The sequence below is a fragment of the Strongylocentrotus purpuratus genome, unplaced genomic scaffold (assembly GCF_000002235.5).
Source record: "Strongylocentrotus purpuratus isolate Spur 01 unplaced genomic scaffold, Spur_5.0 spur5_scaffold_15, whole genome shotgun sequence".
Classification (NCBI taxonomy): Eukaryota; Metazoa; Echinodermata; class Echinoidea; order Camarodonta; family Strongylocentrotidae; genus Strongylocentrotus; species Strongylocentrotus purpuratus.
In genome coordinates this window covers 26,110,123-26,182,211 of record NW_022145600.1, presented here as the reverse complement: position 1 = coordinate 26,182,211, position 72,089 = coordinate 26,110,123, and the positions used below count along the sequence as shown (strand labels likewise).

Sequence of the window (72,089 nt, the reverse complement as noted above, 5' to 3'; positions counted from 1 at the left end):
TCAACTACGTGCGGGAATCCGGTCAAATCTGTGTTTTTCAACTGATTTTTAGTATACGCCGGGGTAAGACGGTTGACGATAGCAGGGCTATATGGAACTTCCTCGTCTATCCTACTGCTTTTACGAGTTAAAATTGGCCACAATGGGCGCATCGGATCGTAGGACTATGAATTGGGTCTAGGTGAAAGTTTGGGTCTATGTCTAGGACCAGACTTCCACCGTATCTTCTCCTCAAGAGCGAAACAGAGGTAAGTTTACATACTCGAGAAGTAATTGGTAGGCCTATTACTGAACCGACAGTCGATTGTAGTATGCGCGACCGACATGTTATAAACAACAGGTAGGCGGTCCTATACTCGCTATAGATCATAAGCACCCACATTTATAACACGATCAGGTTTATAAGAATTGATATTACATCAATATTAATTCTCAATCTTCTTGCTTTTCCTCTGTTAGATTCGGAGATGCAAGGGTGGTGTGTTTGTTCACTTGTCCTGGATACGTTTTGTAAGCAAGCGCATGATGTATGCTTCTGAGTTATTGATGCGTAATTGGTTTATATAATTTTATAATTGGATGTAAAATACAAAACTCGCAGCCTGGTGAGCTAGTGAACTATTTAAGTATGAGGCACAGAGCCCCCAGCTCCTAAAAGATCGAAGCACTTTGATTTGTTAGCTCTACGTAGAAGCCTTTTAAAAGGGCACTGTAAATCACCACATCGGGCCCTCCGTTTTATTAAGAGTTGCGATTGATCTAAATCAGCGTTTTTTGACCGGGGTGCCGCAAGACATCTCTAGGGTGACGCGAGAGAAATCTAGTTGCATCAACAAATTATTTAGGAATAACGTCAATTTCGTGAAACACCAAATATTAGAAACCGCTATTTTGCCATGTTCGCTCCAACCTTTAAAGAACTGCCTAGACCACACATGAACTTCAAGCTAAAAGCTTATGTTATAGAGGTATTAAATCTTGGAATCCGCTACCTATGAACGTACAAAATATGTCTTTCTCTGTATTCAAATCAAGGGTAGTATAAATACTAATGTTATTAAATGCAATTTTATTGTTTGAGTTTTATAATATTTTGAATAACAGATATATATATATATATATTTCGTACGCTTAAATATTTATTTATATAACTAAAACAATTAAATTAAACGCTGTTTGGAAGAATAATTACTGATGGGGGGGGGGGGGCTGGATGGTAGTGCAGTCAAACCTGTTTTAGTGACCACCTGTCTACAAAGGCCACATTTGTTGTTTCCCTTGACAATGGTTTCTCATTGAATCATGTACTTAAGTAACCTGTCTACAAAGACCACTTTTCGTGTTTCCCTAGGGCGGTCGCTATAGACAGGTTTGACTGTATCTCGGTTTGTACATTTTCTTTTTTATTCTTTATACTTATGTTTACTATTTGTTTAAAATATTTGTATGTTATGATATGGGTTATCTTATAATTGTATATGTATTTTTTTATCGTGCACGGACCAGCAGAAGAACAGCCTTTGGGTGCCGTGCAAAAATATAATAAACTGAAACTGACCCTCGCTCGTAACATTTAGACAATGCCCGATAACCTTCATATTCATTTTTATTTGGAGGCGGGGTGCCCGCATAAATTATATTGTATATCTTATCTAGTGTTGATTACAAAAAACATCTTTAACTTAACTTAGCTTCAGAGTGATGCACAATAAATATTCTGCCAAGGGATGAATTTGGGACTGGGGTTGACGCGAGACTTTTTATTTCTGAAAAGGGTGCCGTGACTGAAAAAAGGTTGACAAACGCTGATCTACATCAATCAATCGCATGTTTGTAGTCTCCTATCTCTTATGTACAAAGTTGCGATTGATATCTATCGCAAATAAGTTCCGAATAATATCGAATCTTTATCAGACGGGGCCCAGACCTGCCAAGACGATACACCCATAATTTGCCTGTACTTTTTATGACAAAGAAATCATTTTTTAAAATATATTAAACCGTATTTTATCATATTTGTACATAGTACATTTTTAGATAATTACATTTTCTACCGTTTTAGAAGGGGTCGTATCGAATTATATCCCAGTCCGGCACGAACGTCCTTTGGCAAGACATTTACATCTGCAACCCAGGTGTTAAATGGGTACCCCGGTAGGATGCGAACGTTAAAGTATATAGTATGCTCAGCCATGTGAGCGTCTGTAAAATGGCGCCTGGCTGGAATGCTCCCCAGGGAGTGGAGAATGTGCAAACAGTGTGTGTGGGAGAGCCTGAATCCGACGACCTGGGTAAATTAATATAATTATCAGTAAAACGCTTAGAGACATCGTCGATGTATTAAGCGCTACATAAACGTGTTAAAATAATATTACACGCGTCGTCTGCTCGTGTCCCATATAGGGAATCGCCCTTTTCACGAATTTCACATTTTAACCCCCTCCCCCTTCGAAAAAATCCTGCGTACGCGCCTGCCATACACTATACATTTTCTACCAAAATTGTTTGGCACATGTTATTTATTTGTAATCCTGACCATTCAGTGAAAGTTTCGTTGGATTCTGTGAGAATATGTTTTCTATACTTTCCATAACTCAAGTATATTTTTACGATTGACGAGCATACAATCATTTCACCTTTACCATCTGTTTGCATATTAAATGTTACCTTTGACAAGCATATGAAAATGTCAGATAATGTTTCAAATGAATCTAAATCTATTATTTACACTTACGTAACCTCAGTACAATAAAGGAGGTTCCTAGATAAAGCAGGGAGTTGGGATTATCCTGGAAAAAGATTTCTGTCACTAAGCTGTCAATACAGACTTTAAGATTTGCACGTCGACATAGTGGACTGCTACGTGTGACGTCATTTTAAGGCATTGGAGCAGTGCCATAAAATGACGTCTTACGTAGCAGTCCACTATGTCGACGTGCAAATCTAAAAGTCCCTAATATCTCTTGTTTTGTCTCTTCTACATTATTGTAATTCACCCCTCCAGGGTATATCACTTTAACCCTGCTGGAAAGAACGCACTCTTTCACACTCATTCGCAGTGTGAATCACAGTTCACACTGTGAACACAGTGTGATTCACACCGTGAATGAGTGTGAATGTTCTTTCCTTTTCCGGTTATCCACACTGTGAACCACAGTGTGAAACGAATCGAGCACAATGTGAAAACGCCCCAATTTAACACTGTGGAGCACACTGTGATTCACAGTGTGATTCACACTGTGAATGAGTGTGAATGAGTGTGTTCTTTCCAGCAGGGTTCACCTCCTCCATATAATAAAGCGGCACGGCTCAAATCATTGCCAATCAAAATGTTTCAATGTCTCACCTCTCATTAATGTTCTTTTTATGCTATTGGTATCTTATGAAAAGGCGCTTTATAAATTAAATGTTATTACTATGAAAATAACGTGACTTCTTAAGAAGCGAAACAAATTTTAGTTAAATCTGCATGATGCTCATTTATTATGCATTCGAGTATTTGTAAAGCGATATTTTTAAATTCTAGTCAGGCAACTATCCTTAGAAAACTTAACCTATGACCCCTGGACAGCTGGCCTCCTATATGACCACTACTCCTGGACAACTTCCCCTTCAACTTCCCCTGATCATCTACCCCAATGGCAATTTCGCCAGGACAATTTTTGCCACGGACGACAAACTACCCCTAGATGACGAACTCTACGACAGTTACTCCCGGGGGTGTTTCACAAAGATCCTTAGACGAATTTAACTCTAAGTTAAACCTAAACATTATGGAGAGCCATTTGTAGCCTTAAATTAAATATTTCCAAAAGCAAAAAATTGAAGTATTTTAGACTTTTCATAAATTCCACATCAAGAACATGAAATCTCCTTGGTAAAAGAAAATATGAATGATTGGAATCAAAATTGTATGCCTTTTGAAAAGATTTTTACAAAATATTTCCAATGATGCTAACCGCTTTCCATAATTGTTAAGTCCAACTTAGAGATAAGTTCAACTTAGTATCATTGTGAAACACCCCCGTTGGGCAACTATACCACCACTGGACGACCCCTTCCCTATCCTTACTTTTCTTATTTGAGCTTACATTGTTGTTTCTTGAGGGTTAGTGGAGGCAGTAACCCCATTCAGGAGGATTACCATTGGCCAGTTGTCAGGTGTCACGGAGCCTTGCCATGAGACACGTATCCCTTATCCCAGTTCTTTAGAAAGGACTTAAAACAGAACGTTCTGAGGTTTGTTTTTACGAACAAACATATATTCTTTACACGCTATCGTGGAAAATAACGATCTTTTAAGAAATTTAGCCAATTCAACCAATAAATCATGTATTGAAGAATCGAGAAAAAAAAACTGCGAAAACGAAATTCAAATTTCAATAATATTATTGTATTCATGATGTTTGTCATCATCTTTTGTACTTATCACACTTTTGGAATTATGTACTTTTCAAGAGTAGGAATATAATTGTTCATCATAATAAAGATTCATTTGGAAGAAAACAACATGGCGTGACTTAGTTTCGCTCGTAAACTGTCGCTATTGCATGCAGGAATGTATATTCAACTGCTTTGATGAAGAAAGATAAACGATGAAAAATATGTTTACCTCCTCTGGAATGTTACCTGCACTTGTGAAATTAGTTTTATTCCGCTGACAGCGACGGATTTTCAAGATTTGTTCCAGAAAAAGGTTAATCTACTTTGTGTCTTCATAATATGACTGTACGTGACTTCATTTGTTGTGACGTGACTTCATTTGTAATGACCCCAACATACATGTTCCATAGCGGAACTAGAAACTATAGAAGAGGAAAATATATGTTATAACATAACAGATGACTAGTCAGCAATTTTATTGCAACATGATCTAACTGTCCATCATGTGGTTCATTTCCCCGCCGACTGATTAAGGGGAGGGGGCACTATGAGTCAATGCCCCTTCGTGAAAAACTAGGCAGCAAAAATATATATGCACCCCTTTCGAAGTAAGAGGATCTCTGTATTTCCTTTACACGTTTTTTTGACAGGCCCCCTGTGTTTGCCTAAGAGAGAATTTTCTTTCTTTTTTCGTTTGAAAAGATCAAATATTGATCACATTCTTAGACCTTGATTGTTTGTCAATGATTTTGCAATTTGCAAAAAAACATGAAACACCGCATATATTTATTTTTCAGAAACATTGAATTTGATATACAAGCTTACTTGTAAAAGAAACAAAAGGAAAAAAGAAGAAGCAGAAGAAAAAAAGTCGAAGAAGAAGACAAAAAAGTAGAAAAAGAAGGAGAATAATAATAAGAAGAAGAAGAAGTAGGAGAGGAGGAGGAGAAGAAGAATCTCCTTTCCTGTGAAATAACGAATATGATTGGGCGACCGGCTGACAATATTATTAATTCAATTTTAAGTTCATACACCATCAGACTCAGGGTTGATTGATACTTATGATTCAAATTCATGCGAATTCTAAACAAGGCTGTATTTCCCAGTTAGTCAGATAACACCAGCGGTATCACTCACATTTTAATCACTAATATAAATAATAAAGCTCATTTGTACAAGTCCAGATTTAAAGATTTTTGTTTATTGTTTGAACGTTTGAAGTCACCTCACACAAACTCTTTCTAAAAGCACAAATATGATCTACCTCGGTAAAGGGTATTGACAGAACGCCATGACACTTGACCCCTGTTTCATCACTTGTTCCGTCGTCATGGTATTTCTTAAGTTAAATCGTCCCGTCTCAGCTGGTGCTTTTTTCTTTCCTTCAAACTTCTGTACACCACTGTGCACAGCAGGATCCGCATGCCCTACAGTTCGGGAACTGGGATTGGATGTTTGAAAATCCTTGATTTGGATGTACTTGTATAAAAGAGCCAAACAGGTTGAGAGAAAACATTTTAACAATACTTTGGACCAACCGGGGAAGAGTTTGTGAGGTGCACTACATCAGTAAAGAGATACATCTCATCAACGTGGAACATTATTGACAATTGTAAGTACATGACTGTAACTACTTTGAAAATGTCGACTTTGTTTGGTGATATAAGTGTATGAGAACACCATTACACCTTGCTTATAATCGTCAGATGCAGGCTTACAGATGATATATGTCGTTGCTCTTTCGCTTGTCACTTGCACAGGACTTAAATATGATTGTTTCGAGTGCCTTTCTCACGCTCGCCATTTAAGGGTAGTGTATCCCTTTTGCAGCCAACATCAAATTCTGGAGAACTTTGCAGGAATTATGAATATGTCACGTACATCCTATCTGTGAATTTAAACGTTAGCAGTGTCCTAGTATTCAAATTATGCAAGGAAACCCGTTTACTTTCTAGACTTCACTGTCCGACACTATTGAGTGATTTACTGACTTCTTTTTTTCTTTGGCAATAACACATCATGAGCTGGAAATGGTACATGAGCATTGTCTACACCAATAAAACACTTCCTGTATTAGCCAACATTAAACTAAACAGTTTGCGCAGCACAAAACGGACGACCATTCGGTACAAGGTTCTGAAAATCAGACTATTTAATAAAAGGACCGCAATCCCTTAATTCGATTCCACAACTAACGGTCGTTATTTTCCACAAAAAGACAATTTCAAGGCCTCTCGTTTTTGAGGGAAGTTCTAAATTAGTATTATCTGTCAAGTGCCGTTGGAATTTAACCTTTTCATTTTTGGACCTGTAAATGGGATATAGTACCTTAAATATTCTTGGTATCACGATAAATTATACACGAGCAGTTATAACTCCCTCTCTCTCTTATGTCATTGTGTCGATTGTGTTGAGTTCCTGAAAACCAACATCATTGTGTAAGGAGGTGTCGTGGTCTTGTGGATCCGTCACCGGACTAGATCACACATAGCGGTTCGAGTCCTAGCTGCGACACCAGTGTTCTTTGTCAAGACATTAATATATTTGTCAATCTCGACCAGGTGTAGTTAATGGGTGATCGGTAGGAATGAGTTGATTTTAAATGCTTCACAGTTCCATAAGACAACTTGGTCGAAGACAGGGCTTCTTTGACATCAGTGGAAGTTAACGTGCGAGCTTCTAATATTATTGTTATTATTGTTATTATCATTATTATCATTATTATTATTTGTATGATGTATTATTATCAATATTATTATTTTATTGATTATCATTTATATTATCATCATTATCATTAATAATATTATCAGTAGTAGTAGTAGTAGTAGTAGTACATGTAGTAGTAGTAGTAGTAGTAGTAGTAGTAGAAGTAGTAGTAGTAGTAATAATAATAGTAGTAGTATGAGTAGTAGTATAAAATAATGTCGTACTCGTAGAGCTCTCAAAACAATTTTTCGTCTACATTTAATTTCAAAGGTAGACACATGGACAAGCAGTTTGGAACTTGCCCTCCAGTTTTTCACAAACAACATATGAAGTTTTACTGACTGCTTTATATACAACTAAGCCGACAGTTTCCTCCTACATTTGCGTAGAATTGGAGGACAATTGGAAAATCAGTACATGAATAACGCTTCCTTGTGCGTTTATCACTCAAATGAGACTACTAAAAGAACTCTTCCTGGTAGATAGATAGATAGTTAGATATACCTAAATAAATACAATAATGGATTAAGACCGAAATAACTCCTTTTATACAGTTTTGGGGGCGATTTTCTAAATTTTGGGGGAGGAGTGACATTCCTGAACATTTCCCAAGGAAAGGCGACGCTCTGTTCCTCTTCAGTCGCGAACATTGTATTTACTAGGACCTAATGGAAATATTGACCTTAATGTCAAGCTCTTGTAAACCACTCAATGGAATATATATATATATATATATATACACACTGTATATATAATACGTACGGTTGACAGATCTTGTACTCTTGTATAGCAATTTACATGTTTAAAGTTAGAGTATAACGTTCAAGTGTAAAGGTGGGGATACTAGAGTGATATGTTTCTTGAAGAATTACAAGCAACTGTAATAATGTTGCTCATATACTTTCAACGATGAACAGTTTCAATGATGAACGAAAATATTCATGTATTCCAAAGACAAAGTCCCGTCTAAAGGAAACAGCAGATGGTCACAGAGATTGGTATACATGATAATTATACCTAGCTATCATTTTGTGGTTGACCAAACCTCGAGAATGAAAGTGATGTAAAATCTGGAACAAAATCAAAACTAACATATGGTAACCGTGCATGACTGAATTAAATGCAAATTATGAGTGTCTTACCTCGTGCTACAGTATATCGTCATAGGTAAAAATTTCAAGCGTTGTGTATTGTTTTAACCGTTTTCCAGCACTAAACGTAAGCCACCATTTCTACACCAGTGTACACAGCTTTTATTATTGGATCTACCCATTATTGAACAACTGCCATACATGTGTGTCTTGGAGTAAGACATTTTCCAACTGCGAATACATTTTGGTAAGGGATACAATTCCACAGGTGGTATCAGGAATAGTCATGATAACGGTCTAATGTGTCCACATAATAATGTTGATCAAGTCTCATCGTGCTACATATTTGATATACCCCCTTACATATCCCACCCTCTGCTACACTCTATACATGATCAGTGGCGTAGCGGTGCTTCAGCCAATGAATTAATACTTGCATCAAATACTGGCGGGGGGTTGGGGGTGGCATGGATCATAGGTAGAGAAAAGTTGGACAAACAATGCTAAAAGTTAGGGGTTGACAGTCTTCTCATCTCCATTTCAAGTTATTTTCCCTTTTCCCTTTATGTCCCTTTTATTTTCTCTCTTCCCCTATTTTTTTTGTTGCCATTTGATTTGGGAGAAGGGCACATACCCCGTACCACCCGTAGTTACATGGACGCCAGTGGGAATATCACGGAGTTATCACGGCGAGCTTTGAATACTAGAATTAGATTCATTTTCTTTTGTATATATATGCTGTATTACCAGACGTTCCATGAGTATATGACGATACCATATTGTAGAACTTCAAGCCCACTTCCAGAGTATTTATGACATAATTTATCGACGGTGCATGGTGGAACACTGTTTGCTAAAATCTGAGAAGTTCGCGAATGATTGTTTAGATATTTATCATGTTCATTTCGAATCCCTTTGTTGTGAACTTACAAAAAAAAATAAAAAATTTAAGGGGTATGGTCTGGAAACCGGTAGATCCTGTTCGATACTAGAGCAATGTTTTGTTTAGTTAGACAATGGACATGAAGAACTAGTCCAATTGATTCAACTTAAAGAAAAGGTTGAGTTCTGAGAAAGGTGAAAAATAATTTGTGAGCTTTGCTTTTGTTTTGTGTTCATCTTAGTGTTGAAGAATTTCATAGCAAAAAAAAAAAATCCCCCTTTATACACCAACATGGCTGAAGAGAAATGGCTTTTAAAACGCCCACATTATTCAAAATGTGACAAGAAATAGCTGAAATGTTTGGACCGAACTTTTATGCTACATGCTTGTGATGTCCCATGTGTACACATTTATGTGTGCTTTTATTATCATCCTCAAGATTCCGAAAGCCTCCCAGTATAAAGACCAATGATGTGTCACTCGATTAACCCTTTTCTCCCTGATAGTTTCTTTCACAATGCTATCCGACGAACTGAAGATCCAACTTGATCTCTAAACACATAAATCATGACTATAATTATTAATAAACGTAACATACATTATAGGTGGAATTAGCACCATCATTACATTATTTATACAGAGGGAGTCTATTCGCCCGCGTTTCGACTGGCCAGTGGTCTTCGTATTGGAGGGTGGTATCATGATACAACTTGCAGCACAACTGCTGACTCAACCTCGAATCTCGAATTTGCGCTGAACCTAGCAAATATGATACAAAACTAGTTCTTGTAAGAATACCACTAAATTACAATGATCGAATACACAATCAAAAGTATTTGTCAACGTGCGTCATCACATGGTTCTATTATGAATATTCAGTCTTTTGTGACTAGCTTTACCGCGACCTCACTGAACCAGTACATTTATCACCGTGTCTTTATACATAAGTGAATACAGATATGGCTTACAATAGGCCATTTTCGTAATGTAACAAAATTTAATGCATAAGTCTTTGTGAAGTGCTTCAATACATATTATTTCATTCACTTGATAGGAATAATAGTATTTCAATAGTCGAAATGCAACTGCATATATTAAGTGTTGCTTGGTAGGTCAAGCCATAATGTTTGTCCAACCTGGCAACAACTAATGTATGCAGTTCGGATTCTGTCTATTGAAATACTATTATTCTTATCAGGTGAATGAAATAATTTGTATTGAGGCACTTCACAAAGACTTATGCATTAAATTTGGTTACATTACGAAAATGGTCTATTACAAACCCTACATTTCTTGAACCACTGGAGCAACATAACATGGGCCGAATCATATATTGTATGACCTGTATTAATCAAAGCGTAAAGAAAATCCACTTCAATAGACAACTACTCTAAAAGTAAGCAGAAGAATTAGAGAAGCAGACAGTATGGAAGATCGAATGAAATCGGACAACAAAAATAGGAAAGTTATGACTTTTTGAAAGTTATAGCCACTATGTACGTTCATTGTGACGTAGTGCCAGGCAACTTTCCAATTTTTTGTTTGTTTCAAACACACAACATGACTCAGGAGTGCCTTTTCTTTTTAGAAGACCTATGACAATATGCTATCCATGATATATGTTGAGTAGTGCCCCGTGCAAGGGAGAAAAAGACATAAATACGAGACTTTGATCATCATTTTAATTGCTTGTTCTCTTCATACAGACATATTCAACGATTTATATTATTATAAAAATAATAAATTGCCATTGTATTGACACATTAACCCGACTCTCTTTGTAATTGAAGGATGTATACATCTCGACATAATCATAAAAGTATGCGGAAATAGGGACATAACCTCAGTCTGCTCAAATATTGACATATCATAAGTACGGAAGAATCTTGTGCTTGGTAGAAGAAGAATACAAATAAAGTCAATGTGATTTTGTCCCCTTCCAATACGATATTTAAAGATGAAGTTGAGTTCTGGTCATGCGATTGCCTCGTGAAAGAAATGGTGTGGAATCGTCAGAAAAAAGTTGATCATCTAGCATATAAGTGCTGGTGTGTACTGCAAGGTTCTGGAATCATCAAAATTATAAGAAATTTGGCCCAGTCTTGGTAAAATTAGGCCCTAAGAAGCACTGTACACAGAGAGATGTATATGGGATTACACAAACACGTGGCCCAAAAATGTGATCCTTATGTTTAAGCTGCTACACGTCATGTTTAGAATATGAAGGCATTTGAAGTGCCATGCTTGTCAGGGCACATCTTTTCTCTGATGTTCTTCCACACTTGCATAATAACAATAAAAAACGCTCACAAATTATTTTTCACCTCTCCCTAGAACCCAATCTTGTCTTTAAACTTCACACAAGTGTTTTATCCACCTTTGCCCGGTTTAATGTTTAGATAATGGAGTTTGAGGTCAGGTTAAGGTCAAGTTTGATTTGTAAAACGTACATTTATTCAGCAGGACATGCCAGACTGAGAGCCAGAAGGGCGTTATGAACTCGATGTGGGACACAATGTTCATCGAGGTGTCATGGTAGAGTGGTTTGTTCACTTGCCTCTCAATACAAGGGTTGAGGGTTCGAGTCTCAGCTAGATTCTTACGTCCTTTATGAACACATTAATCCACATTTTGCCACTCTCCACCCAGGTGTAAATGGGTAGGTGGTAATTGCTGGTGGTAATGATAATTGCAGGGCCATAATGGAGACCTGCATGAAAGCTGATGAGGCTACTCTAGGTAAATAAAACCTTTACAAAAACAAGATCGTCCTCCTCCTCCTCCTCCTCCTCCTTCTTCTTTAATGTATATACCTTACCACTTCATGAGATAATCAGTAAACACAATATAAGCTGTCATATGTATGCAGACGAACTACAATTATATTTTTCGTGTCTTCCTATTCAGGAACAGGTAGAAAAACGTGTTGAAGATCTTGAAAGTTGTATTCGTGATGTACGAAAATGGATGAATGATTGCTATCTCAAACTAAATGACGATAAAACAGAATTTCTCTTTTTAGGCTCCAGACAACAACTTTCCAAGATTGTTATAACTCATATACGTGTTGGTTCTGTGCACATTGCTCCTTCAGATAAGGCAAGAAATCTTGGTCTCATTTTCAATACAAGCATGTCTCTTGATACACATATTTCAAAATGTGTGAAAGCTGCCAATTATCATCTTCGTAATCTTCGCGCTATAAGGAATTTTTTAACCCCCAAACCACTCAACAATTGATTCATGCTTTTGTAACATCTCATCTCGATAACTGTAACTCTCTCCTTTATGGACTTCCTAAATACCAAATTCAGAGACTACAAAAGGTTAAAAACGCAGCTGCCCGCCTTGTCACCAAATCTAAACGTTCGACCCATACTACTCAAATACTCAAGAACCTTCACTGGCTTCCAATAGAACAGCGTATCAAAAATAAAATTCTACTACTCACCTACCGTTCACTAGTACCCCATTCACAGTGGTTTTGAAATTTGTAGCGGCGTTGTAGCGGAGCGGCGACACCGCCATAACACCGCTACAAATGCATTCACAGTAGAAAAGTTATCCCGCTGCAGCAGCGGGATAAATATCATGTACCCATTCACGCTGCAGCGGGTGATTTTTATTACCTCCGTAACAAACACGTGTATGCATGGCTCATGACCCGCGAGTGACCCCGATATGACCAGAAATACTTCAATGCTTGCAAAAGGTAAACATGTCAAGTTGCTTTTTGTATCCTCGATCATATTACTTTTTAAAAAACTAGCATTTTTATTGCTTCCAGTCAGAATATTTTAATTTTTTGAAGTGTGAAATATTTTTATTTGGATAATTATAATATCTACATAATAATAAAATCAATTTGAATCCACTGGTTACTTTATTTCTATTTCACTTTATGTTCCCCATTGCTGGAGAAAAGAGGTCAGTGATAGGTAAGTAAACAAATCACACGTGTTTGTCGCGGTGTTATAGCGGAGAGCCTTCACACTGAGTAAACACCGCGACAGCAGCGGGACTGTCCCGCTGCTGTTGCTAGGCGAACCTAGCGATAGTTTGTCGCGGCGTTATCGCGAGGCGGTGTTATCCCGCGATAGTTTATAACGGGTCCGAGCCTTCACACTGAAGACAACACCGCGACAGCAGCGGGACAGTCCCGCTGCTGTCGCGGTGTTTGAGGCCACTGTGAATGGGGTAAGCATGGATCAGTCCCTGAATATATTTCCTCTCTTCTTAATATCTCTTTAAGTTCTCGTGCAAGTCTTCGTTCCTCTAATTCAACAAATTTAACACAGTTAAGAACAAAGAGGAGTTGGGGAGACAGAGCTTTTACAGCTGCTGCACCCCATTCAATCAAAATGTCAGCCACTAAAAATTTGTTCCAAAAAAAATAGAAAACCTATCTAATGTCTGAACTCCTTAGTTAAGACGTAGTGTATTTCACAATCTGATGTAATTAACGTTGTTGAATTATATTTAATTATGTTTAATTATTTTCGTTCAATGTACTTACCTTGTTAGGCGCCTTGAGCATATCTTGGGGTGGATATGTGCGCATTATAAATGTTGTTATTATCATTATTCTTCTTCTTCCTCTTCTCCTCCTCCCCTTCTTCTTCTTTTTCTTCTCCTCCTCCTCCTCCTTGTTCTTCTCTTCCTCCTCCTTTTTCTTCTCTTTCTTTTTCTTCTCCTCCTCCTTCTTCTTTTCTCCTTCTTCTCCTCGTCCTTCTTCTCCTCCTTCTTCTTCTTCTTCTTCTTCTCCTTCTTCTCATCCTCCTCCTTTTCCTCCTCCTCCTCCCCCTTCTTCTTCTTGTTCTTCTCCTTCTCCTTCTCCTCTTCCTCCTCCTTCTTCTCTTCCTCTTCCTTCTTCTTCCCCTCCTCCTTCTTCTTCTCCTCCTCCTCTCCTCCTTCTCTTTCTCCTCCTCTTCCTCCTCCTTCTTCTCTTCCTCTTCCTTCTTCTTCCCCTCCTCCTCCTTCTTCTCCTCCTCCTCTCCTCCCCCTTCTTCTCCTCTTCCTCCTCCTTCTTCTCCTCTTCCTCCTACTTCTTTTACAACTTCTTTCTCTTTATTTAGGTAATGCTTATATGACAATGTTGCTCCGCGATCAATCTCCTACAAACCTTTACGAACCGAATATCTAACTTCACACCAAGACACCATTCCTTAAATATGAACGCAAATAAAATCTCGATTACTTGTCGTCGAAGCAAGAGTTGGATCACCAATTATTAAACTCATATTTTGTTAAAGCAAAAAGATAATGATTTGGGCGCAAGTAAATAGATAGATTAGATGATTGGTAAACAGTTTCATTTTTAAACAGTTTTGTAGTGTGTTAAATTCCGACTGGTTCTTTAATTATTATTATGTTTGTTTAAATACGATTTTACATAGAGTTGACGCCTTTCTTTTTTTTAAAATTTGGCGCACGATACAATTATAATGCCTTCATTTATTACGGAATATCATTTTAAATCATTTTTTCCCACAAAAAGATGTTTCCATAATTTTTCATTTTGAGGGAAGTTCTAAATTAGTATTATCTTTCAAATGCCGTTGGAGTTTAACTTTTTTTTTTTTTTTGGCCTGCAAATACCATTGGGACATAGTACCTTTAACCAAATATGTTATTTGATATATTTATGTGATTGCTATTACATAATCCAATTTATGAGATTTTGTTGAAAGTATATCCGTATGCGCTACGTCTTCATCTTATTTGCGGTGAGTGTATTGTCACTATTTTCCTATCGTTGAATATATAGTTTGTTTATTTGTATTTGGTGTGTGAACAAAATATTTTTGTTCAATCTAGAGACAAATTCCGTTTACTTCCCTTAATCATTCAGCTACTGCTACAGGTATATTTTAATCAACCTCAACCACAACCAAAACAACAACAAAACAGCAACAGCAATAATACTACAAGTAACAAGAACCCCCTCCCCTCCAAAAAAAAAAGTCCTCAATGTATTTTTGTCTTAAACGGGATTTTATTTTCTTCTCTCGAAGCATGTTTAATGCTACTTATTTGGCAAGGTTTGGAACTTACAATTTTATAAGTATTGCTTGCACATGCAGTAATTGTATGTGATATTGACGATGAGGGCAGTATACATTATTCGCATAAAAGTGAAATCTACCAAATGAAATGTAGCAACTTTCCTTCCCAACCGGAGGCTATGTGGTTTTAACGTATCATAACCAAAACAATATCAACGCTATAATTTTCGCTGAAGAGAGTGATGGCCATGTCTCAAAGCAAACCCTTTGAATAAGGGTGAGGAATTTCGCAATTTTGTTTAAATTCATCGATTAAAATGTAGTTATTTGTCCCATGTTTTGCGTGAGGTTGGAGTCGATTATATTCTTTGCAAATAGTACACGTCCTGTTGCCAGATACTCTCCATGATACACAATGTGAACTGAATTATTCAGGTATATTTATATCCATAAGATTGCCATTTACGTCTTATAATTAAGACTCAAAAGGGAAAATTTGTCAACTATATAATGATTTGGTCTGAGAGTAATGTCGATCAAAATGTTGGACAAAGTCATCAACGTAATGGGTCGGACACGCAATAAGAGGGTACTCTCCCTTAACAATTATTATAGGAAGAAAAAGGCGCGCTCCGTAAAAATACATGCAGGGTCTAGACTCTTTAGGCTATGGCCGTTGCCCACGAAGCGTCTCTTTGATTGCGTTTTTGCCTGCGCTTATCAATTAAAGACGTTTAGAGCTTACGCCAGTAAAAAAGAAGAAGCAATTTTTACACTGTTGTTACAGCATTGACACTCTATACTATATCACTCTTATATTACGCGTCGAAAGCCACGTCAGTCGTTGACGCAGCCTATGTCAGACAAATAACGCAGTCCTGCGTCAGACAAATGGCGCAGTACTGCGTCAGAAATATGACGCACGTGTACAGCGGGTGTTCGGCTGTAACCTGCATAAAACATACAGTTCACGAAGTTGACGGATGCTTTGATCGAAGCAGTTGATTTAGTTTTGCTAATGAAAATATGAATTTTAAAACATTCTCTTGTCTTTCATCATTGGATCTCAGTCTAAATACACACTAAGTCAACAACACTTGAAAGACAAGCGTTCCTCATTTTTGTTTCGCTTTTCATCATTAATTTGCCAATTGATAGTGATTCTCATCAATGTTACATAAAAGTAGCCCAACATTTACACTTATGTAAACGCTTGTGTTTTTGTCTTTTACCAGAATGCTTCATTTCCTCATGAGGAATTGAATTGCTTCATCCTGATTAATTCTGTTCTCGTTCTATCAATAACTTGCCAATTCAATAACAAGAAAACGATTGTGGACCAAAATGCTCCGACACGTAGACTAATGGATAAAATGTGCGTGGATATCACCCCCCCCCCAACGAACTCATAAATATTTCCATTCATAACGATGAAACAATCCTATTTTCTTTGGATTTCATCCAAGAGGAAACGGGAATGAGGTCACGAGTTACACCTAGCATCATCATCATTCATTGTCTATGAACCTTGCACTTGAACTAATGGACAATAGTATTCTCTTCACGTCCAGTGGCGTAGATATACGGGGCACGGGGGCACCCCATCGCCTGGTGATTTTTTTGTTATTATACAAAAAAAAAGAAGAAAAAAAAGGGAGAAATCATAATCACTGCGATCTTCATTATCCCCCACCCTTCTCATTACCGAACCCAGCCCACTCAATGGCTTCAATTCCTTTTAATTGCATTACACCACGCCCTGCATTTCTAGAAACAAACGCCCTGCATTCCTAGATATACTGCTTCGCTTGACTTCAATTCCTTTTAATTGCATTACATAACGCCCTGCATTCCTAGATATAGTGCTTCGATTGAGTTCTTTAAAAAAAGCATGACAGCTAAACACATTTCTCTACGGTCCATCTTAACTTGCTCATAGACTAAAAGAGAGCGCCTTGTATACTGTGGAAAAGGAGAAATATAAATTCAATGATTATTATTGCTGTTGTTGTTATTTTTATTATTAGGTGGTCTGTCAACGACAGATCACCTATTGTTTTCGTCAGAATTTTTATTATTATTATTATTATTAATAAAGTGATCATTATTTACATCATTATTATTACCATCAATATAATCATCATCATTATTATCATTATTATCCTGGTAATTATTTGCATTATCATCAGTATTATCATCATTATCATTATCATTATTATTACACACGAAGGAGAGAAAGGGAAAGGGAGAAAGGGAAAAGGACGAGGAAAATAGACGTGTGGACTACCTCCCCAACCAAAGAGGTATCTCTTTGCCCCAACCCCTTTCATAAGAAGCCGTGTATTTTTTTCGCATCCTATCTTGTAAGTAAGACTTTTGCCCCCCCCCCCCCCATTATTGTTCCATGAGCTAGTGCCCCCTACCTTTGATGGGCGGACTGACGGTACGCGACTGTTCTAGCGTAAATCATTATTTGGATGTCCTTCACTTGACTTTGACATCAGTATTTGGATTTAACGTTTTGTATGTTTAGTTTAGTTTAGGCTATTATTATTGAGGTGTCGTAGTCGATTAGTTTAAGCACTTGACTTGAAACGCAAAGGTCGTGGGTTCAATCCTCGACACAGCTCTCATGCTCATGCCCAGGCAAGGCATTAATCTATATTTGCCGCTCCATACCCAGGAGAGAAATAGGGGACCTGGTAGGATGACGAAAGCATTGTAGTGATTGCCATATGCCCTCATGGTGACCATATGGTAGGAATACTCCCCAGGGAGTGGATACGGTGCAAATTATTTGTGACTGAATCCGATGACTGGGGTTATAATATCTATAAAGCGCTTAGAGATGGTATAATACATTATTATTCATTGTGTTCAAACTCCTATCCATTGCATTCCCATTCATACAACAACACACAATCTATGCATCTTTTCGAATAGTTATTTTACAAATATTAAATGGGGCGCCAGGGAATGTGCCAGACATGAGCGCTATATAAGACTCTCATTATTATCATTATTATATATTTATTATCATTATTATCATTATTGTTATCATTGTTATTATTATTATGATTAATAGTATTGTTGTTATGATTATTACTATTACTATCATTATTATGCTAGAAGTAGAAGTTACAGCGGTGGAAAGTGACGATAAAGATGATGAAGTAAATTAAAAAAAAAAAAATGAATAGGCTAGTAGGAAAATAGGAGATCGGGCAACATTTTAGTAGGGACTTACTTAACGTCTAACTTAAAGACTGAGAACAGTAATTTGATTTCACATTTATATAACCAAAGTTAATTTTCTGCCAAAATTTTCTCTATTTTGTTGCAAATCTATAATTGCGTACGTTGCTCAGTGAAGCGGAACATACGGGAACAGTCCAAGGCAGACTACAACCTCACTTCGACTTTACATAATTAATTTTTGTCTATTCAATCTCTTTTAAAGCCCCACTGCACTAAATATAGCTACCTGCGCCCTCTATATAGTAAACAATGCCTAATCGGTGACCGTTGGTCTCCCATGATCCCTTTTTCTTATGTTAATTGAAAGTTGATTTGATGAGATAGCAATCTGTCAGTGACAATGCAGGGAGGCATAATCCCTCCTGGCCAAACTATAGTGCGGACAGGATTTAAAATGAATCTAGATATTCTGCAAGACCTGCACAAAATGGATGTAGGGAACATAACTGCAAGTCACATAAGAGATCGGAATTTCAAACAGAAATAATAAATCAAATCAAATCAAATCAAAGAAAAATTAAAAACTTGCAATCGTACAAGACACATCTGGAACATTCCGCATCTAGCACATATAGACGTTCTCAATCAGTGATAATCAGATATTAAAGATAAAGATGAGTTCTGGTCATGCGATTGCATTGTGAAAGAAAAGTTGTAGAATGGATCAGAAAAAGTTGATCATGTGGCATGTAAGTATTGGTGTGTATTGCAAAGTTCTGGAGTCATCAAAATTCATTATCAATTTGGCCCAGTTTTGGTAAAGTAACAAGCACTGTACACATAAAGATGTATATGGGACTACACAAATGGTGTCGGGGGCTACTAACCTTGATTTCCTTATCTTTCTATGCTCATTACTCAGCCCGTATACATTTTCTACCAAAATTGTTTGGCAAATGACATTTATTTGTAATCTTGAACATTCAGTGTAAGTTTCGTTTGATTCTATGAGAACTCATTTTCTTCTTTTTTCTTACCAGAACTCAAGTTTATCTTTAAAGATGAAGTTGAGTTCTGGTCGTGCGATTGCATTGTGAAAGAAACGGTGTGGAATCGACCAGAAAAGGTTGATCATCTAGCACATAAGAATTTGTGTGTATTGCAAGGTTCTGGAATCATCAAAATGATAACATGACAACATGTCTTATCTGATGTTCTTCCACACTTGCATAATAAGAATGATGAACGCTCACAAATTAGTTTTCACCTCTTCCCAGAACTTAACCTTCTCTTTAAGGGCAGTCCATTCATGACTTACCCAAAGTCTATACCCGTTCAAACCGGAAGACGTCGGATATACCATTATTTGGCTGATCGCTTATGTGATTCAACCAGATAAGCTATCTGTGTCCGGTTGTTATATACATTGATAAACCCCGGGTATTCCTGATATACGTAACTCGATCGATTTAGTCTTAATGAAGTAATAATTGAAATACCATGGTTAAAGGTGAGCCATGCACGTTATTGGTCCATGCCCGGAAGAGCCCGAAGAGCGTTAAAGGTCGTGAATCCCTTTTGCAGAACTTTTCAATTCATGCCAAATGAAATATCACATGAATCGGCATTATACTTTGAAAAATAACGTGTATCACAAAAATAAAAAATACTTCTATTAATACCTCTACTATTACTACTTGTTATTATAATAGTAAACAAATAATAATACTGTAGTAATAATATTGATAATAATAAATACAATAATTATGATTGTAGGTAATAGAAATGATAATAATAATCATGATAATTAATAATAATAGTATTAGTAATACTGATGATAACAATTAAGATGATTACAATAATAGAAGTACTGATAATGATAATAATAGTATAATGATTATAATGATAATGATAATAATTAAGAGATTAATGTCTATGGGGTGCCAATTGTAGCAGTTGTGATTCTTTGAAGAAATTAATTCCTGTTACAAATCCATCTGATCAATAATTGCTTTTCATGGATAAGAGAAATATTAGCTCCAATTCAGTATAAAAAATGTAAATAGTCAATCGCAAAGACTTTCTAAAATCAACCAAAGACGATTTCAAAAGCTTTGTTCATCCCCCTTTTGAAATGTGCGGACGTTACAATGATACATTACACAATCTAAATGTGGTTTCTATTTGCAATAGAGTCATGAGAATGTGATTTTTTGTTGCGATTGTGTTGTGCGCTGATGAGATAAAACAATCATTTTGTAGTATTTAGAGGACATTTTTACTTTAATTACTGTTCTATTTCTATTGTAAGGTCAGGAACAGCTTCCGGTGGTTACGTATAGACCATCTTCATTTCCACAAATGCATGATAGTACTTTTAGCAGTGGCAAATAAATGGGGGCCGGGGGGTTCAACCGGCCCATGCCCTTCGAGACCCCATTGGCATTACACAGGAAAATTTGACCCCTTAACTGTGAAGTGTGCCCTAGCTACCCCAGTGGGGGATGTAGCCGCAGCAGCAAATCACCTACTTCGGATAATTTACCCATGATCTACCATGACCGTCGGAGTTCTACTCTGCCCCCCCCCCCCATTTCCAAAAGAACCAACCTAAAGACGCCACGGCTCTTAGGGCATGGACAGCGGAAGAGCATTTGAAAAAGCAATGTCAATCACATTCACAGGCTATGTTAAAGGTACTATGTCCCATTTGCAGGCCAAAAAAAATGAAAAGGTTAAATTCCAACGGCATTTGAAAGACAATACTAATTAAGAACTTCCCATTGATCTACATTTGCCACTCTCCACCCAGGTGTTAAATGGGTACCCGGTAGGATGCGAAAGCTAATGTGGTTAGATTAGCAAGTGTGCGCATGTAAAAATGACGCCTGGCTGGAATACTCCCCAGGGAGTGGAGAATGTGCATACATTGTGTGCGGGTAAGCCTGAATCCAATGACCGGGGTAATGATATACTTATCTGTTAAGCGCTTTGTGAGGGCCTCCGGTCCTGAAAAGCGCTATATAAGAACGAGCTATTATTATTATTATTATTATTAAAGAAGAGGGGGCTTGAAAATGTCTTTAATCGGGAAAATAACGACTATTAGTTGTCGATTCAACTTTTAGAGCCAGTAAGTAATAGTCTGATTTTTCAGACCATTGTAACGAATGGTCGTACGTTTTAAGCTGCGCAAAGATTCAATCAGTTTAATGTTGGCCATTAATACAAGAAGTGGGTTATTGATGTAGACAAATGCTCATGTACCCTTTACAGCTGTATGTTATTACCAAAAAATGTAAAAAAAAAAAGCCAGTCAGTCACTCAATAGTGTCTGACAGTGAAGTCTAGCAAGTAAACGGGTTTCCTTGCATAATTTGAATATTAGGACACTGCTAACGTTTAAATTTCACAGATAGGACGTGTCTGCTTATTGAAGCCAAGGCAATAAGGGTCTTGATAATAATCTGCATTTTTTGTTCCCCTCCCTCTCTTTTTCTCGTGATAAACCTTTCTCACTCATCCCCCGCCTCCCCCTCCCCCCTCTCTCTCTCTATTTCTCTCTCTCTCTGTGTGTGTCTTTCTCTCTCTCCATTTTTGTTATCTCGCGGTGATCTCTCATGTTCCCTTCCTCCACGAGTACTGAAAAAGTTTGTTATCTGACCTAATGTTGTCTCTCCGTGTACCTTCCATGAACTATGTGAGAATTGTTGAATGGAAGTTTGGTATTTTTCCAGACCATCCTTTAGGCGTGTACTGTGTCGGAAACGACGTTTCCACAATTTCCGCAATGAATACTCGCGGAAAATTTTACACAACAAACGTGTCTGCCACCCGAACTGAAACATTTTCTGCTTCCCGCTTTATCAGGGCTATCCCACAACTACTTTCCCAGAAATCTCACATACTGACTCGGCCGTTTGGGTGGGTTGGTCGCATGTTTGTTTATAGTGATTTATGGTCAACTGAAATTAGATCGAGATCATCAGGACGATATTATGTGATCATGCCTACCGTTCAAGCCAAAAGAGACGTTCATATCTTGTTTTCAACCCTGTTAGTGGGATGTGAGGATTTTCCAGTGTTGTGAGTATATCATAATTATCAAATCAATATTGATATTTTGTAAAATGCGATTTCAAACGCAGGGCGGATTTCGTCATTTTGTTGTTATTGCTGTTGTTTTTATAACGGGATAATTTGGCCTCCGGTTTAGAGAGTAAACCTGTATACTCTCTCTACAATAGCTTACCGGCGAATGTTGCATCACGTGACTCCTTTCTTTGTGTCCGTTGCACACGAGGCGTAATTAGGGACTTTTAGATTTGCGTGAACTGATACGTGGTACTTCCATTCAAGGCAGTGCTTTATAAGGACGTCGATCGTAGCATAGACCTATTGTCTTCGTGCGAATCTAAAAGTCCCTAATATGCTGACGTAGGTTTGCGTCAGCGATTAGCGGTGTTTTAAAGCACCACGTGACAGTCACATCGTGCAGTATACAATCATCTTATCGAAGCCCGGACATACAAGAATACATGTATTACATAAAAAACACGAAAATATGTTAATGATTTATTGAGTAACCTCAGACTATGAATAAAATCACAAGGAAGACGGTCTAATTCATCAAACCTGTCTAAACCAACAAAGATGAGCCAGAGAAAACAATTTACTTCCTTATAGCCATTAACAACGTTGATGACACTATAGAAATTACAAATGTCCATGTCATATGATCGACTTTAGTTCTGCTAATGTGATCATTTCGCTATAAAACACAGATACACACAAATACATTGTATGAAAGATAGGGCTACAACCCACTAGACTTACAAACCAAATAAAATGTATTAAAGGGATCGTTTAACATTGTTAAATCTAAGATACACGGTCCTACATGTTACCAATGTCTGTGAGATGGTGTAATATTGAAGCCCTAAAAAGTTCGCGCTTCAAAATGATCAAGAAATGCCTCAAAAAATAAAAAAAATTGAGTGACCGGTTTTACCATACTCATTTCCCCAATAGACTGTAGTGTTATGAAAACCGTTCGGCGAACGGTTTTCAAAATTTGTAATTCCAATCATTAATATCTTGATAATCAGACAAGCGATCGGCTTGTAAAAGTTATGGAGTTCCTCACTGACATAAAGGTTTATAATTATCATTGCAGCATGAGCTAAATCAAGGATTATTTTTAAAGGTTCTAAGACAAAGTTATCGGATCCCTTTAAACAAAAATGCACTTCTTTGTTTTATTGGTCTCATTAATATAAGTCTCGTGGATCCGCATAGTTTGCTAGCTCTCTGTTTCTCCTTATATTGTGGTGGTCTCGTGGGCTTTACTACTAGGGACGTTTAGATTTGCGTGGACTGATACGTGTGACGTCCATTCAAGGCAGTGCATTAAAAGGACGTCGATCGTAGCAATCCACGTTGTCGTTGTACAAATCTAAAAGTCCCTAATGTAGGTCTTGTGAGATTTAGGACCTATGGTCTGTGAGTCTCGTGGACCTGTGGAACAAACTACAGCGTAGCTTCAATATTTCCTTAAGATTTTATTTATTTTGTTGGTCTCATTGGTTGTCGGTCTCGTAGGCTATAGGTCTCGTGTACTTTAGGTCTCGTGTGCCTTTGTAGTTTGCTAGCTCTCTGACTCTCCTCATGTATTTCATTGTTGTGGCGGTCTTGTGGGCTTTAAGTGTTTAAAAGTCACTAGTATTATGATTATTGAATGGCTGTTATACTCTGTACACTTGGTTTATGCGCACGTACAGTTTGGACATGATAATGCCCGTATGATATTTAAAAAAGTTTAAACAAATATTTCAAACTTTTAAAAATTGTTATTGTCGGTATTAAGAAGGAATACACTTAAAGGTCGGGGGATATCTACATATAAATTGATTCCTGTTGATATGCAGGGCTGCATACAACTCATATTTTGTCAATCAAACATCTGAATATATTTTATAGATTTTAAAATAATTTCTCGTGTGAGCTTACACGATACAGTGGTATCACTATGAACATGACGGACAAAGAAAGCGGACAAAATATACAGTTCCTCATTCTACCATCAACAATTGCTGTGATAGATAAAGGAACATCCATTCACTGCTATTACGTAAAAATGTGTAGAACAGGTGAATATGCATGTGACACCTGTTCTACACATTTTTACATAATAGCAGTGAAGGGATGTTCCTTTGTCTACCACAGCAATTGTTGAGGATAGAATGAGGAACTGTATATTTTGTCCGCTTTCTTTGTCCGTCATATTCATAGTGTATGTAGCTTCACCAGAGCTGACCACATGTTTACAATAGACCATACAATGCCAACATAGGAGATGCTATGTCAGACGTGATGTAGCATCACTAGGAAAAGAAAGGTAATGTGGAGGTATTGTATGATTGCAATTCTTCTGTGAGCATGTGCTGAGCTGAGGGGAAGTTACATACCACCGTCTCTTGTTAGTTCACTAATGATTGACATATAATGTTACAAGATGAATGAGATCTGGAGCTTTTTTTTAGGGTTGGGCCTAGCAGGTCTGAGAAAATTATTTTCAAAAATATTTCAAAATCTAGGAAACATATTTAGATGTTTGAATAACAAAATATGAGTTGTATGCAGCTGCACAACAGCAGGAATCTACTTATATCTGGATTTCTCCCGACGTTTAAAGGTGATTTCCTGTTTAAGGAAATAAATTGCTGAAGGAAATACACACTTTTAAAGCATAACCTGAGCTTATTGTTTGCATGCTAATCACTTTAATGAGCACTCGTACGGATAGGCTATATTTACTCGAATAACCCGTCTTATAGAAGTGTAACGTGTGACAATAATTATATACTTCATACGTTCTTCACTTATATGTTCAAGAGGGCTAATATTAAGAAGTCTCGTCTTATATAAGTGTAACATGTGACAACAATAATATACTTGTATACGCTCTTCACTTATGTTCAAGAGGGCTAATATTAAGAACTAATTTTATCAGTATGAATGAATGTCCATGTCCGAGATCATCAAGAACTCTTCACAAAAATCGATACTCCTCAACACTTAATATTGTCTGGATAAGTACGTCTACTATTTCTACATAATTATTATGAAAGTAAAACTTATATTTTTAAGGGTCCCTTCCCCTTAGCGGTATCCTTGCTCCGCTTGTAGTTCAGAGGAGGAGGGGTGGGGTGGGGGGGGGGGGCAAACAACACCAATCAGTGCACGGCACGCTATCTAGATAAAAACAGATACTTGTTTCCGCCTCTCGCCGTCTGAATCTTCCCACTCTTTAATGAATTTCCTTTTTTTTCTTTCTTTTTTTAGCCACAACATCCTGCTTAAGAAATGTTATGAAATATGAGGTGAAGGTATAGATAGCGAAACTTGAATTAATAATAGTCACCGTCCCCTGTCGGGTGTCGAGTGCGCTACGTACGTAATTATCCTGAAACATGTTTGTTTTTAAAACAAATAACATGCATAAATATATATATATGCATGTAAGTAGAAGTTCATACAAGAACGCGAATAGGACACAAAGGGAAAGGCAGACTCTTTGTCTACACTGAGATTTTCTTTCACGACTTTTTCGAAAACATATCATAAATCCCCGCGGTTATATGTGTATATAGAGCTTGAATTGGTGTGCGTCGAGAGAAAGGCCTGGAAAAAAATATCAGTGGACTCGGCTTTCAAAAATTGTTCATGTTCGTGGTAATGTAAGTCATTTTTTCCATTTCAATTTTTTAAATCTTATTGTATTAAATCATATCAGTATATCGTCTCCTTTTAGTGGGTAAGTCATCCCGCACATTTCGAGATCATGACGTAGTTCTGAACTCACCTTTCAAATATTCGTAAATTTCACCCGAATTTCAAAACTTACACCATCATTGTGGTACTCTACATGTAAGTAGTGAAATTGGCATATTATCTGGTGCATCTATAGCAGTCTATATTTCTTCTCACAAGCCACCCCCAAATAAATTGTGTTTATTGTGGGCAAATAAAACATAACGATGGAGAAGAAATGGGTGTCGAGATTTAATTGGTTAATGAGGTAGAAAAAGGAAAAGAGAAAAAATACCCCAGGTTTTGCAATCTCGATGTAATGAATGAAAGAATTGAGAGGAGATGCGAAATAATGCATCTTTTGGATTTCGAGTACGTCGTTGTAGCAGAAAGCACATTTAAAATCCGGGAATTGTGGCATCGAGAGTAAAACACGATATTGGCTGGTTTTGAACTATTTCCTTCTTTTTTTTTCTCCATCGAAGCACAGATATATTAAGGCCTGCAACATGGTCTATTTACACTTCGTACATGCATGTTTTTTTCAAAAGGTCACTTGTACTTTTTTTAAATGCAGTTGGATTTGTTGCAGTTTGAATGTCAATAGGGACTTTTAGATTTGCACGACGAGAACGTGGACCGTTTAAGGCACTGCCGGGCACTGTCAGTGCCTTAAAATCACGTCACATTGCCTTGAAATGATGCCACACCTAGCAGTCCACGTTCTCGTCGTGCAAATCTAAAAGTCTTTAATAAGACCTTCTCAGAGCCCTCATACAATCCCAACACGAACAGTTTTGCTTATTATTAATATGGAAATGATCGTACGATTGCAGTATTATTTTAAAGTAAATTCAGTATTTCTACTATTTCGTTATTCTTTCTATGATATATGGTTTTGTTCTTATGATTACTCTGTATTTTTATTGTATATGCACGGCCCAATTAAAAAACAGCCAAACAGCTAAAGAAAAAGAAGAAGAAGAAGAAGAAGAAGATAGATTGTCAATGATTTTGCAATTTGCCAAAAACATGAAACACTGCATATATTTGTTTTCCAGAAACATTGAATTTGAGCTTATTTGTAAACGAAAAAAAAGGAAAGAAAAAGAAGAGGAAAAGTCGAAGAATAAGAATAAGAAGAAGAAGAACAAGAAGAAGAATGATTCTCACTTCTTAGAATTTAGCATAAAATATGGAAAGTTCTGGTCATCAGTCGAATCCACATCCCCTCCTATCCACCTTATTATTGACTGAGGTATAGTATGATTCAGTGCTTCAGATTATTTCTAAAAGAAAACATACAAAATGTATACTCATAATTAGAATAGTCATGTAATCGCACACGAGATTACCTCGTGAATGAATCCAGAACGTGTTTTAAAGATGATAGTCAACACCAATTAACAGCAGCATTGACATCAATGAAAAGAAGGAAAGCAACTACAAAAAAGCAAGAAAGCAACTACAGCTCATTTTATGTATGTTATTATCAAAAAAAGAAAAGAAGTCAGTCAGTCACTCAATAGTGCCTGGCTGTGAAGTCTAGAAAGTAAACGGATTTCCTTGCATGATTTGAATACTAGGACACTGATAACGTTTAAATTTCACAGATAGAACATACATGAAATATTCATAATTCCTGCAAAGTTCTACAGAATTTGATGTTTGCTGCAAATGGGACATAGTACCTTTAAATCTTCCGATGTTTGTATAATCTTGCTAAATCTGGTTCCTTTTTTTTAATTCCTGGTTTATTGATCTGGCTCTAGACATGTGTTACGTAATACGATCGAAAGAAGTGGCAACTCACCCACTCCAACAGAAATAAAGATGATATAAATAAATTCTTACAAAAAAAATGGAAAGAAAAACAGAGTATACATGATGCAATGAGAGATCAATACAAAGAATGATTACAGAGTCAACAATGGATCAGCAATTAAAACAAGAGCGTCAACCCCCCCTTTACAACCAAGGGTCCAGATACGCCCCTCAACTATCACCAAGGTATACGTAAAATGAAAGTAGTCACGACAGGGAAATAAGATCGAGTAGTTTAGAGATCAGTAACATTTATAGCATTGATAAATTCGTTCAAAGTTGTATCTGGTATTTTTTTATCACAGATAATTGAACGTCGTACAAGAAAGGAGAGAAGGAAAAGGGGTAAAAGATCTTTTTTTCAAGGCATTAACATGATAAAGATTTTCCTTCGTAAGTAGTTTTATTTGCATAACTGTACAAATAAATCACTTAAAGACATACCAAACTCTGTTTAAAAAATAGAAAGACAAAGTTGCCATATATTGGTGGACGTTAGAAATAAAAATGGACTTATTGGGTAAAACACCTTGTCAAACGATAATAAGAACCTAGCAAGGATCGCACCGATGTGAACTCTCATACGAGAGTCGTCAGCCTGCACCAATACGCTACCGGATAGTCTTCTTTATGCTGATTTACGGCGGAGGAAAGGGCTTGCTGATGAATAGTGTACATCAAGTTTCGTATACTTCGATTTTAATTTCGATTTTAGTAAAATAAAAAGCAGTTCAAAATTAATTTGGTCATGGGGACGCGATCTAATTACCTTCAGTTTCCTTTTAATCTTGGTTTCGATTTCATTTATATGATTACAAAAGCAGTAGAAATTGATAAACAAACTTTCGTGAGATTCCTTTTCCTACAGGATAATTGTCATAGTATGTTTTCATTTCCTGAATTTCGCATGAATGGATCATGCGTGTGCATAGAAACAACACAAGTTAAAGGTAAAGACCAGTATTGGAAACACCCCAATTTAAAAAAATGAAATGGAAGCTCTCATTACCAATCATGTGAAAGAATATGTTTTGACTAATACATGATGATAAAAAATTTGCTGCGAAACCGCCTATTTATTTATATATTTTATAAATTTGTTTCTCTCATGGTCTGTGAGAGATATAGGTTAGTCCCATATACATCTTTCTGTGTATAGTGCTTGTAACTTTACGAAGAATGGGCCAAATTTCTTATCATTTTGATGATTCCAGAACCTTGCAGATGCTAGATGCTAGATGATCAACCTTTTCTGATCGATTCCACAACATTTCTTTCACAATGCAATCGCATGACCATAACTGGTCTTTACCTTTAAAATGATTCTTTTGAATATTGGTAACAAAAATTCATTTTGAAAAGGTCAGACTAAATGAAATATTTATGTTTGTCGTTCTATGCTGCTTTCATTTTGAAGTATAATGTTGTCAACTGCACTCATCAGCTACGTCAAAGGCATAATATTTATCAAAAAATATAAAAGCCATATATCCATGTCCATGGTATGCTATTGTTGATGCTTGAAAGGGGTTTTACTTGTCATATTTTCTTCAATAGGTTACTGGAGTGATTGACGAGAATTATGATTTTTTTGTTGTTGTTGGAAATAAAATGTCAAAAATACCTTATTCTCACCAGTATCATGAATAACTGCTTATGTTGCAGTAAATTTGTGGCGATATTGCGGTTTCATAATCGGTGTCAAAGAAAACTAGCTGTTATGGTAGAATGCAAAAGTAATGCAAATAAACACCGGAGATGATCTGATGATAAATCCTCATTTCTTCAACAAAAAAGTATGTTAGTAAAAACGAATGTCTGCCGAATACATATCCCTTTTATTGTCTCGTCTTGTCGTTTTGATAAAAGATGCACACGAGGGGGTGGGATAGATATCTGATAATCTGTACCTGGACATGCCAGATTTCATCTAGAAATCCGCATCCATTGCGTAGCCAGCCTTTTGTTACGACGAGGGGGGGGGGGGGGTATGTATCCAATTGTCTTTATCAGTGATTGCAAGGTTTGGACTCGTGAATCTCCCCTCCCCTCCCCTCCCCTCCCCTCCCCTCCCCTCCCCCTTCCCATCAAAGTAATTGGCTGAGGTAATATGATTCAGCGCTTCTGATTATTATAAGAAAACACAATGGTGTCTACGCATCATTAGAATAGTTGTGTGATCGCACGTGACTACTTCGTGCATGAACCCAGAACGTGTTGTGAAAATGATAGTCAGCATGAATAACAACAGAAGCGACATTAATAACAAGAAGAAGAGCAAGTACCCTCCAAAATAGTCATTACCCTCTGTCCTTCTCTTGAATCTTCCACTATTTGTATGTTTCTTTCCAAACCTGGTTTCTTTTTATTCCTGGTTTATCGATGTAATACTATTCGTGTGTTATTTACGACAAAAAACATTCGTAATCGAAAGAATTAAAGGTATTTTTTAATATTGTAAACAAAATTGACTTTGAAATGGTCAAACGGAGGAAATATATATGCTAGTCGTTCTATGTTGTTCTCCTTTTCAAGTATAATGTTGTCAACTGAACTCATCAGCTATTTCAAGGGCATGATATTTATCAAAGGAATATGGAAGCTATAGATCCGTATCTAATGATGTGCTATTGATGTAAGGATTACTACTTTCTTTGATAGGTTACTCTTTTGATCGAAGAGAATTATGATTTTTAAAACATTATGTCACAAATTCTTTATTCTTACAAATAACATGAAAAATTGCTTATGTCACAGAAAATGTTTCGAAAAGAAAGGATGTTGTTAAAAAATACTTCTCCGCCGAAAATTATAATCCCTTCATTGTCTTGCTTCGTCGTTTAGATAAAAGGTGCACGTGTTGTGATGGGATAAATATCTGAAAATATGTACTCGAACGTGAATTACATAAAATTCGGAATCAGTGCAAAACCAAGACCGGAGATAACCTGATGATAAATCATTATATTTCCGAAAAGAAAACATGTTGATATAAAATACCTCTCTGCCGAATATATAATCCTTTCATTGTCTCGCTTTGTTGTTTCGATAAAAGGAGCACGTGTTGGGGTGTGATAAATATCTGAAGATATGTACTCGAACATGAATTACATAAAATTCGAATTATGATGACATGATTCAAGTAAACACTTCTCAAATATATAGCGGATCCAGGGGGTTAGGGGATGCACAGTGCCCCCACCTAACAAATATGACAGTACACGACTAAGTAAAACATGTCGACCAACCGATACTCGTTAGCCCCTCCCCCCCCCCCCTGGACAATAAGAAAACTTACGGTCCCTTTTCTGCCCGATTTTCACCAGTTGAAATATTGTTTTTGCCTCGGAAAAATGTAAGAACTATTTCCCCTAAAGTATAGCCTTAAGAAATAGAGATCTAGAGCGATTGGGATTAGCATCTATTGTAAACTCACACGCTATCATCTTGATTTTCCGCCAAGACACGTAGAGAAAAAATGTACCATAACAGAACACTATGACATAAGAACTTTCCAGATAATACCTGTTTGGTATAAATACTAGATATGGCTTCACGCCACTCCTTATGCACGCTCATTCTGTTAACGTTGGCCGAGTGCTACACATTCTTCTCAGAGAGTAAGAATTGATTCCTTCTTTCTTTCAGAAACAGTTTACTCAGAAGCGGATCTCTCAATTTTAAGACAACCAGACTCAAGCATAGTAAAAATTACCTCATCCGGCTTTGAGCAAAGAGTTCATAAGTTTCTTAAATATGCCGGCTGTGCTGCTTTCAAAGTAAATTTTTGGCACATCCGCAAACAAGCGAGTGCGTAATTCGTCTAATTAAGGGCGCGTACAAACTCACGATTAAGACCTCAAATTGTAACGTTGATGTTTCAGTAGCAACTAAACTGATTGTTTATCCCCTGTTTTCATGGACAGATTTTCTTCCGAAATCAACCTGGTTAGCCAGCAGGCAGGGCTGTATCGCAGCCCAACCATGGCCTCGGCATCGTCGTCGTCGTCGTCGTCATCGTCGAAGGGTTCATCCGGGAGACGGCCAGGGCTGGTGCGGTCTTTTCGCTACGTGATTCCGCACATCATTCTGATCAGCGTTTACCTGCTCTATCTCGCCATCGGCGGTGTCGTGTTCTCGGTCTTGGAGTCGCCGATGTATAATCAGCTCTCAGCCGAAGAAAACGCAAAGGTGAGACGATTTTTGCAAATACAGTTGAACCTGTCTTAGCGGCCACCTTTATATAAAGGCCACCTGTCTATACATGCCATGTTGGATGTACAATTGGTAGCAAGAGTTAATTATGAGTAATTTGAAATGCCAACGTATTGCTTTTATAAATCATAGTCAGGTAATTTAATACGACATTGTAATGTTTGTTAATTAAAAAAAGAAAATAATTAGGCCCAATGTTATCAAATTACTTTCAGTTGATTTTTTCCGAACTTGTTTTCAATCATATCGACCATCTTTTCATTTGATGATAATTGCAGATTGGGGTAAAACACTTTAAGAAAGATTATCATGTGTGGTGACAATTATTGAATGGAAAATCTTTGCAATATTTATGGTGATATATGGAGGTATTCTCAGACCGAGTAGTATTTTTGTTAGGAAACCAGTAATCATTCCTAATATACTTCAATAACCGAACGTTTATTTTTTTCGAGAAACTGTCTAGGATGTTATTCTTTACATTCTAACGTAGATTGATTGACAATAATTGATAGACGATAGTCTTCTTCATTTTGCTATCATGTCAAGAGTACATTTCAGCATGTCATAATGGAGGTATAAGAATGTATTCACTTTGATGGGAATGATTGTACTATTTATATGCCAATAGTTACGGTGATGGTTTGGCAATGTTCCGGTACTCGGAAATTCTGCACACAACTTAAAACAATGGCAATAGTTAGATTAGATTGCCATCATTGAATGGTTTGACGATGTTTCCGAGTGAGCGTTTGAACATTGTTAAAGGCATCGTTTAACAACGTTAAATATGAGATGCACGACCCTACGTGTTACCAGTGTCTGTGATATGGTGTAATATTGAAGCCCTAAAAAAAAATCGCGCTTTAATTTAATCAAGAAGTGCCTTAAAAAAAATCTTTGAGTGACCGGTTTTTATCATATTCGTTTTCCCCAATAGACTACATTTTAATGAAAACCGTTTGGCAAACGTTTTTTTTTTCAAATTTGTAATTCCAATCATTAATATATTGATAATCAGATAGGCGATCGGCTTGTAAAAGTCATGGGGTTCCTGACTGACCTAAAGGTTTATAATTATCATTGCAGCATGGGCTAAATCCAGGATTTTGTTTCAGAATCTGAGACAAAGTTACCGGATCCCTTTAAAGAATGTCTCGGGTATATTGTTCGTTTTTAGATCGGTTACCTCTCATGGCATTTATGGGATTCAAACAAGCAAGCAATATTTGAAGAATCATGGGCGAAGTTCACAGTCATACATGGCATTGATTTGAGATATTCCCCGAGAATGTTCTACATTAAGGATATGAAGTTGAATAATTGATCGCAAAGACGTTTGACAATTTTTTTACGGATAAAAGCCAACAATTCATACCATACTTAAAGTCACATGAGATGATATAAAAATGAACATACGTAAACAAACATGAATGACTGGATGAACAGAAAATACGAACATCGCAGGAAGCAGGAATTGCATAACCGGAGACTGGCCTATTACCTGAATTACCTGAATGACCTGTGATGACGACCAATAAGTCTAAAGACTTGTACAGGGCCATTCAACAGGTCTGTGACTCAATTCATAGCTTTATGGTTTGCACACCCGACTGCAGCCAGAGAAAGCATAAGCTTGAGTTAGACTGGAGTCGGCATAGTTGACATTTGATACATCATTTGATACACAACACACTTTTAGCTAATATGATAATAATGGATTTTTAGAATATTGACTTATACTCCAAGGAATGTCTTCAAATACCGTTACAAACTCGAAGTGATGGCCTTACGCGATGGTTTTCGCATTAAAAAAAGAAATTAAAAAAAAGCAATGCCCTCATTTTTAAATATCACGTCCGAATTACGAAAAACATCACTTTAATGTTCGTGCATTTTAAAAGGTTTTTAGACAGGGCTATTGAAATCGACTCAAGTTAATTTTTCGTAAGTCTTTCTGATCACGATCGTAATTTTCGTAATTTTTGTTGTTTATTGCGGTTGCCTTTAAGAGAATGGGATAACTTAAAGATGGGTTATCCTTGGTTCTCTTAAGTAATTCCCATGCCAGCATTCTTTTGATTTTAAAGCCTTTTCATGACCAAGAGGAAACTCGTTTAGTTCCGTTTGAAAAGAGATAACCAACACCAATCCATGATATAACGAGGCGCAACTAAAAAAGGTCGGAATTCCATAGCCGGTTCAAAAAATAATGTTAGTCGAATTCTGCATCCCTAGTTCTTCCGAGAAAAAGGGCAAGGACTAATTTTGTTTGTAGTTGCTCTCCTCCTTGATATCAATGTCGCCGCTATTGTTATTCAAGTTGACTATCATGCAAATGAACTAAATATTTTAAGAAGCCATTGATCATTGATGATTTCTTACATGCTTTTTGCCTCGAGCCGAATTTACGATTGGGCTATGACAGACAGGCGGTGTGTAAAGCACACCGGGGTGCGGCGAAATATATTTAGTTTAATAACGTCAATTTCGTGAAAACAAAATGTTAGAGATCTCGCATTATATTCATCGGGAAATATTATGTAAAACAAATAATAGAGTGTCTTTTTACTCGATCGCTTCGTTAGCTAAAAACAGGATGGTTTCAGGCAGCGATGTCCCTGAATACCTTCACATATATTCTTCTACTCATGTATCAAGGTGTTTGAATTCATGCATTTTGTTTAAATTCATGTATTTTGCAGCACTTTTCATCATTTGGAGAGTGCCAGAGTGATGCAAAACGAATCTTTCTGTGATGAATGATTATAAGAAAGGGTTGAAAACGCTGATATAGCACCTCGTTGTGGCATTAGTGCTCCTGAGAACCAATATCAGATATAATTATAGAACCTATCTAAACAGTTTTTTCTTCAAAGTCATGTCTGAAATGTTGATATCGACAAAAACCTTGGCAAATCAACGCCAGTAACTATAATAAGCAGGAATTTCTAAATTATATTACCACGGAGTTTACTACCCCCTCATCGTCACTGTTGACGGTGTGATAATTTCCCAGGCAACCCAGAACGTCATACAAACCGTTGCCCAAATTAAATTTTGAACTGAACAGTATTGATAACGCTTATTCACAAAGGTGGAGTCAGATCTGGTTTAAATTAGTTCACTAATAATGGAGTGGCAAGTGTTGAATCGCTTTACTCTGACTGTACAAACAACTGTAAATTATCTACACAATGAATAAACAAAATAAATAAAGTTGTGAAATGATAATTAAATGGGAAATAAGATGTATGATGACATTGGTTTTGTTTGTTCGTTGTGTTACAAGGCCATGGTATTTGGTCTCGATAAGTTTTTATATGAAATAAAATATATAGTTGTTGAAACAAACAACTTTTCCTAAGTTTTCCTCCTTTGGTGCTTGATTTTCCTCATACCTTGTTTATCGCTATTTTGTTGACAGCAACTATTTAGGATAACTGTTTTCCTTTCAAAACTTTTCTGAATACTGGCCTTGAGGGCAGTATTGGTTTAGATACCATTCAAATATTTTCTCTTTTGAGAAAGAAACCAGGGCCATTGCTGACGTATTTGAAATACGTCAATAGGACGAACGATTAAAAGAATGGACGAATGAATGAATAAATGGATGGTTGAATGAACCCATTAAAACAGATAAGTGGAAACAATCGACCAATTAACTAATCGATATGTCTGTGAATCAATCAATGGATTAAGCAACCGGTGTATCAGCCAATCAATCAATCAAGCGAAGGGTTTCAGAGAACCGGTGTCGCTCTACTGTTATATGGTTTTATAGTAATTGTTAACCCTACTTAGTCACCCGGATATGACTCGATGAGTTTCCACAAGTTGCTTGAATACAAGCACGTAGTACATATGTTTTGTTTAATAATTATTATTCATATATAATGCACAATATAATATGTAATATGTAATTCAACAGGACAATTGTAATATATGATATGTCCCCTGTGGATCGAGGGGGGGGGGGGGGATGTACCTCCGGAAAAATCTAACTAATCTAGCTTACCTTAAGCAAGCATTAAAGGTACTATGTCCCTTTTGCAGCCAACCTCAAATTCTGTAGAACTTTGCAGGAATTATGAATATGTCATGTATGTCCTGTCTGTGAAATTTAAACGTTAGCAGTGTCCTCATATTCAAATTATGCATGGAAACCCGTTTACTTGCTAGACTTCACTGTCAGGCACTATTGAGTGACTGACTGGCTTTTTTTTTCTTTGGTAATAACATTCATGAAAAGAGTTGTAAAGGGTACATGAGCATTTGTCTACATCAATAACCCACTTCTTGTGATGGCCATGATTAAACTGATTGAATCTTTGCGCAGCATAAAACGTATGACCATTAGGTACAATTGTCTGAAAATCAAAACTATTACTTTTGGGCTCTATAGCCCTAAAGTCGATTTGACAACTAATAGTCATTATTTTCCCACTTGAAGACATTTTCAAACCCCACCTTTTTTAGGGAAGTTCTAAATAAGTATTATCTTTCAAATGCAGTTGGAATTTAACTTTTTCATTTTTTTGGCCTGCAAATGGGACATAGTACCTTTAAGTGAAAGATTTTCTTTTATAGTGCCCCCACATTTGTTTATACCCCAAAGGCACCTAATGTAGAACCTTTAAAACCTATATTAGTCAAATTTGGATTTTTATTTTCTGCTTGTTGACGGTTGTAAAAGAGTTTGTTTTAGGTTTGAACAAAACTTTCTAGTGTAAATGTGAGGAGGCGACATGGCTCAGTGGTTGAGCGATGGTCTCGTAACTGGGAGGACCTGGGTTCGAAACCAAAACGATTCGCAAGTGCCCTTTGGTAAGGCATTCATCCTCATAAATACCAACTTTCTCGAAGGAGAATTAAAGTTGTCGACCCGTTGGTTACTTACTTACGTACAAGCATAAACATGCTTTTTTATTTTTGTATTTGTATGATACACATGCTTTCTTAACAGTGAGGTACAATGAACTATCAAAAAACGTTCATCGTATTTTTACATTTCAGAGTTGTTTAAAGATTTACGCCCCCAAATCCGGCAGAAAATCCTGGATTCGTCAACAATTATGATTTATCAATTTGTGTTTTGCAGATGGCAGAGGCATTACGTACGAAGCAGATCATTCTGGAGGCCTATCACAATGCTTCCATGGGGATCGTCAAACTCGAGGACGGCAACATCACCGCCCTTCTCGATTCCCTCATCGACACCGTCAACCATCCCGACTGGAAGGCAGGGCGACAGAAGACCTTGATGGACGGTCGAAACTGGTCGTTCCCGAGCGCCATGCTCTTCTCGATGACCACCATCACCACAATCGGTACGTCATCGTCGACCACGCTAACTTATTTTTTGGGGCCGGGAAGTACTCTGTTGCCTATCTAGTTTGAATTAATTTTTCTTACCTCTTTTTGTGAAATGATTATGATAATATGATTCATTTTTGATAGGTTAAAGTGACTCGGCAACATCGTTGAAGTTTGATGAAAAAAATTACTTAATTTGTGTATAAAATGTTACTTATTATATTCCTTCTACTGTACTAACCCTCTGACATGCAAAAACCGTGACAAAATTCTCAAACCACGAAGATATCTATGGTTTTCTTTGAAGGCGTCACTGTGAAACACCCTCGAACAATGATTAACAGTAAATTCTCCCAACCATTTTGGAATTTTCCCAACCGTTTTTCAACGAAAAAATGACATAAAACTGGCTATTAAAAACCTGTCAACTCTTAAATGTCTGGAATGGTATGTAGAGCCAATTTATTGCTTTGTGACGATTTACATTCACCTAAAATGTAATTAAATTGTAATAATATAGTTGGGAGAATTAAGGAATCGATCAGATCAGTTTTCCCAATTTGTATCATTAATAATGGTCCGTTTTTAAAGGGTCATAAGGATTGATGCATAATATTTTTTGTATTTGTTATATTAATGTGTGCACACTATGTCAGTAGCTGACGCACGAGGTTGACTTTCGAAAATCTTAGCGAATGTGTTTTTTGTTTTTGTTGGAACAGACGTACCAATCATTTGCAAGGATTCGATATCAAGCTCATAACGGTTCATAAATACAACAGGTTTTAATATCGTGGTTTCCCATTCTGAATAGGAATAAATACTCAAATTTGTTGTTTGTCTGGGCCCAGAATTGATTATTATTTACTTATACCCCATTCATAGTTATCATTTTATCGCCGTGCAAATTTTAAAACCATGTTGTTTCCGCTTATGATTATGTTTATTTGTAAATGAATTATTCGTAGAATTCATACCAAAGTTCCGAATATATAATGAATATTAATTTCAAATTTTAATTTAAATTTTAGAATGCGTTAACTCATATACTTAAAACAGAGTAAGGGTTACACAACGTCAGTTTTGAGCCTAGAAGTTCAAAGCAGACGTAGTGCTCAAATACGTGTTTTTTCGGACAGCAAGATAAATACATGTAATAAGTGTTATTTATGATTTCCGGTAACGTATGTACACTAACTATTTATTGGAAGAGAGCTTCTTTTCTATTAAAAGTATCTTTTTTTTTCTTCATTCCCGTTGACAGGATATGGTGATCTGGTACCAGAGACTGTAACAGGCAAAGCAGTGTGCGTCATCTACTCTGCGATAGGAATCCCCTATTCGTTCTTCCTCCTTGCCGACATCGGTCAATTACTGGCTTTAGGTTTCATTAGGCTCATCCGATGGTTCAACCTCTGCCGAAGTACGAAGAGGGTATCGAAGAACAAGTCAACGCAAACGCAACGGCGGAAGACCACAAAGAACCTCCCGATAAGGCGATTCCGAGGCGCGATGCCAATTGTTACCATGAAGCACCTGCAGTCCGTTCGGGTTAGCGCGGACCATGAGGATGCCTCAGAACGAAGAGAGATCAACGACAGGGTCAACGGTATGATCGTTCTTGGTACAACTCATGAGGATGCACCATCGCCGAACACGAACAACTCAGCACTCGACCAGTCCTGTCCGGCGATCTGCGACGAGACACCCTACTGCAACGTCACCACCAGCACTACTACCTTTGATGAGAAAAAGGAACATCTTCAGACCAAAGACACCACGGTAGATCCTGAAAGAGAGTGTAAAAACGATAAATTCGCCAATGACGATGACGAGGAAGACTACCCTGCTGACGAAGTTTCGTTAATACTTGTTTTCTTTACTCTCTCCACTTATATCTGCATAAGCGCGTTGGCTTTCAGTTGGGTAGAAAATTGGGACTATGGGACAGCCTTCTATTTCACTTTCATCACGCTTACGACAGTTGGTTTTGGTGATATTGTTCCTGAGGTTCAGTATGAAAACAGTCGGTTCTTCTTCTGCCTTCTCTTCACAGTATTCGGTCTTGCCGTGACATCCATGTGCATAGCCCTTATCCAGGACAGGGCTTGTAGAGCAGGGCGGAGACTGTTAGGGTATTTCGACTGCTGCATAAGATGTTCCAAAGACATCGAAGAACAGAATGACTCCGTCACCACAAGCAGAGATGCACGATGTAAAGAGGGTTGAATAGGACTCCTCGCTTTGAGGATAATATACAGGGTAAAAGGGTTTATCGAAGAGTATGTTCTGAAATTTAGCAATAATGTGAAGTTACTGACATCATGAATGTTTTCCTTTTCTTCCGAAGTGGCTATTAGCCGTTGCTCACCTCTCTGTTAGAATGCCTTCATGCCTTTTGCCTTCTTTATCTGCAGTTTGATGCGTTGATTATTATAGTATAACGGAAGCACTTGTGGGTGGGTGAAAGACACGAAGAAAGAAAATCGTCTGTCAATTGCTTTGAAGGTGAATACGTTCTTTTGTCACACATATCTATGCCTACAGTAGAGTCCAAGTGCGAATAATTCACACAGAACAATGCAGTTGCTCACCTCTCTGTTAGAATGCCTTCATGCCTTCTTGCCTTCATGTGTGCACCAAGGGTTATTCGAGGTTGCGCGAGATCTGAACGCCATTCACAACAAATGCAACAGAGGGATCGCGTGACCGCCTGGGTAATATTTGATAATACAGTAAAGAAGGGCTGAAACTTTGGGAAGAAGAATCGCCCGCCAGAAACCTTGCCTTTTATAGATTATGGAGGAACAGCAGTTCGCGAGTATACCCAGTGTGTTCACTCTACATAAAATTGAGAACACATCACTTTTCTGAAATCAACGGACGAGCGATACATTTGTTTTCTCGCGGGAAGGGGGGGGGGGCATCCGCCTTTATTTCGAGGACCACAGCAAAATCTAGTATTAAATGGATAATTTTGTGATGAAATCGGATTAGCAAGAAGTGTGCGGTGCTTGATATGGGAAGGAAGCAAATTAAACAACCTAAGTAAGGTTTTTTGAAAATGAACCTCATTGGAAATACTCAAAATGGAGCTTTTTAGCATTGGGGGGGGGGGGGGGGGGGCGTTAAATTATTTCATTTTCATTTCTATTAACAGAGTAAACCTCTCGGGTTTACATGCTATAGTGCTGAGAAGTACGAGCTGGGCTATAACGCGTGTATGGTATTTTACTTTTTTAAATATATATTTTTTTAAATTAATGACTGTATTCTCAATGTGTGAATTCAATAAGAGACAGGCAACTAAATCAATCGAGAGTTTATAGGCAATAAATCTTAAGATAATCATCAACCTGTAATTGAAACAGAGTGATCAAATTTAAGAATTACGAAAGTGCCTCATTCCATTCACCACAATCATGCACCTACTTTTTTACCATTTGTCTTGCTGACCAAAAGTTGGACTATTTTAAAAAGATATTTTTATATATGATAGATGATTTTGTATAGATTTTGCTGGGCAAAATATGGTTGAATATTTAATCAGGGTATTTTTTTATACGACTCTCATGCCTTCGCAGTAACGACATTGCCGTGTGATATACATGTATGACGTGTGTTTTAAACAACTTCTGTTTTAATAATATTCCATGACATGTAGATGACGCAATAGCCAGAACCATCCATCAACATTTACCACACTCAACCCAGGTGATGTAAATGGATACCTGGCAGGAATTAATTCTTTCAAATGCTAGAGCGCCGCAATGGCAGCACAGCTAAAGCCGGGGTAATAATCTCCAAGTTTGGAAGCGCTTAGTGATTCAAATAAGCGCTATATAAAAACTGAGTATTATCCCTTGAAAAATCTTTCAAGGGATAATTTTCTTGTTTCGTTAGAGGATTTTTAGTGGGATAATTGATGACAGACAGCAATTAAGAGAATAACTAAAATCCGGATTTTTGGCCTCTGTGTGACACCGCCTATTTTGAGTTATACACACGGCATGACTGAAAGTACTACTGACTGGCGGATGTGATCGAAATGCCTCCCCCAAAACATAGTCCATGAAGTTGTAGCAAAAATATAACTGTAATAGTATAGAATAATTGCTATTGATTTTGAAATATTTTGATAGCTACTCTCTAGTCATTTACAATAATTTGATGGGAATTTGTTTTTATTTTATTTATCAAGAACAATCATATCAGATATAATAAATCTAAAAAAATAGCTTTCTGGAATGGTACCAATCATTATATTAATGATACTTTCTATTAGACTTACTAATAGCTGACATTTTAAGTGCAATTTTATCTTCAAAGATACTCTTTAGTAATTTCAAGTGCGAAAATATATTCAGTAATACTCGTTGGGTAATGGTTGAACTATTCTACAACTATTGGCTTGTAGTTAAAAAGATTCAGTTTTATATCATGTAATTTCTTCGTGAAAAAAGTGTCTTATGTGAAATGTCTACTGAAATCAATGAGATAAAATGTGCTAGATGGTAATTATGCAATTATCTCTTTCCTACTCTCCCATCTCTTTTTCTTTCACTTTAAGCTACCATAGTGCCTTTAATCTTTGAGTAATACGATCGCGACTACTTTCGAAAAATCAACGTAATGCAATTTTGATAGCTTTGTTCGTCACCTATTGAAATGTATTATTTTATTCGCGCATTATTTCTATTGGTTATAAATAGGGGCTTGAAATCGCCCTTAGTTGATTTTCCGAAAATACTTGCGATTGTTTTGAGTCAAGTTTGGAAAAAAAAGTCAGTGCAGTTTAACCACATGTATTTTTTACTTAATATCCAGAAGTCAAGCACGATTTATGCTGTACAAAAATTGTAAACAATGTATACCGACGAATTTAAAAAGGATAATATTATAGAGCCGAATGTGGATGTCAATATCAAACCGTCACCATCATTATTTTGAAGAAGGTGGGCTGTCACTGTAATAATCCGGTTTGATTTCGACACGATCGCAAAGACTTTCGAGAAATCCATTCAAGGTCAATTCCAATACCATTATCATTTTGCATATGGGCTTCTGAAGAAGTGATGGAGTATGTCATTGAAGTTCTCGTAATTTTATCATGGATAACGTTAACGAAGAAGGCTATTGCAAATGCATTTGGTTGAATTTCCGAAAGCGTTTACGATCGTGAGTTTTCTTAATGATAACTTTATTTGTTCGATGATATACAAAGAGATTTATTCATCAGTGACTCTATAAATGAGTTTATATTTGAGCATCACATCCTTTCTCGATTTAAAGTTCGAGATTATCTTTGTACATAAAACGAGAAAGGCACGCATTCGAGTATTCAAACTTTTAAAGTTGATAGGCCTGTAGCTCTTGCTTGTTCATGAAAAGCTTCATTATAAACACGGATATTCATGGTGTTTTTTGTATTTAGTCAAGGTTTTAAAAAAGGGCTCTGTGCATGAAGAAATTATAAATGCAAAATCGTCTATACTTATTTGCTTTTCATTTTCATATCATTTTTTTAATAAAACAGCTTTGCCAAAAACATGAATATGTTTGTCCGCATGATGAGTTATTTAGGTGCTTGTTTCATCTTCATTGTCATTTTAATTTGTTAAAGGATGATGCTTGGTTTGATGTATTAAGCAGTTGGAGGTATTATTTGAAACATTTTAACAATACAAATTAAAATATTTTACACCCAAGTCTGCCCATCACCCCAGTTTTCATCCGCCGACATGCCCCCTTAACCTCTTTCTTTCCAACTTCCCAATGTTATGGGATATAAGTATATAAAAGACAACCAAACAATAATGACAAAACAACAACAAACAATAACAATCGAAAATTCGGATATGTTTTAAAAAAAAAAGCTTTTTTAATACATCCAAATTTAGCCTCACATTTTCAAGTTTATTTATCATACATGTAGTATGGTGGTTGAAGATTGCGCCAAAAAAAGGCCACAAGATATTAAGGAAAGAAAGCAGTAGTTCTGAAGAAAAAAATACAATTGAAAACGTACAGAACTTGCTGAGAAACTTTGCCTGTATATGAAAAAAAAGGGACCATAATTTTAGGAAATAAGTAAGTATAAAAAAGAAAGAAAAAGTATAAGGTAAACTGAAGAGAGCAATGAAACTGACTTTGTGTTTGTGTGGGTGGGTATGAAAGAAAGAAAGAGATTATGAGAATATATAATATATATATATATATATATATATATATATATATATATATATATATATATATATAAGTCCAAGGATAAAGTTCTCCGTTCCGTTGTTTTGTTTAAGACTGACATGATTTCCAGTGCTGTGATGTCTGTCTTTCAATGTTCTGTGGCATATTTGTACATGGAGGCAGATTGGTCTTGCTTGTCAGTGCCTCTCTCTTCGTTTTCTTCTAACTTCTAATTCATTTCAGATCTGCATATCTGTTAGCTTTTTGGATAATGGCTAGTTAGAGTATTTGCACTGGTTTCCCATTGGTCAATACAATACCAGAGGAAAGGAAAGACAAGCCTGTCTGTTTTTGTAGGTGGTGTAAAGGAAAGAAAGAAAGAGTGAGAGTGAGAGAGAGAGAGAGAGAGAGAGAGAGGGAGAGAAAGAGTGAAAGAGAGAGGGAGGGGGGAATAATTCAGTTTCATTACGTCTTCATTTTCTGACTCGTCACACTCGTGTACCGTGTATACAATGCTATTACCCTTGTTTTTTAAAATCAGCCCATCACAATGAGTTGTATCCCGACGACGATGACATCACCGAATTGTTTCCGAAACAAATAGAGGCGCCGTGCCCCTGGATACATCAATAACAAGAAGCTTATCATCGAAAACTCTACCCCTTTCTCCTCCCACTATCTGCGTATCGATCCGAGGAATCGAAAGCAGCCACCACAGTCTCGGGTAGTGCTAAAGTAATGAGCCCCGTAGCCCCTCTTCTGTGGGATCCAATGGTCAAACATCAAGACTGCGCGTCAACCGGGGTGCTTTTGTCATGTAAAGCGTGTAGCTAAGGGGGTTGGTATCGCTTGAATACCCCCCTATGATAATCCTCAATAGGGAGCTTTTAGCTTTCCGTTTGTACTCCTCATTCGGCTATAGGGGGGTAAAAGTAGGCCGGTAACAACAACAACAAAAGAAAAAAGAAAGAATGTTCGGACGGTGTAACGAAAGTGGTACAAGACTGCGACGCCATTTTGTTCCCAATACATACACTGGACTTATACTTTAGGATTAACTTTCAATGCATGCTGTTTCTGGGTAAGCCTATCAGTCGAATTAAATCTTAACCGGTTTGAAAGAAAATCTACTTTCAAATGATATTAAATGTAGCGAGTTTTGTCGTTTTCTGCTTCTTTTTCGATAGATTTAAAGTGACTTGGTAAACAGTACCTCGTCGAACGAGTTGACTGTTATGTCAATATCACGCATGTATACGAATGGCGTAGTGAAATAATAGTAGTGCTTATTATGTTTATTTATCACATTGGAGGTCTCAAACGGGATTATTCTTTTAAGAAAAATATATCGATGGGAATCATTTGGAGAATATATTTGTTAAAGTTTGTTTTCCATTCTTTTGACCCTTGATGAGATACTCCCTGAAGCAGCTTTTCTAAGGTAAATTGGATGGGATATGCTGTGACAGCAGGTGATGTTGCAGATAACTACACAACGGTGTAAAACTTCTAGATACATTAAAATAGTGATATGCCAGTGAAATCCATCTGAAATGATGGTTCAAACCAGAAGTTTTTTTTTATCAGAAGTGAACAAACTTTAAGGTAAAAGTAAAAAGTTTATTTAAATAAGTTCGGGAGTCTGTCCTTGTATCAATATGTACATGTACATGTATGTTGGCTAATCCAGGGTATTTCTTCTTCTTCTTCTTCTTATTCTGCTGGATAATCTGCCTCCTTCAATACTGAAGATGATTTCATCCAGGATCGCTCAGTTCTGAACTGAAATTGATATCAACAGTTTCATTTTAGTCCATATTTCGTCTGATTCAAACTTTATAGCGCTGTTAATTTAATAATGATGCGCAGATATAGTAAAATCTTAGACGGAGTAACGTGTAAGAAAAACTATTTTGGACATCCCCCCACAAAACTGTTTCAACTGAGCATTACATATTGTATTTTCTTCATTTTAGAATGAAGAACTATAAATGTATGAGCCTTTGAGACAAACTGATTAGTTTTAAATTTAAAAGAAGAAATAGCACAATTTCACCCGCATGTCCTATCATTCTTCCAAATTTTAATTTTGCAATGTTCCTTCTACATAACAATCTTCTTAATTGTATTATAATATGAAATTGAGTAGTTTTTGGTTTGCATCATAGCTACTTAACTACACGTAATTTTTGTAGGAAACTTTTAACAGACTTGTACATGTATCATAATGTGTTATTTAGACGAAAATAGTGACTCTCTGGTACGCAAAAATACACATTTTACTAAAGGTACATGTATAGACATGTACGCACCTGTATACCTACGAACTCTATGATCTGACCACTTTGAAAGGCTTTGCTTTTGTAGGCCTATATATATATGAATCTTATTATAACATAGAAAAGTAAACAACATCTTTGAACATGGTAAACCTTTAATTGACATGGTTTGACAAGGTTTGACATTTTAGCACCCTATGTTGAAACATAAATGAGGTAAACATACAAATTACATGATTTAACAGTATTGAAAGCATTGTGTTTGAATATCAATCTTAAAGGAATTTATTGGAAAATTCGCTATAGTAGTTATCATTGTAAAAAGGTCGTTCCCATATTTTTAAACAATATATTATGCATTTCATGTTTATCTTATATATAAATATGAATGTCCACTCCAGTCGAACGACATCATTCCACTTTCCACGATTTAGCGACAAAAAAAGGGGTCTAATACCAAAAATAAAAATCTCAACAATTTAAAAGATGGTGAGCATGGCGAGTGACTGCTAAGGTATGCGGTATTTCTTTTGCTGGATAATCATTAAAGCATGTGAAGTAATTTAAAATTGAAGAGTACTGGTATAGGCAAGGTATTAGCACATAAAAAGGAACTACGTGTACATGTAACTTTGTAAAATACTCAGGGTTTGAAGCCTCAAGCCGCCCCTTTAAATGAACATGTCCATCGTATTCAAAGAATGGCATTTAAACAGTGTGATAAATAGATAATAGACACATACATGTACAAAACAAAAAGACAACTTGTTAAAGCTGTTTATTTTCGTATGTGCATGTCAGGTTTATACTTTTTTTAATGTATCAGTTTGCAGCATCTCCCATATTGTAAGGAATGAGCAATGAGTAAAGATTCATCTATATTTATCTTATCTATTTTATTTTACCCGATTGCTAAGAAAGGAAGATAATGCTTGTACATGTACATGTAACATGTAAATGAGCAACCAGGGACCGACGGATATAAGTCATCTCCGAGGGAATTGCTAATGAGGATTAATGCCTTACCAAAGAGCATTACATGTAGTGTATAAATTGAGATCACTGCTTACCCCTAAGCCATCGCGTTTTCTTAAAGTTTACACACTTTTGTCAAATTTAATTTGCAGTTAAAAAAATACACCTACCGTTATAAAGTAATCCACTTTTAAGATGTGTCTTGTCTAGAACATTTAGCTTAGAATATTTATAGTTTTCAAGCACACGTACGTTTTAATTACTAATACTCACTGAATCTTTTCGAATGTCCTGTTTAGGATTTTATTTTTTTTTATTAGCAAAGCACTTTTTTGAATAGTAGTAGAATACTATGAGAAGAAAACATATCTCATTGATTTATCAAAATAAAAGTAGTTTTAAAGGAATTCAAGAAAATCGTAATCACTTCCTAACGGTTTCCAACAGTGCCATCATTAAAAGGAAAGAAAGAGAAAAATAAATTTTATAAATACACAAGTAAAAAAAAAGATCTAATGCGAGGTAATGTGATTTTTGTTGTAACTTGCTACCCACTGTATCTATTCATCTAAGAAGCAGCTCTCTTCAAAGTCAAATGAATTATGGATTGGAATAAATTCAATTCTCGCTTTGAAAGTGTTTTTTTACTTCATGGATTGGTTTCAAAATGAAGTCATAGTGGAAAAATCAGAGACCTAGGGGTGTTTCATAAAGCTGTTCGTAAAGTTACGCATGACTTTAGGAACGACTTGTAAATGAAGTGCCAGATAGGATGCCCAAAGTTTTTTCTGATATTTTCAATAACCTCAATTAAGTTATGGCAAAATATATACTTTGCATTAAAAATGTTTATTATCATAAGAATGTTAATCTTCATCTGCACAGTTCAACTTTAGTTGATGTATGTAATACTGATTGAGCATCCCATTTGGCTTTTCATATACAAGTCGTTCGTAAAGTCATGCGTAACTTTACGAAACACCCCCAGCTAGGCTAATCTGTGCGATTAGCAACACAAACATATTGTTGTACTCATGACGTTACAAGGCGTCTGGAATGAGAAGGAATAAAGGAAGATCTTCATAAAAAATGTAGATTTAAACTGATTATTGATTTGATTTATTTATTCATCATCAACGATAAAATATACGACAGACTATATGGTACAAACATCAATATTACAAGCAATAATAAACATAAAATCAAGCGAAAATATTGGAAAAGGTAGACACATCTCTTTCGTCAAAGAATATTGCAGTTGATGTACATGTAAGGGGCACAAATTAGAAATAGCCAGGCGCGTACGCAGGATTTTTTCAAGGGGGGGGGGGGGGGTTTAACATTTATAAATCGGGCCGAAAATTTCGCCAAGACTCAGCCAGCCGCTGAATAAGCGGGGGGGGGGGGGGGGGGGTGTAAGAGGACACTTTTTTTTTGGTCTCGAAATTTGAAAATTTGACATTTTGCTCAGTTGGGGGGGGGGGGGTAAGGTCAGCTTTTTTAGGTCAGCCACGGGAATATTTTTTTAATATTTTTTAATAGAAAAAAAAATGCAATAGGGGGGGGGGTTTAACCCCCCACCCCCCCCCCCCCTGTGTACGCGCCTGGAAATAGCACATGTGCTAGTCGAGTCTGCCCACTGATCTGATCATATATGGAGAGTTTCGTAGCAATATAAACCATAGTCAGGTCAGCCCGTTTTTGCGATGCCAAAACAATTACAAAAGAGTATAGTACTATTGATTAATTTATAATACGGACAAAAATCCGCAATAAAACAAAGAACACAAATAAAATCTCATTCACATTTTAACACACAGTCAGCCAAGCTCGCTTTGTGTCAATATCAATATCCAACGACAAAACGCTCATTATTTGTTCAAATACATGTACATTATGAGTAGGTATGGGAGACTGTCCCGAAATAGTTGCCCCATTTAATACAAAGGTCACAAGAAAAAGACAGACGCGAGACCGACAGCATGTAGCCCGAATGTTATATTACCCCAAATGGCAAAAAAGAAAAGAAAATCGGTTGGTTTTGAATCGGTTTGGCAGTGTGACTGAAGTATAAAAATGATAACCGACAAGATCTGACCCCTCCTAGTTACCTAGACCATCTAAGCCATGGTCGGCTTGATCGTAGATATAGCCGTCAGGTTTAGCCCACCCCCCTCCCCGCCCCCAGAGCCTCAGAAACAGTACCCCGAAGTTGGGTCGAATACCCCATTAACATGTACAAGTATTCCGTGGACCAAATGTTGCCTGCAGGAATTACCAAGCTTCGACATATAAACACTTAAACCGAAGATGAAGAACCAACAACACCGGAATGAGTTGTTAGACCAACAAAAACGCTGTAAGGTAGCCGTATCATCAACACATGAATGGAACATGGACCAATAATATATAAAAACTGACTAAAGTTTCCATCAGGAAAGGGTTGTAACTTTCCTCTCAGAATGTGCCCTTTCATGAAGCTTGACTGCCCATATTGCTCTGGATATGAAGACCAATTATTCTCTTTATACATTCCAATCTTAATAACTCGAAAGTATTTCATCCTATTCCTATCCATTTCAAATTTACATGTACATGTACATGTACAAGCACTGTGCATATAGTGCATTAGTGTAGGGTAATTTTTCTGACGTACAATTTGGGGTCAAATGATCACTTCATTAATAATTTATTTTAAATTGTAGAAATTGTAATACATTCTCAAAAATTGTCAAAAGATATTTTTAGAATTATAATCAATAACTGTCTTCCCCTGTTTGAAAAAGCATAACAGAGAGGCTTGTCACTTATCTGGGCTTTGTGGCGGCCATTCTTGCGTTCAGGACTTTTGCAGCATATATTCTGGAGATGCCCATGTCCGTTAGTAGCGGGGGAAGAGCAAAAATAAGATAACAAACCGAATGAAGCCATCAAGAAATGATAGTGAATATCAATAACAAGGCCATGTGTTTCTCACTAAATGTGTGATATCTTGCAATATCTTTCAAGTTTTATAACAGCAAACATATGTTTACAAAGATTTCTTGTCAGGGAGGACAAACCCAATGGCCCGAATTCACAAAGGAGGTTTGTCAACAAACCCAGGTTTGTCGACAAACCTCCTTTTGTTTTTTACAAACCAAGGTTTGTAAAAACGCGTCGAAACGCGTCATATGACGCACATAAACCTCGGTTTGTCGACAAACCTCCTTTGTGAATTCGGGCCAATAAGATCACGGTCTGATTCGTGCCATTTGCATTAATAAGAGGCTTACTCGATTTATTTCATACCAATTATCTTAGTTTGCTTATTAAAGGGGAATCCAATCTTGATAGCAAACTACTCTAGAGAAATGAAGACAACTCAGAAAAGTAGACCGGCAAAAAGTTGAATGAAATCGGACATAAAAATGAAAATGCAATAAATTTTTGAAAGTTTTAATCACTATACATAAACATGTGTTAGAAGACACTTAGGAGAAATAGATTATATTTTTGTGCACCACAAACGGAAGAGTTACCGCGACTACGTCACAATCTACTTACATGTACCCATTTGCCAATCTGCCAGTTTAAGATTCCCATAGACTTATTGATCTCGTGTTTAAAGCATTCATGATTATCGATCCGATCTATTTTTAACTTTTGCTGTTTCTGTTTTTATCTTAGTTTTCTGCTTCCATACAAATGAGTTTGATACAAGGGTAGAACTGCCATTTTATTATCCTAAATGTGCATTCAAATTTAAAGTTTATTCAACACTCTTCATATTGCTCCGTTCAGTCTCATTTCACAACGCCCCCTATCGTCAGAGTCAGCAGCCTAACATGTTAGCCTATGGAATTTCACCAAAAAAAAATCGTTAAAAATTCATTTTTTGTTTAACAAAAAGCACATCCACCCCGACGTACGTTATCACTAGCTCTTTCATTGGAACCCTCATGTCCCATTGACTTTTGAAAGTTCACCCACCGTAATTTGATCAAAATAGGTTGCAAGCTCGTCATTGCCTATAATACACATGTGAAACAAGTCGAACTTTGGACTCAGTTTGCCAAGCGATTTTAAGATTATAGGTCAAGCACACGAAGGATAAGAAGAATGAATTATCATAGATCACTTCTGCTTTGTTCATTTAGTCCATTTCACCCAACCCCCACCGTAATTTTTCCATTTAGTAAAAGCAAACATTTTGCAGAGGTAAGCAAAAACATGAATATTCATGAACGGTCAGACAATAACGGTCAGTACGTAACGTATAGTGAATGGGAATGGGCGATGATCCGTCCAGGAGGTAGAGGTCAGTGGTTTGTGCTGGCAATGTTCCAGCGAGCGAAAATGAGACAACCGGAGCCATATGTCATAAAAACCCTTTTTAAAATATACAAATACAGAATTTAATGATAAAAAACAAGATAGTGATAACAAATAACAATGGCAATTAATGACAGCATTTGGGAGAGGCAGAAAGGAGGGATTCCTTATATGAAAGCCTACCCCTAAAACACACATATTCATGTACAGGAAAAAAAGAAGAAATACGAACAAAAGAACAAAACAAAAAATACTAAATCATACAATCATGTACAATCGGAGTTTAAAAAAACACTAGCAAGAGAGTGTAACAAACTGACTCTACAAAAGTGTCATAGTCGCCCGTGCTATTAATACTGATTATCATACTTATTTAACAGAAATTGTTTATATTTGATTTTAAACGTACTTAGAATACAATGGAACAATTGCAGACACTTTAAAAATGCCTATTCCAGGGCTAGACCTGTAATTTGTTTAGATTATAAATGAAGCAATTGTACTTTGATTTGTATCTCATTAATTGCGAGTTTGTGAAAGTTTTGCCGATCCTGCAAACAGCGGCATCTGTGTACCAGTCCAAGAAATCCATAAAGTTCCATGTAATTGATACGGGATGTTCATTATCTATGTATGCATTGACTCGACCGATCTTTTGAAGGGATCTACTGTACTGAGTGACCCTAGTACATGTACATATAGAACATTAATATTGCGAAGCATTTTAATAGAGCTGTTTACTAATCTATATAATTATGTTTCAATTAATGCATGTTTATCTTTATAACCCCTAGTTACCAGCCATTTCATTTATCTGCTCTGAATAATGACGTCGATACTTGATTCCTGAAAATTATTGATTTAAAGCTTTTAACACCACGTACATGTATTATTTCTGATCTCCTATAGTCACTTCCGGGGAGAGTCGTTTTAGCCCCTGTCGCCGAAGTTAGCGGATGTTAACGGATACTCGTGTATCATGTAGTGATGTGCAACCATCCCTCTCTTCTGTATCTTCAGAGATGAAGGACAAACCGGACAGCGAGAAGGGAGGCGTCACCATGAACGAAGGTCCGTCCAAGACCACCAGAGGGCGCTGCTTCAAGGTGAGCTGAAAAATATGAAATCATCTTTAACGTGTTATAGTGACAACGATATCTTTGAAGTAAGGTTGTACGATTCTTATGGTCCTGCGACACCGGGTTCGCGATGAATTCCAACACAAACCGAATCCGTAACTTCAACCGTGGACCCATCACTATACCTAACCATAACACTATAAACCCTAAATCTAACTAATACCCAACTCGCAACCGCAACCCTATATCCTCGACGAAATAAAGTCCGAAACAATTGTCGGATAAAATGTCAGATCTCCTTTGATTTAGAGACTAGTATTCCGTCTTTATTATGGTTTTCTAGAAACAGATAGTCTTACATGTATATGTAAACCAATTCTAAAATGAAAAGTAGACGTAATGGATCATGTATGCTTTTAATTGTTCTACCTAATCTGACAGTGTCATCCCTTGCATACCATCTCTCGAAACCTACATTAATGAAATGGCACAAGTATAATCGCAATTGACGGTTACAAATTAATTGATATTTTCCATAATAAGTATTTAAGTGTACTTTTCTGTATTGAATCTTTGCATTTATTTACGATGATCATCCAAACTTTCAAGACAAATCTACATACTTATTACAAAGTATCATACATTTTGTAGAACTGTGCACAAGGAATTCTTTCACCTCTCGCTTCTTCCTTCTCATTTCATTATTATAACATGGTGTAGGATGATTGTGGTCGTGCATCCATTATAAAATTATTGAACGTGAATGCGTTATAATCAAGTTGAATTGTATTTGAAAATAATATCGTGTACATTCAATACATTTTTTTTTTACAATCATGACAATATAAGACATATTGATGCTATTTTCTACGTTATCATACTAATAGTATTACTTACTTGTTATATTTTGTGAATTGCATGCATTATTTTTGTATTATCAAGGATCTCATGGAAGATAAGCTGTTCTCTGTCAGCTGAAGACGGGTTTTGCCCTATTCTGAATCTTAAATTCAATGCTATTCATTTTAAATCATGGAAAAATTAACACCAAATACATGTAGATACGCCGTCTCGCTGCGAAGATATACAGTCAAACCTGTCTACAGCGACCGCCCAAGTGAAACACAAAAGTGGTCTTTGTAGACAGGTTCCTTTAGTTACATGTTTCAATGAGAAACTTTTCAAGGGAAACAAAAAATATGCTTGTTGTAGACAGGTGGTTACTAAAGCAGGTTTGACGGTATTTAACAAATCTTGAATTGAATTGAATTATTAAATTACAGGTTGCCATCACGGTGTTCCCTGCCATAGTCTGGGTCCTCTACCTCTGTGGCGGTGCCTGGATGTTCACTAGCATCGAGGGACCCCATCTCATGCTTCAGCGGCAAGTCGAGAAGGAGTACTTCACCAATCTTGTCATCGAGGTAACTACCATGATGCCGTTTGGGCAAACTTTCACTTTCTTCCTGCTATACTCATGGATATTATGTAAGCCCACTTGAATACCAAGCGGGAGTATGAACACCCTTGACTCTCGTACGATAGGTAACGGGTTTCAATCCATGCACCGTGTGTTTAACACTTGGACAAGATCTTTTGTCCACCCCGCGCCCTCGATCAAGGTGTATACCATCGGTATTTGACAATGATGGAGTAATGATAATTGCAGGGACCACAGGATGGGCAATGGTGTGGCTCCCGTGGGTACATACATGTAAGATCAAATCATCCTAAACTGTAATAGTATGAACTTTTGAACCATCGTCTTGATTCAGACTTCAACGAAACAGTCCATACGCGCTTCAAATTTGTTTTGAAGTACGTGATACATGTATCTCTTTTCACCCCTATGACAATGACATTAATTATTATGGTGGTAAACGAAACTGTAATCTACATCTGTATTGACACCAATATTAACTGCATGTCTGAGTCTGAGGCCTTCGAGGTGATTTTCATACATATGTGTGAAGTCTCTAAAAGACCTCGTTGTAGAATCAGATTCTTGATAAGGTAGTGCGGAAGATACCTTCTCCTGTTTATTCCATCACGTATCGGGTTTTACATAAGGTATACCGGATTAGGAATAGAAAAAAATAGGGGGAAGGGGAGGGGAGGGACAGGATATGCCCCTAACTCCTCGAATAAGACAATGTATGTTTATCGAAGATTCATATGTAAGACGTCTGCAGTAAATGTAACGCACCTTGAGTTGGTCAGATGCTTGTCCGACATAGCACACACAATTGTAACCTCCATCTTGTCTATTGTAATACCCCCCCCCCCCAAAAAAAGAGTAAAATGTGAATGGAACATGGTTCTCAACCAATGCTCCGTATATTTCAATGTCTAGAGCCTACGAGAGCTACATTCAATGTCATCAGCTCAAGGGGCTTCTGTAAGTCATACTAAGTTTTAACAGACTGACAGCCCAGGAGACTTTGTCAGCATTTTAATTCTGAATGATTATGAGACATCCTCGTGCCTGTTGCTTTAATGGGATGTCTCCAAGTTGAATACATTTCTGAACTAGTCTACCATTTAGCTCGAACTTACATGTAGTTTAGAACTCCCAACTTGACCCGATGCTACTTTTGTTTAAACCCCCAACAGGCCTGGGAGAGGGGACGGAGGTGCAACATCAGCGGAGCAAATTACGCGGTGATGAATGGTTCGAACGTGACCGACTGCCAAGTCGACGACCTCGCCGACACTATAATACGCGAGATCCACCAGGATAAGGGCCTTGAATGGAGCTTTCTTGGTGGTATTCATTTCTGCCTCACTGTGGTCTCTACAATTGGTAAGCTAAGCGAGTTGGCTCTGATATATGCTTGTTTGCGTGGTAATGCGGACGAAGTATATTCAAGTTAGGCCCACAAGGTGCAATATGAAATAACTTCGTCGACAAAGAAAAGTTTAAGATGATGTCTCAGTGTCAGTTCCCTCTCTATAATTATGAAGTTTAGAGGTTCGCTTATTTTGCAACTTTGCTAGAAATTATGACAACGACCTACCGTGCGTAAATTCATGGTCCATTCTTTTTATTGTAGTGAAACATCGATGTGTGCAACTATACTCATTTTGGCCAACATTTGGCCAACGTGTTCTCTTTCGTTGGCCCAACGTTAGAGATATAATGTAAGGCAAATGCATTTTCGTCCCTCTTGCAAACGTTAGCTCAACGGTGACAAATTGACGTCGGATCAACGTTGACTCAACGTTTGACAAAATTTAACTGACCGACAGCAACTGTGCTGACCGTATTGAAGATCTTACTTCAATGTAGTATTGCCAGCTGTTAAATAACTGAGCATTTTAAGTTTATAGGGAGATGAAAATCATTTGTAACCTCTAAACCTCGATTCCATTCTTCTTTTGAAGCTACAATGTTATGATATGTTATGAATGGCAGCGTACTATTGGTTTAGTCGAGATAAAACCGCGCACATAACCATGATAAACGACTTAAACCCTAGTTAACGTTGAAATATATTTTATACCCCTATTTAAATCAACCCTTTCACTCATTTGATAAAACAATCTACGAAACGCACAATATTGGTTCCTAAATGTTGCTATGTTTTCTTTCTGCACTCTCTCACAGGTTATGGCTTACTGGTTCCTCGGACTCATACAGGACGTCTTCTCTGCCTCCTGTATGCCATAATTGGTATCCCTCTCAACATCACCCTTATAGGATGGGTTGGGAGAGGAATCGTATTCTGCATCACAAAAACGTACCAGTCCCTCCACAACCTCCGCATGTCATGTCGAGAGAAGCGCGGAAGGCGAGTCGATGTGCGTCCGCCGCGCTCTATCAGCACCTTGAGCATTATCGGAGCCACCCGGATCAACGCCACAAAGCAGTGTAACCACAATGCGGAAAAGGGGAAGAACAAACGAAATTCCAGTTTTATCAACGGAGCCGTGGAACATTCGGACTCTGATACGGAGATACAAATGAATGGCGCCCACCAGCTCGCGATTAGACCGAGGCAAAACGGGCTGTTGCTGACGCAGAACCGCTCTACGGTAAAGCTGAGTGGAGGTAATAACAAAACGGACAGCTCTGGAGGAGGCGATAGCGAGAAAGAGTGGGAACATCCGTCAATGGAACACGTTACTCACATTTCTCAGATGCGAGACCTGGTCAACGGATCCGTGAATCATGGCGATCACGGATCCGAAAGGAGCGACACAACCATGACAGGTGTGGAGGACGATGGTCCGGTTGTCTCGGACAATGAAATCAACGAAAACAACAGCAATAGTAACTCCGATGAAGGAGATAACGCTTCAGGGAACAAGGAAACGGGTGTACCGATATGGTTCGTCGCACTTTTCTTTGTCTTGTACCTCTGCTCGACGTCCCTCATGATTTATTATTCCAACTTTGTGCCAATGAATTGGTCTCTCATTGACTCCCTCTATTTTGACGTCATCACCATCTTGACGGTAGGGTTCGGGGACATGTTCTATTACACGAGAGGCCAAACCCTGACGCAGCAGCAGAAGACATCCGCCACTTTGGTGTCCATCACCACCATGATCCTTGGCATGCTGATGCTCTCAGCCTTCCTCTCATTCGCCGTCGAATCCTTCACGCTCAACAATATGAAGAGGTGGTTCGACAACGTCTTTGTGAAATGTTGGGAGGGACTATTCTGCCGGAAAAGGAAGAGGAAAAGGGACAAACCCACACGTTAGCATTGAATATGTATGCATTCTGCTCATGAGTGGACCAATGAGACTATTCGCCATAAAATTGCCACAACGTGTGCCTGTAGTTTTACATTAGCAATCATACATGTAACAAATTAAAGTAACTGAATGTCAGATGCGTTAACGTAGCCTTTCATGTTATTTAGACTATTTTTTACATTTGTATTTCACTTTGTGTTAATCATTGTAATTCCCTACATCATATTAATGTCATTTTTGAAAACTTTAAGGGGTTTCGAACAGGTTGGACAACCTCAGTTAAGTATTAAGTATTACATTTGGAGCATGCAGATAGACCACATACGAATGTGTTCATCGCAAGCATCAGTTTGTACAGACATTTTCAAGTTGACTGAACGTTTCAAAAGAGCTAAGGTTCACAGGGACAATGGTTCTCGAGACCGAAGATACAGATGGCTGATCGTTCACGAGGCCGAGGTTATCAAGACCAAAATTCAATAGGTCGAGGTTTCGAAAGACCGAGGGTTTACTAAGTGAAAAATTCTAGAGCCCGAATTTACCGAGGTTCACGAGGCCAAAAATTCATGAACAGCAAACGTAAGTTACTCAAGATCAAAGATTCACAGGGCCTATGGTTAATAAAACAGAAGATTTAAAAGACCGTATCTATGTTCTTAATTTCCGAAGGTCTACGAGATCGAATACCCATAAGACCGAATGATTGCGAGGCCAAATTTTTTTCTCTCGTGAACCTTACTCACGATACTGGTGGTCCATTATAAAGATAAATGTACAAAAGCCTCATGAACTTTCAGTCTCATGCACCTTCAGTTTAATACCCTTCACCCGTTTTTGGACATATTAATTGTTACCTCTCATTCAAGCTTGCATTATGACTGTAGATCTTTGATAAATGGTTAATCGGTAGCTGGTTTTAGCAACAGAAAATGTTAAACCTTACTGCTACCATAGCAGTGTAACAAGACCGTCCATTCTACATGCTCCAAATGCCCTCGCTAAAGTCCGTTGTCGCCATCATGGTTACCATTTGTAAAATATATAAAATGTTACGGAGTATAAAGGCCAACCTTTAAAATATGTATCATTGCATCTAATAATATTCTTAAAAGTATTTTTATAGATCTGATCACTTTATCATATGTTTTAATTTAAAATAAATCAAAACTTTCTCCTTGTATTCGACTTATGAGGCGGAGAGCCGAGTAGTTATGAACACAATCAAATGTATCAAATGATTCTTCATTGAGAGGGAAATAAAATACACTTAATTATCACATTAATGTAGATTTAAGGAAATATTTTTATACTAATTTTATAACTGCCTTATTTTTATATTTTGGTCAGGCTTTGGAAAGGTCTTATTGTACTTCTTAGAATAATGATCTATCTTCGGAATAACAAACATAGTCATTTTAGTATCATATAATATTATCATACCCATTTTACTATTTTAATTATTAATTTTTAATTTAGTTATCGGGTTTTATCAGTTCTTACATGGTATTTTAATACTTATCTATCTTTGGGACAGATAAGTGTGTACATTTGAAAGAGGCTAACTACTTTTGGTTACAAGATGTTAATATAAATAATCATCTGGCCCACGCCGGAAGGTTGGTTGGTAACTACTATCGTATCTGTTAACGCCTTTTTAACGATCATGTTTGTCAAAAGTACAGCAAAGTGCCATCTGTTTTGACGTAATATGGGTATTTCTGTAGAATATATTTTATAATACTATTGGTAAAATATATTTTAAAATACTTTTAGTAAAATATTTATATACAAATTATACGATTTTCCTCTCGTTTGTTCATTTCTTTCTTCAATATTGTGTTTTTATTGGAAATGCATTTTTTTTAAAACTAGTAGTATTACACGTAATTGTTCGCTCTGCATTATCGGATACATGATTCAACTTGGAAAAGAAACATGCATATTTGAAGGTCACTTTGACCTGGTATACAAAACATTTAGTGGAAAGCCAGTGTTTAATGACTGCTCTACATTAACTTATAAATATGTCTCCCATCGGCCTAGGCAATCCAAAAGTATGCCCCTATGGCGAAAAACCCTAGAAAGGTTGCAAAAGAAACGGGAAAGGTAAAACGAGATAAGTAGAGATATGAACAGAGAGAGAAAGAGAGAGAGAGATAAAGAAGTACAGTGTAAGAGAGAGTATTTGTGAGACAAAGAGATATACAGTGAGAGAGAGAGAGAGAGAGAGAGAGAGAGAAGGAGAGGGAGAGGAGAGAGAGAGAGAGAGTGAGAGAGAGAAATAAAGAAGTAAGAAAGAGTATGTGAGAGACAAAGAGATATACAGTGAGAGAGAGAGAGAGTGAGAGAGAGAGAGAGAGAGAGAAGAGGAGGAGGAGAGAAGGAGAGAGAGAGAGAGAGAGAGAGCGATGAGAATTAAAGTGAGAAAGATCGATGGATATAGTAGTGGGGAGGACGAGAGAGACAGATCAAGGGGACTGACAAATATACCTATATGGGGACAGAGACCGGGAAGGGAGAACAGAAGGGAAGGGAAGAGAAGAGAGAGAGAGAGAGAGAGAGAGAGAGAGAGAGCAAGCATGGTTTTAAAAAATGACTTGAGAAAAATCACACGGGGTACACCTTTACAAAACAAAATACTTATTAACGTTTTATAACGAAAACGATTTGTCAGCTAACAGACCGTAGAGAATATTTGATAATCAAACAAAACACTTCTTATTTATTTTTTCAACAAAGGTAACTGGTTTATTAACCTATTAAGAGCCATAAGGGCGTTATCTCTGTGTTAAAGTATATGAATTAATGTCCTTCTGGTTCCATCTAAACAGATGATTTGATCTGGAGGGGCACGGTATCAAGAATAAACTTCTCTACCTCTTTGTGTTGGTGTCACGTAAACTACTGTCATATCATAACAATAGGCTTGAATAAACAAATTAAAATCAAACAAAACAGGTCGAGATGTCACACCTGTGTACCCATGGAAGCGAAGAAGACGATATGAAATATTTCACTTTGATGATTTTTTTGGTAAATATTAGAAATTCATAATATTATCTCCATTGTCATGTCGCTGCTTTAATATTTTTTAATGACAGTACGCCAACGAATGGTCGATCGGTGTTTATGCGACGTTTGATTTGAGAGAGAAAGCTGAACAACGATTTCAATTTTAATTTGGAAGGACATTTAAGGAATATTTTCTTGTTTGATTCTTCGTTGAGAAAGAAGAGGAAGAAAAAACGGATAGCAATGAGCCGATAAGTTCCACAAACTTGCACCACGGAGAACACATGCGCAACAGATTGAGGGCAATTTAACGAACACTTTTACGTGGAAAAGTAGGGGAAATGGTTTGCAGGTGTAGCTCAATACACAGATTCTGAATTATGTTTTAAACTTGTTTTGTGGAAAATATAACGTGGACATTATGACGGTCAATTGTTCCCGCTCTGTGATGATTTTCTTCCTCTTATTGGTGGCAAACTTTGGAGGTAAGTATTCTAAAGGATCAATTATTAAAGGTGATTTATTACAGCAATGATTATTTACATGATATGGACGTATTTAAGTTAACGAAAAGTACAACGGATTTACGGATTGATAAAATTGTTACCTGATGTTTCTGACGTTGCAATTTTAAAAGACTGAATTAGATAAAAGCATATATAATAATAATAATAATAATAATAGTGGGTTCTTGTATAGCGCTCATGTCAGTCAGATTTGACCCTCCTGGCGCTTCCGATTATTACCCTGGCTTTAGCACGGCTGCCATCTTAGATGTTTTCATTGCATTGATAACATGTCTCCGGCGTCCATCCTGTTTTTTGGTAATCGTTGGTTTTCAGATGCAGCAATTATTCACGCTGAGGAAGAAAATGGATTTGACTACGAGTACGAGACCTACACGGCCCAAGGTAAGATATTACGATGTGCTTCCACCGTTTTTTTTGTTCAAGAAAGTTTCCCTCTTCTAAAAGGTAAAACCCGGACTTTGTCAAGGTCATTGATTTCATGAAATTGCATTGATTGTGTTCTCAGAAAGGATCTACAATGGCCTTTCTTAACAATCAGCAGTTGAGAGTTTTCTTTAAATCCCCTTTAAAGTGTTGGGAGCCCAAATATTAGTGACATAATGCCATATTTGGGTATACTGCTGTACGCAGAAAGCCTAATTTGTGTATTTTTTCATCAATATTCGTCTTCAAACACATTTCTTTTGAAAATCCTTGCAGAAGTTTGTGCTAAATGACATCCTCTTTCACATCATTATAAAATTTAGGTGATATTTGGCCATTAATTTTTGTTGGAGCTCCCAACACTTCAGAAAGGCTTTAAGGTCTATATGTTATGTCATTCGCAAAATCTTTGCATTTTTTATTTGACAGTTCCTGAAGTAAATCTCGCCATAGATCGCGTAACGCTCACGGATCCTGCGGACAAACGGATTAACGTAACGGAAAACCTGATCACCATCTCAGCAAAGATCCGAATTGGCACTTTTGTCGAAACGGGTTACGTCGTAGGGGATCGTAATTGGCGCCTTACGTTCTTCGCCGCCAACTTGACCAACCATAGGCTGTCAGGTTTGTACTGGATTTTTTAAAGTGTTACGATAGCTCCGGAGTCAAATTCCGAACTTCAACCGTGGACTTAACACTATCCCGAATCATAACCTTGATGCTAACTCGAGCCTAAAAACGAGGGGGGGGGGGGGGGGAGGAGTCATAAACTCACCTGTAACTCACTTGATCCAGGATTATTCAGCCTTTAGACTGCTGTTCCTATCCATGGTTTCCTTTGGTTGGGGTTGTCATCATATTTATCTGGGGCATCTTTCCACCTGCTCTCAAGTCCAGAACTGGTGCATTATTCTGAACACTTGAATCATAATTATCAGATCGTTTCCGTCTAAACTGTAGAGTGGGGATTTTCAGTGCTTTGAGTCTCTCCAGTGTCTCACACTTTTGACAACACCTCTGCACCTTTTCCAACGTATCATTTTCTTTGTCGTTAAACTGTATGCTGTGGAAGTGCTTCAATATTAATTTCACTTAACATTTTCTATTTGCTTTTAGTCGAGTTTCCAGCAAAGCTTTCGTATAGACAGCAAGCGCTGGGCCTGGACACCGCATCGACCTTGACATTCGACAATGTAAAGGGTGACCTGCTTCTGGGTTCACTGAACTGTTCCACATTTTCCCGCATTTGCGCCAAAATCTACGAGAGTGACGAAGGGTTTTGGGTCAAAGGTGAAAAATCGTTTGATATTGCATGCACGGACATCACGTGTCACCATGGTATCAACCTAGGAGGTATGTTCTTGTACATGTTGCACCAGAAAAAAGTATCCCCTATAAAACGCAACCGGCATCGATAGGACCGAACATTTTTATTCGTTTATTCAAGGGGAACATTTCGGTTATTTTACTACCATTCTCTAGAAAAACAGATAGATGATAAACAATTCAATAACCTACGTGCTAGTGATCAACCCATACGTAGGTAAAACGTATTACGATATCTTACAGATGAAAACGGCTTTTAAGTTTAAAAAACCTGAATATGTTATCTTTAAAAAGTTGTAGAATTTGGAATTTACACGTATATCTTTATATTCTCTTTTACAGCTCCCTCGGCAGTAATCAGCTACTTCTTAATATGGGTATCATTGCAGACAGCATGGGTGTGTTTAATGTGACAACGTGAGCATCAGGGATCCGTCTAATAATGTAATAAGCTGCGATTGATCCAAAATCAATCGCAAGACCTCCAATCAATCGCAAGTTTGCAGTCTCCTATTTCTTATGTACATGGTTTCTGTCGATGTCAATCGCATATAAGTGGAGATTATTATTACTCGTTATAAAACGGGGGCCCAAGCGGGGCCCAGTTTAAACAAGAAGTGGCAGGGTCACGAAACGATTCTATCTACCTCAGAGTGCCATGTATTTACTTGTCAGTGAATAGTCTTTATCCCAAGGAGGAGGCGCGATTGCTCCGTGGCAGAACAGTGGTTTCGTAACGGGGAGGTCCCGGGTTCGAAACCAAGCCAATGCGTTGGTGCCCCTTTAGTAAGGCATTGATCTTCATTTTACCAAGTCCCTCGGAGAGGAATTTAAGCCGTCGCACAGTGGGCCAGGGAGGAACCAAAGTGCGCCAAAACTAAGTTTGGGTGATTTTTTTTTTTCAATTTTTTTCTTGCCCAGTTGAAAGGTAATACATAGAGGAATACCTCAGTGAAATATTTAATTCCGTTATGCACAATAAGGGTATAAATTTACTACTTCAAACAGCAAAATCCTACATATTCACAGTTTTAGTGCAAAAGTGACTTATTTTATAAATCTTTCAATTCAACATGAAGTTTTTAAGTTATTGATATGAAATTGCTCTCACATATTCCTGATAGTTCATTTCGTTGAATGAATGGGTTAAAATTAATAGAAACACAATCTTCATGATATATTATAGGGTAATTCACTGAAAAATGGACTAATTATCCATGTTTTTTATAAATCCAGAAGAAATGTTTAGATCTCCGCAGTGTACCGCTTAAATTTTAATACCACCATTTCCTCTGATGTCTAAGCTTTAAGTTGATACCAAATTTGGCTGCCCGATCTTGCCCGTTGTTATGTTAGAGCCGATTTCCCTTGCCACATTGCCCCGAAAAATGTGGGTTTTGGGGGTCCGCGGCTGAATCATGAAGGATTCGTGGTCATAAATCACGGCGCGAGGGGGCGCGTGACACTTATTCTGACACCGCGGACCGAAATAAACACATTTTCGGGGCAATGTTGCAAGGAAAACGGCTCTAACATAATAACGGGCAGAATCGGGCAGCCAAATCTGGTATCAACTTAAAGCTTAGACATCAGAGAAAATGTTGGTAATAAAATTTTAGCGCAAATCCCTGGAAATCCAAACATTTCCTCTGGATTTATAAAAAATAAATCCCCAAACATGAGTTTTGGCGCACTTTGGTTCCTCCCTGGCCCACTGTGCGTCGGTCCCCTGGCTGCTTACTTCCCGTTGTACAACGCTTTCTGAGCGGTCAGGTGAAACAATCATCAAAACAACTTAACCAAACGGAAACTTCTTGAAGATCATGCCACAAATTGTTCTTATTACATTTTAAACTTATCACATTTTAAACAGCTATAAAATGAAAAAAAAAGATCACATTCTCATTTTTATATTGGCATTTCATGTTAGTTGTTATTGCTATGAAGTCACATGGTATTGAAACAAACCGATTTACCTCATCTGTCATAAATGCTTATTTATGGTTAGCTTATGGTATAATCGCCTTTGTCACATTAAAAAAAACCATTCGTACCTCAACTTGTTGTTATTGTATCTAGATTTAAAAAAATAATAATCAAGGGCTTAAATGATAAAAAATCTCCTTCTTCTAGTCGGTATCCTTTAGTAACTTGTTTCTGAAACTAAAAAAACCCATAGTAATGGACAAAATTTGTCGAGGGAAAAAGTTAATTGATTATTAACGTCATGAGCACCGAAAGGTGGACCTGTGCGCTATACAAGTGGCCACTATTATTATTATTATCATTATTATATTGCACATCATTTTTTTAAATTGCCAATATATGGTCAATTGAATTAATGTTTATGCTGATTATTAATTCGAAAAGGAATGTAAATTGCATGGTTTTGTCTTTTCTCTCCGTTTCTTATACACTGTTACCTTGGTTACTTTATTAGAAATCAAGAAGTCCGAGTCATTTCTTTCTTGTCAGGATACTTAAATGTGTATATCTTTAACGTAACATTCAATCCTGTTCACACTTAATACTTCTCTCAAAGCCATATTGTATAAGAAGCACTATGATCGTAAAATTCCATCTAGCGTCATCTCAGGTCAGAACTCGCTGCTTGCGCAGAGCTGCACTGTTGGTTATCGCATTGTGTCTCTTGTCTGAGAAGTGGGAATACACCAGTTTACAGTTGTGTGCGCCATTTTAAACAAAGCCAATGACCTAGAGGTCATGTATTTATGCGTAAATTAAGATTGCGCCCATGCAAATTTTGATGATATCACTGCCTACGCGCTGCGTTGTGCGCGCACATCATTATTTGCATGGGCGCAATCTTAATTTACGCATAAATACCACTGGTCAAAGGTTATTGGCCCCGCTTCCGGGGCCAATGACCCGAGGTCAACTGTCTGCGCATGCGCACTGATACAACTGTAAACTGGTGTATTAGGTTACGCACTGCTGGTAAGTTGACCATGAGATGGCGCTGTGCAATAAACGGTACGCTAGGGGCAGAAAGGAGGGGGGGGGGGGAGTGTAATGGGAATGGGGTGCATGACGATTTGTGTGTTTGTGTGACTACGTATATGTGTTTTTTTTTAAATAAATTTTAGTTCGATGCTTTTTCAATAACAATTATCTATCTTCAGGGGTAGTAAAAGAACATTATAATTTTATGCACAACGCATTGTTTGATTTTTTTTTTTAATGTGAAAAAAGTCTGCATATTTGGAAAATTGTTCTTCTGCATACTGTTTTGGATAAAAAAAATGTACGAATTTAGTTCTAACTGGTAACTAATTTAATTTATGAATGATGTAATTTGTATTTTTATGTTTGATTTGAGAAAAGAAAGAGCATTTCATTAAAAAAAGAAGATATTTGTCTCAAAATCATGTGCACGTTTCAGATTATTATATTAAACAGAGGAGTCGCACAATTTACTCGAAGACGCTTAGTTCTCTCTCTCTCTCTGCCACTCTCTCTCTCTCTATCTTTTTAAAAAATATCCTTCTCTCTTTTTTGTTCTCCCTATCATTCTCCCATCTCTCTCTATCTCCTTTTCTCTCTTTCTTTCTCCCTATCTTTCTTACCCTCTCTCTATCCCTCTCCAATAACAGTGACACCTTAAAATAACTTTTATTGAAACACATGGCCCGAATTCACAAAGCAAGGTTTGAGCTCAGACCAAGGTTTGAGCTCAAACCTCCTTTTGTTTCGCCAAACCTCCTTTTGTTCTTTACAAACCAGGTTTGTAAAAAATGCGTAAAACGCGTCATATGACGTACGAAAATCTTGGTCTGAGCTCAAACCTCCTTTGTGAATTCGGGCCATAGAGGTATAGGGCCTATGCAAATATAATCGAAAGCCCAGCGGAGACTGCAGTCTACAGGAATGCAAATAATCCTAACACAATAATGTAAGGTTGTCATCAAATTATTCCTATCATATGTATGAGAATAGTTTAGATCACCTCACTGTCCCCTCAAAAGGTAATGGATGCCCGAAAATTACGTTTATATTTCCCGGGGTTGGGTTACAGCCCCCACTTCGCTTCGTACCCATACGTTTCTAAGATCGCCAGTCCTAGAGATCAAATTCACTATTGGTTGGCGGATCTTACTCAGTGGACTTCCAGTTGTTAAGATCCAACCATGATGGCGCTGCAACCATGGCGTAGCGTGGGACCCATCATTCAGGGGGCATTGGCACTGTAATAAATGGGGGGGGGGGGGGGGAGAGGGGGAAAACATTTTTCAATATTGTTTGTTAAATAAATCATTTTGTTTATTATAAAGTTCAAAATGATTTTAAAAAAATGAACAATGTTGATAAGGCAAGTTGAAATTGCATGAAAATAATCATAAAATAGCATGTGAGACGTATACATCGTTGATGAAACGTAACATAACATAAACATGATGCAATACTCATAATATATATATATATATATATATATATATATATATATATATATATCTTTAAATCTATAAAATGTGATACAACACAACATGAAGAAAACTTAATATCCGTAACTTAACTGCCCTCCATGACTTCAAAATTGCTATAAAAACCCATCTCTTCCTAAACAGTGCTATTTAATTATTTCAATGTACCGGTAGCGTAATAATTTGTGTTGTCTTTATAGTTTACTTTATTTTAGTTAAGATAGTGATATTTTTGTGATTATAATATGTACAGCGCCATGAGCGTCAGAGCCTGACGGATACCAGCGCTATATAAATATTCATATAATAATAATTATTATTATGGGTACAATGTTCTTGTATGTTGTATAAACGACGACGGAGAGCTAGAATTTGGTTTCAACATTTGGCTTTTAAACAACGGTCGGGTTCAGATGGCGTTGAATACCAAACATCTAATTTAATAATAATAATACAAAGATGATGATGATGATAATGATAATAATGGAATTAATACCATAATAATGACAGTTATTAAAATAGTAATAATAATCATAACAATAATAATGATAACAATAACACAAATAGTAATCATGAGTTTACACTTTTACAGTTCGAGTCTTAAAAATAAAACATTATGTTCACCCAATACATCATTGATTGGCTATTCTCAAAGAAAATGACTTGTTTTGGAGGTACACTCCCCCATCACAAAGGCACGTGAGGATTAAACACCACCCTTTCTATCTGCCCCTTAAAATGGTTTGAAATGACTCCCATGTACCCCTTTTAGCTGTAGATTTTTGAATGAACCACGTGAAACATGCTAAACCAAGCAAGGGGTACGAAGGAAAATATGCTGTGTGTGTGTGTGCGTAAGTGTATGTGTGTGTGTGTGTGGAGGGGGGGGGGGCTTGCGGGCCTTTGAACATATATGAGCTTTATAAATGAGGCACATCATGGCAGGAGATAAATGCAAGAAAATCCAAGCCCCCCCCCCCTTATGGAAACGTTGTATCATCCGCTCAATCTGACTTGCGTGTATAGAACAAATAAGCATTTTTCCATGAAAAAGTGAAGTTTTCTAAAATGTGCGTTTATTTCCAGCATTGGGGCGCCCGGAAATCACTCGGGTAACATTTCATAAAGTATAATATAAAAAGGCCATATGCACATTTTCTGTACTATTGTCGGAAAAAATACATTTATCCAGCACAATGTCGTCTCTTTTTGCGTTGGAGAAGAGCAAATAGCGAGTTTCAATCACACTTTTGCCGCTCTCGCAAGCTCTCACTCGTTTCACTGTGGTCAAGCGACTTTGGGGCAAGCGGTTAATGAAAATACTAATCGTTAGCTTTCTTTAGGTATTAAACTTGTTTTGATTGATTGTATAATTTTGTCGGAATAAAGGTAACAAAAAGGCTCGACCAATAACTTATCAGCGTCTGAATTGACCTTTTGACCTTGAATTCCCTGATGCAAGCGCACTAATGACGTCATCTTCGCTAAATCAGTGTCTTTTATCGTGAAATGCGACACTTTCACAATGTTTATACATCTTTTAGATTTATTAGTAAGATATAAGATATTTTTTCTGATATCACTGAAGTTTTGGGTTTTATTTAATGAGTAATTTTGAAATAAGAGCCATTTTACTGTTTTAATTTACTGGATCGTACCATTAAAGTCGCAGGGTAGAATTAAGATGCATTTTCCAACCGCGCCAAATTTAATTTACGTTCCGACATTCTGTTAAATGGGTTCGTGTTGTTAAGAATCCACTGCTTTCTGCTCCAACAAACGTCCACATGCGGAGTCGTTTATCAACTAAATTATTAATTTTTTTGGATGCTTCCTAGCTTCCCAGGTGTTTGAGTTGCTGTTGAAGCATTTCATTCACCTGATATCATTCTTTGTACTCCAATTGCCAGAACGCAAATTTCACTTTGGTTTTATAGTTTCATCGGAGTCGTTTATCATTATGTATTCAAATTTATGAATGCTTCCTCCCCCAGGTGTTAGTGGTGTTTATGCATTGCATTTCATTCACCTGTTATTATTCTTTGTACTCCAATTGTTAGAATACAAGATGCATTTTGGTTTTATAGTTTCATGCAATAAGTAAGTCAATAAAAGAGTATGTTGTGCACAATAAAAACAATGTGTGTCCCTATACAATGTAATGTTTTCCATCATTTTGTAATAGTTAATTTACCCATTCACATAATGGAACTACCTGCCCGATGAAGCCAGTGGCCTGTGACCCCTGAGCACTCAACACCGTGTGGGAGTCAGTTTATAGTCAACTTCTTTTAGGAGACAAATACAAGCAAACGTTTCCATATGTGAGCTTCTGGGGGCTCCATCCCCTGAACACCACTCCAAAAGGTGACTTGCATGCCAGTGTCACAAATAAGGTATCAAAATATGCTCATCTGACCGTAATTAAATGCCTTAAACCCCTCAGCTTCTGGGGGCTCTGCCCCCAGTATGCTTTTGCTAACCTTACCTTAATAAATGCATAAAACCCCTGAGCTTCATGAGGCTCCACCCCTGGACCCCACGCCAATTTACGCTCCACTTTGCTTTGCTTTACTTGATCGTAAACATTTTAGCCCCCCCCCCCCCACTTTGAAAAACGTTCCCAGGGCCTGCGTAACATGTAAGAGTGGTGGTGATGCGGATTTTTTTCTGCCCCCCCCAAACGATTTTGCTCATTACGCCAGTGCTCCCTCGTAAATCATATTTCGTCCCCCCGCCCCTGTATCTAACATTGTATCTACGCGAATTAACTTTGGAAACAAACGTACAGCTGTTCAACCAGCGTTTACCAACTGAGCCGGGTGAACTTAAGGGTCGAAATTCCTGATTGGTTAAAGTTTTCACACGTGACTTTAGGTCACGTAGAAAAAAAGGTTGTATATCGTGTGAAAAATTGTTATGGTAATATGTCAGTCAAAGGGGCGGGTATGGGGGGGGGGGGGGGGATTTTCTTCCGTTAGTAGCCCAAGGGGTTGTCGATGTATTGGTCTAACTGATAATGCATGGAACGTTGTACTAATACACTTTACACAGTGTTGGTTGCGGTTTAAACAATATATGGTGAAAGTGGTGCTCTTCCACCTGCATGTTGTTGTGCAAAGGATAGCGACGCCGTTATAAGCTAACACACACCAATATGATATTCCAATTTTAAGAGGGCTAATCAATTGTTGAAATTGTAATCAGTTTGCTTAACCATGTGGAGTTTCCCCGTGTTCTTTCCCTCCATCCGCTCTGCTTACTTCACAAACAATGTTTTTCATCATAGCCATCTAATACACAATTCTATCCCAATCAATGGCCAATGATTTTACCATGGTCTAGCGCCATCTGTCGCCCGAATAAACTTAATGCAATAATGTGAGGCCGAACAAAGTTGATAGTGATATTAATTGACGAGCGAAATTTGAGTAACTGTCCTCTTTAAATTTAAGGGCGTACAGAATTTCCACTAGTCAGAGCCTTCTTGATTCTACCCCTAAGTTGGAGTTAACAAGACTTTGTGTAGTTTGAAAGGATTGATGGCTATTATTATGTGGATTTCAATTTTTTTCAGTCTGCAAAACGGTAAACTTTGAGTTTGAGTTTGATAAGCCGCGTTCATAATAATAATAATAATAATAATAATAATAATAATAACAATAATAATAATAATAATACTAATACTAATAATAATAATAATAATAATAATCTTTTAGTCCACTCCAAATTGACAAATTAATAAATAGGAGCCCGAATTACTTGGGTGACCCTTGAAGAGATGGGACTTATAATTCCGTAGTTCCTTGCGGCATTGTGATAGATGCTACGTCAAAATGAGACAATTGATTATTGTTTTATCGTTCGGTTATGCGAGGGGGGTAATTAAAATAATGGATGGTGTAATTCCTCAAGAAGAAAAATAATGATTGAACATGAGGAGGTTGTTGTCAGTGACGTATCAAAACCTTGGACTTGGGAGGAACAAAACAACATCAGGTTACCATGATCCATCATTTGAAGTAAAGTAAACCCGTTTATGAGGGTTCCGTTTCGCGTTTCAGTTTGGGAGAGGGGTGGGGGGGGGGGGGGGGGGGGGGGGCGTATTCACCAAGTGACACAATTAGAATGTAAGTCTTTCAGAATGTGTCTGTCTTTCGTGCATTTCTGGGTAGAATATTTCAATATTTTAACATCATAATCTGCTAACTACCAGTATATACATAATTATCTAGCTCGAGTTTTTTTGTGGTCGAGAATAATTATATCGGGAGGGCCAAATTGCCCCTTTCCCTACCTCAATACACTTGTGGTGGCTGTTGATAAAGTGTCCATTTCATATCTGTCTGCGCTTCTGAAATTGACGGAAGGAATTGACGGAATCGTTATACAATGGATTACAAGAGAGCGACATTTGACTCAAGAATCATTTCAGCTGCCTAAAAGGGCTAGATCCTTAACTTACCTCTTAAAATTGACAACTTCTAACTAATCGGTTGTTCAAAAGAGCTAGATGAACAAGGCCTATGTAAATGTAGACAAAAGCCCAGGGAAGCCGGCAAATCGTGCGAAAAGTAGCTCTACTGCGTCTCCGCCTATGTATTATCTATCTATCTATCTATCTGTCTGTCTGTCTGTATATATATGTCTATCTGTATACCTACCTACCTACCTACCTAGCTATTCCTACCTACCTACCTTCCTATACCTACTGCCCACTACCTACCTACCTATCTATCCAACTACAAACCCACCATATATTCATTTATATATCTAAATTCGAATTTACAGACGTTTCACGAAATAATTTATTTATTTCAACTTGTCATCTATCCACCTACTTACTATATACCGGTCTACCTGTTTACCTATCTACCACTGGTCTGTCTATCACGTAGATGTGTTGTGGTCTAGTGGATAAATCACCGGACTTTGAACCACAGGGTCGGAGTTTGCAGCCCTGCCACAGCACACTAACGTCGTTTGGTTCCGTATTAATCTACATTTGCCACACTCGACCCGGGTGAGGTAAATGTGGGACCTGGCAAGATTTAATAAGTCCCGATTAGTCTAGAAACTGGCCGACTTAATTTTTCAAAAATCGCCACCACCGCAATCTCCCCCTGTACACATGTACTTACTGCAATCCGAAGATGACGTGATTCTACGCCCGTTTTACATTAGGCTATATGGGCATATTATCGATGCGTACGGATTTCGTGGATCACGCCATCTACGGCTTGCAGCAGGTAGGAGATATAAGACATTTCAATCGCGATATAAAATAACACCGTCCAGAATTTTGGACAATAACTTGATATGCTAAGGCGCCATAATGGAAGCCATTCTAAAGCTGGGCTAATAGTTATAGTGAACTAGGAGT

The 72,089-nt window shown here is 37.3% G+C and overlaps 2 protein-coding genes across 4 annotated transcripts; both read left to right on the top strand.

The window, feature by feature from the left end:
* The first annotated feature begins 22,098 nt into the window (after window positions 1–22,098).
* LOC105442317 (TWiK family of potassium channels protein 7) lies at window positions 22,099–42,987 on the top strand. 3 transcript variants are annotated; one of them, XM_030985906.1, is made up of 4 exons: window positions 22,099–22,352; window positions 31,829–32,093; window positions 37,219–37,447; window positions 38,698–42,987. In XM_030985906.1, exons 1-4 carry the CDS (start codon window positions 22,204–22,206, stop codon window positions 39,660–39,662), a joined length of 1,608 nt encoding a protein of 535 aa, XP_030841766.1. In that variant the 5' UTR covers window positions 22,099–22,203; the 3' UTR covers window positions 39,663–42,987. The 3 variants fall into 3 exon arrangements, with proteins under 3 accessions (XP_030841766.1, XP_030841769.1, XP_030841768.1); XM_030985909.1 differs by lacking the exon at window positions 22,099–22,352 and adding an exon at window positions 25,807–26,005; XM_030985908.1 differs by lacking the exon at window positions 22,099–22,352 and adding an exon at window positions 31,411–31,522.
* A 1,553-nt stretch (window positions 42,988–44,540) lies between these two features.
* Window positions 44,541–57,983, top strand: LOC115924114. The gene is made up of 5 exons (XM_030985905.1): window positions 44,541–44,700; window positions 52,097–52,293; window positions 53,550–53,690; window positions 54,880–55,069; window positions 55,874–57,983. Exons 2-5 carry the CDS (start codon window positions 52,144–52,146, stop codon window positions 56,974–56,976), a joined length of 1,584 nt encoding a protein of 527 aa, XP_030841765.1. The 5' UTR covers window positions 44,541–44,700; window positions 52,097–52,143; the 3' UTR covers window positions 56,977–57,983.
* The last annotated feature ends 14,106 nt before the right edge of the window (window positions 57,984–72,089 follow it).

Bases quoted from the DNA above. Each gene is read 5' to 3' on its own strand.
- LOC105442317 (XM_030985906.1), top strand. From the start codon at position 22,204: ATGTTTGTTTATAGTGATTTATGGTCAACTGAAATTAGATCGAGATCA. The intron at 22,353-31,828 runs GTGAGTATATCA...TTTCATGGACAG, and splicing joins TGTGAGGATTTTCCAGTGTT to ATTTTCTTCCGAAATCAACC. The intron at 32,094-37,218 runs GTGAGACGATTT...TGTGTTTTGCAG, and splicing joins CAGCCGAAGAAAACGCAAAG to ATGGCAGAGGCATTACGTAC.
- LOC115924114 (XM_030985905.1), top strand. From the start codon at position 52,144: ATGTTAACGGATACTCGTGTATCATGTAGTGATGTGCAACCATCCCTC. The intron at 53,691-54,879 runs GTAACTACCATG...AACCCCCAACAG, and splicing joins TCACCAATCTTGTCATCGAG to GCCTGGGAGAGGGGACGGAG. The intron at 55,070-55,873 runs GTAAGCTAAGCG...ACTCTCTCACAG, and splicing joins CACTGTGGTCTCTACAATTG to GTTATGGCTTACTGGTTCCT.